The sequence below is a fragment of the Mustela erminea genome, chromosome 4, assembly GCF_009829155.1.
Source record: "Mustela erminea isolate mMusErm1 chromosome 4, mMusErm1.Pri, whole genome shotgun sequence".
NCBI lineage: Eukaryota > Metazoa > Chordata > Mammalia > Carnivora > Mustelidae > Mustela > Mustela erminea.
In genome coordinates this window covers 74,242,600-74,314,688 of record NC_045617.1, presented here as the reverse complement: position 1 = coordinate 74,314,688, position 72,089 = coordinate 74,242,600, and the positions used below count along the sequence as shown (strand labels likewise).

Genomic DNA, 72,089 nt, shown 5'->3' with positions numbered 1-72,089 from the left:
GATACTTAATCATTTGGGTTATGAAGCATGGTCTTGTGGTCTATGAACATGGGGAAGGGAATTGGGAATTCTAGCTAATACTGGCTCTAAAAGCTTACTCGGTGGGTGGTCATGGACAAATTTCCTGATACCTCCATTTCACTTCTCATGACTTCTACTCAACATAGAGATCGTTAATCTGAGTGACAATTCAACTAAATAAATAATGCCCTAAGTGTTAGTTGGGAATCTGAGAAATACTGATTTCTTTAGATTCATAATATATTCAATTTGTTATTGATAGGTCACCTCAGATACCACAAAATGAATGGGAAGATGAACACTATGCAAGTACTCATTAAAAACATCTCAAAATTTTGGAGGAAACTCTTTAGTGTTAAATGGCTTCTTTTGTGCTAGAAAATTTTTATTTCAGAGAATAGACATTGACTTGCATTTTACTGGATGGCATAGTTCTTTGGGCTATTTGATCATAGTTGATTTTCTCAGTCCAATATTTCCAAGGGAAAAATATGATCTACTTAATAAAATAAGTATATCTTCTAAAGCCAGATGAGTCCCTTCCAGCAAGTATATTAACATTCAGTGTGTTATATTTTACCAGAGGTGAAATATTTATACTCTAAAGTCTTTTACCCCAGGGAACAAGAGAACGTTAACAATTTCAACCACTACACATAGCTTGGTAATAAGATCACTGCGTCCAGTGGAGCCAGCTTTGGTTCACACTACTGCTGCATACACATATAATGGATATGTCTCCTTTTATGATTATGACTAGCTTCTTTATTTCATTACTTTAGTACTGCATTTGTTTTCACTCTATGTCTTCCTAGATGTTGCTAATTTTTGGAGAGATGTATTTCATTTAAGTCTCTTGTTTCAGATTATCTGATCCCCAACATGGAATTCTGTACTTTTAATATTTAGGATTTTGTAGTTGATAAAAATAAGCATTTGTTTTTATTGGGTGACGATATAGAAATGGAATTGCTGGGTCTTATGTTTGGCATATGTTTGCTGTAAAAATGCTAAGCAGTTTTCCAAGTAGATGAACCAATTTTGAACTCCCACCAGCGGCACTGGACTGTTCCAATCACTCCGTATCTTCAGTACAATAGGTATAGTCAGTTATTTTAATTTTAGCACTGTGGTGAATATGTGGTTATATTAAACTTTGGTGTTAATCTACATTTCCAAAATGATTAATGATACTGAACACATTTTCATATCCTTATTGGTGATTTGGATATACCGCTTTGTGATGTTCCCATTGAAACTCTTTGCCAATTTTCCTTTTATCTTGTTAGTCTTTTACTTACTGATTTATAGGCATTCCACATATATACCATTATGATTATTCTGGCAGACAGATATATATATAGCAAAAATCTTCGCCTAGTCTGTAGCTTGTGTTTTTACTATGTCACTGGTGACTTTAAAGGAATAGAAGATTTTATTGATAAAAGTTTAATATCTTAATCTTTTCTTTTGTGGTGAGAGCTTATTTATATCCTTTTTAAGAAATTGTTGAATAGTCTGTGTTTTCCCCTAGAAACTTTATGTTTCCCCCTAGAAACCTTATTTTTTTTCTTATGTTTCACATTTACTTTTCACGGTCCCTGAATAGATTTTTATACATGCTGTTATATTGGGATTAAAGTTATTTTAATTTCATATGGACTTAGAATCATTTATTGAGATCATCCTTTATATTTTGAATTAAAATAGGGTTTTTCAAAACCAGGTTAGTGTTTTGAGTGGATCTATCTCTGGACTCTCTAATTTGTTCCATTGCTTTTCTTATCTATTATTTATCTATTATTTTGCTAATTTCTCACTGCCCTAACTGTTTTTATAACTTCCAATTTTTGGTAGTATAAGGCTTTCAGTTTATCTTTTCTTCTTCAACATTATCTTGATTATTTTAAGTACTTGGGTTTCCATTTCCATTATAAAATAAAATTGTTAACTTGCACAAAATAGCATGCTGAGGTTTGGGTAGGAAATGCATTGATTTGGAGGAGAAATGGCATTTTATCAATATTTAGTTTTTAGTCAATATACATGGTATATCTCTCCAGTTATTTTTGTCTTCTTTATTTTCTATTGATGTTTTGTGATTCTAAAAAAGGAGGCCTTGCACTGTTTTTATGTATGTGTTCCTAAGTAATGGATGTTTTTTATGTTATTGTAGTGGTATTTTTTTTTAATTTTTTATTTTTTATAAACATATATTCTTATCCCCAGGGGTACAGGTCTGTGAATCACCAGGTTTACACACTTCACAGCACTCACCAAAGCACAGTGGTATTTTTTAAATTAAATTTCATTTTCCAATTATTTCCAATATAAAGAAATTGTCACATTGTCATATTTTGGCCTTGTTTCTAGTGACTTTATTAAATTCACTTGTTTTTAATAATTTGTAGGTTCTTTTGGATTTTCTGCATCAACAATCAAGTTATCTCTGAGTAACAGCTTCCTTACCTATCTTTCTATTTTTGTATCTTTATTCCTGCCTTATTGAACTGGTTAGGACCTCTAGTAAAATGTTAAATAGAAGTACTGGTAATCAATATTGTTTTCTTATTCTTGTTCAGTTGCCTTTAAAATTTACTATTAACTGTATTTTTAACATAGATTCCTTTATCAGATTAGGAAACTACTCTTCTATTTTTAATTGCTGAGTTTTTGAAATCATAAATATAAAATTTTATCAAAAGCTTTTTACTGAACTATGGAAATCATCATATATTTCTTTTTAAATTAATAGGTGTAGAATTTTATCAAATCCTTTTTCCACATCTATAAGATTGTCATAAGCTTTTTCTTTTATATTATTTGGTAAATAATACTGATTATTTATTAAGAATTTATTTTCTTACAGTAGTTTTAAGTTTACAACAAAATTGAGAGGGAGACAGATTTCTTTCTGTCTTGTGCCCTCACACATGCAGAACCCTCCCCATAATCAACATCACTCAGTACAATGGTACAAATTTTACCAAGGACATAGCTACATTGACACATCATAGTCACCCAAAGTCCATAGTTCACTTTAGTGTTCACTCCTGGTGCTGTACATTCTATGGGTTTGCATAAATATATGATGAAATATATCCATTACTATGATACCATATAGAGTATTTTTCACTGCCCTAAAAATCCTCTGTGCTTTTCCTATTTCTCCCACTTCCCCTTCAACCTAGACAACTGCTGATCTTTCTCTTTGTCACTACAATTTTGCCCTTTCTAGAATGTCATAGAGTTGGAACCACAGAAAGGCTTGATCACTCATCTCTGTTTAGCATTCAATAATATTCTATTATCTGGATGTATCAGTTTATTTATGCATTTAACTACTGAGGGTCATCATGGTTGCTTCCAATTATTGGCAACCATGAACATGATTAATTTTTAAAGTATTAAACCAATCTTGGCACAAATTCCTATGGGTTATTTTATATTTTCTTTTTATATACTACTAGATAAAATTTGGTAATATATCAGGCTATAGTTTTATTGTCCTATAAAGTTCTCATCAGGTTAGATATCAGAGTTTTTATGGCCTTGTAAAACGAATTGGAAAGCTTTCTCTTTGTTTTCTGTTTTCTGGAAGATTTTATATTAGAACGGTTTTATCTTTTTCTTAAATATTTGAAAGCATTTTCCTGTATTGTCATCAAGGTCTGAAGATTTCCCTGTAGGAAAATTTTAAAACGACAGATTTGGGGCACCTCAGTGGTTCAGTTGGTGAAGTGTTGGACTGTTGATTGGCTCAGGTCATGGTCCTGGGGTCATGACTGAACCCCATGTCAGGTTCTGTGCTGGACATGGAGCCTACTTCAGATTCTCTCTCTCCCTCTCCCTCTGCTCCTCACTCCCCCACCCCCCACTCATGATCTCTTTCTCTATAAAATAAAATAAAATGGCAGATTCATTTTCTTTCGTAGGTATTGGATTATTCACATTTTCTATTTTTTTAAAAGATTTTTATTATTTATTTGTCAGAGAGAGACAGAGAGCGAGAGAGAGTGCACAAGCAAGGGGAGCAGCAGGCAGATGGAGGAAGAGGCTGCCTGCTCAGCAAGGAGCCCAAGGCAGGACTCCCCAGGAGCTTGGGATCATGACCTTAGCCAAAGGCAGACGCTTAACTAAGGCATCCCGGCATTTTCTATTTCTGACATGCGCTTTGATTGCTTATATTTTGCAAGGAATTTGTTATTTTTCAAATTATCAGCATAAAATTGCTCATAATATCTTTTATTCTTTTAATGTCTGGAGCATCAGTAGTGAAAACTCCCTTTTTAAGGTTTTGTTGTTGTTGTTATTGTTCTAATCACTTTAATATGCATTAACTTGCTAAGTTTTCACAAAAATCTAATTAGACATCAATATTATTTTTATGTTACAGATATAAAAACTGAAGTAAAAGAGGTTAAGTTAATTTCCCAAGGTCACATAGCTAGTAAAGGACTGAGCTGGAATATTATCCCTGCCACTGTTGTTGAAGCTATACTGGTTTAAATGAAAACAGTAGTTAATATTTACTGAGTAGTTATCAGGCACGGTTTTAGTTATTCCAATCATTCCATAAATATGATCTCATTAATCCTTGCAATGGCCCTGTTAAATAGGTAGGTTAATAACCTCATTTTAAAGTTAGAGAAATGAAAGCAGAATGGGTTGCCCAAGTCACATAACTAAAAAACAATTTTTAAAAAGTGAGAAAAAAATTAAGAAAATTGAATTTTTTAGAGGGGAGAAAAATCAAAATATGTTATCTTTATTTTCACATGAGACCATATTCTCTTGGTCAAGGTTGTAAAGATAAACAAATTATGTGCTTCAAGCTACTAATTCTGATTCATTGCAATATCATCAGTCAAACGTGTTTGCTGGTTCTTGATGATTTGTGTTTTTTGCCTTAGTTTCCCTTTATTAGTCATGCTAAGCTCTTAATCAATTAATATTATTTTATTAGCATATATTATTTTATTATACATAAATATATTACTATGTATAATGATAATATTTATATTAATATTTTTAAGTTTTTGGTATAGTTCATTTGTTTTCTATTTTATGCTAATTTTCTAGCTAATTGACTTCTGCTACTATAGTTATTACTTCTTTTCCCTTACTTTTTTTGAGTTTAATTTTGATACTCTTTCTCTAGCTTCTTTTTTTTTTTATCCCCAGGGGTACAGGTCTGTGAATCACCAGGTTTACACACTTCACAGCACTCACCAAAGCACATACCCTCCCCAATGTCCATAATCCCCCCCCTTCTCCCAACCCCCCTCCCCCCAGCAACCCTCAGTTTGTTTTGTGGGATTAAGAGTCACTTATGGTTTGTCTCCCTCCCAATTCCATCTTGTTTCATTGATTCTTCTTCTACCCACTTAAGCTCCCATGTTGCATCACCACTTCCTCATATCAGGGAGATGATATGATAGTTGTCTTTCTCTGCTTGACTTATTTCGCTAAGCATGATACGCTCTAGTTCCATCCATGTTGTCGCAAATGGCAAGATTTCATTTCTTTTGATGGCTGCATAGTATTCCATTGTGTATATATACCACTTCTTCTTGATCCATTCATCTGTTGATGGACATCTAGGTTCTTTCCATAGTTTGGCTATTGTGGACATTGCTGCTATAAACATTCGGGTGCATGTGCCCCTTTGGATCACTACGTTTGTATCTTTAGGGTAAATACCCAGTAGTGCAATTGCTGGGTCATAGGGTAGTTCTATTTTCAACATTTTGAGGAACCTCCATGCTGTTTTCCAGAGTGGCTGCACCAGCTTGCATTCCCACCAACAGTGGAGGAGGGTTCCCCTTTCTCTGCATCCTCGCCAGCATCTGTCATTTCCTGACTTGTTGATTTTAGCCATTCTGACTGGTGTGAGGTGATATCTCATAGTGGTTTTGATTTGTATTTCCCTGATGCCGAGTGATATGGAGCACTTTTTCATGTGTCTGTTGGCCATCTGGATGTCTTCTTTGCAGATATGTCTGTTCATGTCCTCTGCCCATTTCTTGACTGGATTATTTGTTCTTTGGGTGTTGAGTTTGCTAAGTTCTTTATAGATTTTGGACACTAGTCCTTTATCTGATATGTCGTTTGCAAATATCTTCTCCCATTCTGTCAGTTGTCTTTTGATTTTGTTAACTGTTTCCTTTGCTGTGCAAAAGCTTTTGATCTTGATGAAATCCCAATAGTTCATTTTTGCCCTTGCTTCCCTTGCCTTTGGCATTGTTCCTAGGAAGATGTTGCTGCGGCTGAGGTCGAAGAGGTTGCTGCCTGTGTTCTCCTCAAGGATTTTGATAGATTACTTTCTCACATTGAGGTTCTTCATCCATTTTGAGTCTATTTTTGTGTGTGGTGTAAGGAAATGGTCCAATTTCATTTTTCTGCATGTGGCTGTCCAATTTTCCCAACACCATTTATTGAAGAGGCTCTCTTCTTTCCATTGGACATTCTTTCCTGCTTTGTCGAAGATTAGTTGACCATAGAGTTGAGGGTCTATTTCTGGGCTCTCTATTCTGTTCCATTGATCTATGTGTCTGTTTTTGTGCCAGTACCATGCTGTCTTGATGATGACAGCTTTGTAATAGAGCTTGAAGTCCGGAATTGTGATGCCACCAACTTTGGCTTTCTTTTTCAATATCCCTTTGGCTATTCGAGGTCTTTTCTGGTTCCATATAAATTTTAGAATTATTTGTTCCATTTCTTTGAAAAAGATGGATGGTACTTTGATAGGAATTGCATTAAATGTGTAGATTGCTTTAGGTAGCATAGACATTTTCACAATATTTATTCTTCCAATCCAGGAGCAGGAAACATTTTTCCATTTCTTTGTGTCTTCCTCAATTTCTTTCATGAGTACTTTATAGTTTTCCGAGTATAGATTCTGTGCCTCTTTGGTTAGGTTTATTCCTAGGTATCTTATGGTTTTAGGTGCAATTGTAAATGGGATTGACTCCTTAATTTCTCTTTCTTCTGTCTTGTTGGTGTAGAGAAATGCAACTTATTTCTGTGCATTGATTTTATATCCTGACACTTTACTGAATTCCTGTACAAGTTCTAGCAGTTTTGGAGTGGAGTCTTTTGGGTTTTCCACATATAGTATCATATCATCTGCGCAGAGTGATAATTTGACTTCTTCTTTGCCGATTTGGATGCCTTTAATTTCCTTTTGTTATCTGATTGCTGAGGCTAGGACCTCTAGTACTATGTTGAATAGCAGTGGTGATAATGGACATCCCTGCCGTGTTCCTGACCTTAGCAGAAAAGCTTTCAGTTTTTCTCCATTGAGAATGATATTTGCGGTGGGTTTTTCATAGATGGCTTTGATGATATTGAGGTATATGCCCTCTATCCCTACACTTTGAAGAGTTTTGATCAGGAGGGGATGCTGTACTTTGTCAAATTCTTTTTCAGCATCTATTGAGAGTATCATATGGTTCTTGTTCTTTCTTTTATTGATGTGTTGTATCACATTGACTGATTTGCGGATGTTGAACCAACCTTGCAGCCCTGGAATAAATCCCACTTGGTTGTGGTGAATAAACCTTTTAATGTACTGTTGAATCTTATTGGCTCGTATTTTGGTGAGGATTTTCGCATCTGTGTTCATCAAGGATATTGGTCTATAGCTCTCTTTTTTGATGGGATCCTTGTCTGGTTTGGGGATCAAGGTGATGCTGGCCTCATAAAATGAGTTTGGAAGTTTTCCTTCCATTTCTATTTTTTGGAACATTTCAGGAGAATAGGAATTAGTTCTTTAAATGTTTGGTAGAATTCCCCTGGGAAGCCGTCTGGCCCTGGGCTTTTGTTTGTTTGGAGATTTTTAATGACTGTTTCAATCTCCTTACTGGTTATGGGTCTGTTCAGGCTTTCTACTTCTTCCTGGTTCAGTTGTGGTAGTTTATATGTTTCTAGGAATACATCCATTTCTTCCAGATTGTCAAATTTGTTGGCGTAGAGTTGCTCATAGTATGTTATTATAATAGTTTGTATTTCTTTGGTTTAAGTTGTGATCTCTCCTCTTTCATTCATGATTTTATTTATTTGGGTCCTTTCTCTTTTCTTTTTGGTAAGTCGGGCCAGGGGTTTATCAATTTTATTAATTCTTTCAAAGAACCAGCTCCCAGTTTCGTTGATTTGCTCTATTGTTTTTTGGCTTCTATTTCATTGATTTCTGCTCTGATCTTTATGATTTCTCTTCTCCTGCTGGGCTTAGGGTTTCTTTCTTGTTCTTTCTCCAGCTCCTTTAGGTGTAGGGTTAGGTTGTGTACCTGAGACCTTTCTTGTTTCTTGAGAAAGGCTTGTACCGCTATATATTTTCCTCTCAGGACTGCCTTTGTTGTGTCCCACAGATTTTGAACCGTTGTATTTTCATTATCATTTGTTTCCATGATTTTTTTCAATTCTTCTTTAATTTCCTGGTTGACCCATTCATTCTTTAGAAGGATGCTGTTTAGTCTCCATGTATTGGGGTTCTTTCCAAACTTCCTCTTGTGGTTGAGTTCTAGCTTTAAAGCATTGTGGTCTGAAAATATGCAGGGAATGATCCCAATCTTTTGATACCGGCTGAGTCTTGATTTAGGACCGAGGATGTGATCTATTCTGGAGAATGTTCCATGTGCACTAGAGAAGAATGTGTATTCTGTTGCTTTGGGATGAAATGTTCTGAATATATCTGTGATGTCCATCTGGTCCAGTGTGTCATTTAAGGTCTTTATTTCCTTGCTGATCTTTTGCTTGGATGATCTCTTTCTCTAGCTTCTTAAAACAGAAGATTAGGTCAATAGTTTTTAATATCTTTTCCTTATTAAAGTTTTCACTCCAGCTCCTCATGTAGTCTCTTGCTTCTATGTGGGATCATTTCCTTTTACCTGAAAGACCTAGTTTTTATTTCTTTAGCCTAGGTCTGCAGTGAAGAGTATTTTCAGCCTTTTTTCCTAAGACTATCTTTACTGCATCTTCATTTTTATTTATTTAATGTATTTTTTTGAAAATTTTATTTATTTGAGAGAGTATGAACAGAAGGAGACGGAGAAGCAGACTTTCCATTGAGCAGGAAGCCCAAGGCCAGACCCTGAGATGATTATCATTATTGATCTTTATTATTAGTAGCTCTTTGTCCTTGTTTGTCCTGAGAGGAAAATATAGAACGGCACAAGCCTTTCTCAAGAAACAAGAAAAGTCTCAGGTACATAACCTAACCCTACACCTAGAGGAGATGGAGAAAGAACAACAAAGAAACTTTAAACCCAGCAGAAGAAGAGAAATCATAAATATCAGAGCAGAAATCAATGAAATAGAAACCAAAAAAAAAACCAATAGAACAAATCAACGAAACTAGGAGCTGGTTCTTTGAAAGAATTAAGAAGATTGATAAACCGCTGGCCAGACTTTTCAAAAAAAGAGAGAAAGGACCCAAATCAATAAAATCATGAATGAAAGAGGAGAGATCACAACTTAAACCAAAGAAATACAAACAATTATAAGAACATACTATGAGCAACTTCATGCAAACAAATTTGACAATCTGGAATGGATGCATTCCTAGAGACCTATAAACTACCACAACTGAATCAGGAAGAAATAGAAAACCTGAAGAGACCCATAACCAGTAAGGAGATTGAAACAGTCATCAAAAATCTCCAAACAAACAAAAGCGCAGGGGGAGACGGCTTCCCAGGGGAATTCTACCAAACATTTAAGAAGAACTAATTCCTATTCTCCTGAAACTGTTCCAAAAAATAGAAATGGAAGGAAAACTTCCAAACTCATTTTATGAGGCCAGCATCACCTGATCCCAAAACCAGACAAAGACACTACGAAAATAGAGAACTACAGACCAATATCCTTGATGAACACAGATGTGAAAATTCTCACCAAAATACTAGTCAATAGGACCCAACAGTACATTAAAAGGATTATTCACCATGACCAAGTGAGATTTATTCCAGGGCTGCAAGTTTGGTTCAACATCCACAAATCAATCAATGTGATACAATACATTAATAAAAGAAAGAACAAGAACCATATGATACTCTCCATAAATGCTGAAAAAGCATTTGACAAAGTACATCATCCCTTTCCTGATCAAAACTCTTCAAAGTGTAGGGATAGAGGGCACATACCTCAATATTATCAAAGCCATCTATGAAAAATCCACAGCAAATATCATTCTGAGTGGGGAAAAACTGAGAGCTTTTCCCCTAAGGTAAAGAACGTGGCAGGGCTATCCACTATCACCACTGCTATTCAACATAGTACTAGAGGTCCTACCCTCAGCAATTAGAAAACAAAAAGAAATTAAAGGCATCTAAATCTGCAAAGAAGAAGTCAAACTATCACTCTTTGCAGATGATACGATACTATATGTGGAAAACCCAAAAGACTCCACTCCAAAACTGCTAGAACTTGTACAAGAGTTCAGTAATGTGTCATGATATAAAATCAATGCACAGAAATCAGTTGCATATCTATACACCAACAACAAGACAGAAGAAAGAGAAATTAAGGAGTCAATCACATTCGCAACTGCACCCAAAACCATAAGATACCTAGGAACAAACCTAACCAAAGAGGCAAAGAATCTATACTCAGAAAACTATAAAGTACTCATGAAAGAAATTGAGGAAGACACAAAGAAATGGAAAATTCCATGCTCATGGGGTGGAAGAACAAATATTGTGAAAATGTCTATGCTACCTAAAGCAATCTACACATTTAATGCAATCCCTATCAATATACCATCCATTTCTTTCAAAGAAATAGAACAAATAATCCTAAAATATATATGGAACCAGAAAAGACCTCAAATAGCCAAAGGAATATGGAAAAAGAAAGCCAAAGTTGTTGGCATCACAATTCCAGACTTCAAGCTCTATTACAAAGCTGTCATCATCAAGACAGTATGATACTGGCACAAAAACAGACACATAGATCAATGGAACATATTAGAAAGCCCAGAAATAGACCCTCAGCTCTATGGTCAACTCATCTTCGACAAAGCAGGAAAGAATGTCCAATGGAAAAAAGACAGCCTCTTCAATAAATGGTGTTGGGAAAATTGGACAGCCACATGCAGAAAATTGAAATTGGGCCATTTCCTTACACCACACATGAAAATAGACTCAAAATGGATGGAGGACCTTAATGTGAGAAAGGAATCCATCAAAATTTTTGAGGAGAACACAAGCAGCAACCTGTTTGACCTCAGCTACAGCAACATCTTCCTAGGAGCATCGCCAAAGGCAAGGGAAGCAAGGGCCAAAATGAACTATTGGGATTTCATCAAGATCAAAATCTTTTGCACAGCAAAGGAAACAGTTAACAAAACCAAAAGACAACTGACAGAATGGGAGAAGATATTTGCAAATGACGTATCAGGTAAAGGGCTAGTGTCCAAAATCTATAAAGAACTTAGCAAACTCAACACCCAAAGAACAAATAATCCAATCAAGAAATGGGCAGAAGACATGAACAGACATATCTGCAAAGAAGACATCCAGATGGCCAACAGACACATGACAAAGGGCTCTACATCACTCGGCATCAGGGAAATACAAATCAAAACCACAATGAGATATCACCTCACACCAGTCAGAATGGCTAAAATTAACAAGTCAGAAAATGACAGATGCTGGTGAGGATGCGGAGAAAGGGGAACCCTCCTCCACTGTTGGTGGGAATGTAAGCTGGTACAACCACTCTGGAAAACAGCATGGGGTTTCCTCAAAATGTTGAAAATAGAACTACCCTATGACCCAGCAATTGCACTACTGGGTATTTACCCTAAAGATACAAACATAGTGATCTGAAGGGGCACATGCACCCGAATGTTTATAGCAGCAATATCTACCATAGCCAAACTATGGAAAGAACCTAGATGTCCATCAATAGATGAGTGGATAAAGAAGAAGTGGTATATATACACAATGGAATACTATGCAGCCATCAAAAGAAATGAAATCTTGCCATTTGTGATGATGTGGATAGAACTAGAGGGTATTATGCTTAGTGAAATAAGTCAATCGGAGAAAGACAACTATCATATGATCTCCCTGATATGAGGAAGTGGAGATGCAACATGGGGTTAAGGGGGTAGGAGAAGAATAAATGAAACAAGATGGGATTGGGAGGGAGACAAACCATAAATGACTCTTAATCTCACAAAACAAACTGAGGATTGCTGGGGGGGGGTGTTGGGAGAGGGTGGTTAGGTTATGGACATTGGGAAGGGTATGTGCTATGGTGAGTGCTGTGAAGTATGTAAACCTGGCAATTCACAGACCTGTACCCCGGGGATAAAAATATATTATATGTTTATGTTAATAAAAAATAAAATTTAAAATAAAAACCTCATTTCCAATATCTAGCAAATACAAATGCCTCAGCTAGGTAATAATAACAATTGCTAAAATTTATGGAGCACATGTAATATGATAATTACCATTTTAATCTCTTTACATCTACTATATTTTTAAAATTTAAATTCAATTAACTAACATATAATGTATTATTAGTTTCAGAGGTAAAGGTCAGTTATTCATCAGTCTTATATAATGCCCAGTGCACATTACATCATGTGCTCTCCTTAATGTCTGCTATTTATTTTTACATTTTTAAGACCATAACTCTCTTTTGTGGAGTTTTCTTTGTTCTTTCTACATCTTTTGTTCTTTTTTTTTTTTTTTGAAGATTTTATTTATTTATTTGAGAGAGAGAGAGAGCACGTGAGAGCATAAGCAGGGAGAAGGGCAAAGAGAAGCAGACTCCCTTCTAAGTAGGGAGTCTGATGTGGGGCTGGGTTCCAGGACCTTGAGATCATGACCTGAGCCAAAGGCAGACACTTAACCAACTGAGCCACCCAAGTATCCTTCTTTTCTTCTTATTTCTGAGCTCTCTCTGTGTGTACGCACTTTCTTTTGCAATTCTTTATTTATATCTTTGTTTAAAGCATTTTTAATATCCAACTAATTATTTTGCCATCTTAAGTACTTGATTTTCCAATCCTTTTGTTTGTTTTTTTCTGTTGACTCTAACGTATAATTGTTTTCTTACGAATTTTGAAATTTCTAATTGTGAATATATCTTTACTTGAATTTTTCAGGGGGAATTGTGTGTGACCTGAGCTAATGGTTTACCTTTCTAAAGTGATAATCACATTCTGCCAGGTTCCTTAGTGATATCATCAACCCAAGATTAATTTTTTTAATATTTTATTTTGTTTTATTTTTATTCAAGTATAATTAATGCACAGTGTTATGTTAGTCAGGTGTACAATATGATTCAACAATTCTACGTATCACCCAGTGCTCATTGTGTTAAGCCTAATCTTAATCCCCTTTACCTCTTTCATCCATCCCTCCACCAACCTCCCCTCTGGTAACAACCAGTTTGTTCTCTATATTTAAGAATTTCATGTGTTTGTTTTTTCTTTGTTTGCTTCTTAAATTCCATATATGAATGAAATCATATTGTATTTGTCTTACTCTGAGTGACTTATTTCACTTAGCATTATGCCCTCTGATCTATCCATGTAGCTGCAAATGGCAAGATTTCATTCTTTTTTATAGGTGAGTAATATTCTATCATCTGTATATGACACATTTTCTTTATCCATTCATCTGTGGGTGGACACTTGGGTTGTTTCCGTATCTTGGCTATTATAAATAATGCTGCAATAAACATGTAAACATAGGGGTGCATATATCTTTTTGACTGAGTGTTTTCATTTTCTTTGGATAAAGACCCAGGATAAAGACCCAGTAGTGGAATTATTGGATCATATGATATTTCTAGTTTTAATTTTTTGAGGAACCTCCATATTGTTTTCCACAGTGGCTGCACCAGCTTGCATTCATGCCAACAGTGCATAGGGTTCCTTTTTCTCCTTATATTTGACAGCACTTTTTATTTCTTATGTTTTCACCGAAGATGAATTTTTATTTTTATTATTTTTTTAAATTTATTTGACAGACAGAAATCATAAGTAGGCAGAGAGGCAGGTAGAGAGAGAGGGGGAAGGCAGGCTCCCTGCTGAACAGAGAGCCCAGTACAGGGCTTGATGTGGGGCTCGGTCCCAGGACCCTGAGATCATGACCCATGAGATCATGAGCTGTCAGGCAGAGGCTTTAACCCACTGAGCCACCCAGGTGCCTCAAAGATGAATTTTTAAATCCATTTCTTGACTCAGGGCTTTCCAGAACATAAGGAGATTATAATTTCAAACTTTAAATTGACATGGGCCACAAGTGTGGAATTCTCATAGGCCCTCGTCCCCCTCTTTTTGTTTCGTTTTGTTTTGTTTTGGTTTTTTGTCATTCAGAGTCCTGAGAGACACATTCCTTTAATACCTCCCTGTGGTGGTGGGCAGAATTTCTCTTGTCCATCCTTGCACCAAGGACATGTTCCCCTGAGGTTTCCAACTTTGTGTTTTCTAATCACTCCCTCATGAGATCCAATGTTTATTTTCCTATCTTCATGTAGACTTTAAAACCAAGGCCTTTGGGTTAGAAAACCCCCAAATTAGTGTTCTTACCTTATATTCATCACCTTGTGTTCACAAAAGCCACAGCTTTAGTTAATTACAGTTGAATTTTCAGTTCCCTCTTTTTTCTTTTCTCCTTAAAATTGCATTTCCCCCAATTTCTTGAAAACTCCAGCAATATAGTTATAATCCTTTTTATATTGCTGTTTTTCACATTTCTACATATTTTTAGAAGAATTTCAGGTGTAACTTTTGTATTGTCATAACTGGATATTAGGAATTTTCTGTCATGCCTTTTCTTAAATTCATTGATCTTCAATTGTTTTTATTTTTGTCATAGTGTCTCAAACTTTTTGACTTTGATTATTTTTTTCTGTCACTTCTGGATCTTCCTCTCTCTGACTTCTGTCTTGTTATTGTTGTTTTCTTTCTGTTTAAGAATGCTGTGTTGTCTCATATAAGACAAAAATTAGAAAGATGCTTTCCAAATCTTTGTACTATCTTCAAATATACAGAGATTTTTTTTAGTTTAAATGCATAAAAATATGGAATGTTTCACGAATTTGTGTGTCATTATACAGAGATATTTTTTTTTAACTTAACACATGATTGTCTAGAAACTTATGTAGGAAGTAAAGCAATATATATCTGCAGTGCATAAAACTAGTATTTTGATTTCAATACTTTCATGCCTCTGTAAGGAATTATAGACCCTTGGGATTCTTCCTGGAGATAATCTATGGCAATCTATGGTGGCCAAATGGTTAAGTTGTTTGGCTTCTGCAGCTGGCCACTTGGTTTGTCAAGGATTCCTAGCAATACTAGATTTATTATTTTCTTGTTTTTGATATCCTTTATGAGAATTTTCAGGTATTTATGTACTTAAGGCATTTATCTTAGCTTCCTATGTTAGGAATCATCTCCCAAATTATACCATCAAAATCACAAAATACATGATTGTTTTGAAGATGTGAACAGGGATGTTAAAAACCAAATAAAACCCTCAAACGATCTCCTGTTTATATTTAATGCTTTTCATAGGATACTCAGTGCTGCTGATCTGATTAGGCCAGAAATAAAATTCAGTACTTGGAATGATACATCAAAACCAAACTTTAAGAGTTCTTTAATTTTCAATTCAATAATGGGTAATCAATGATATAAAATTGAATATGAATGTGATTTTTAAAATGTAGTTCTCATTTCATAAAGCTGTTTGTACTGATAGAAACTGCAATACAATAATAAAAAATACATTTATTTCAAAGGTGGAAGAAAATTATATTTATTTTGTCTTTAATGTGTATGTTTGACACTAGAAAATATGCAATAAGTATTTAAAACTCAATACAATAGGTATTCCAGAGCTTGTTTTAAAAAATGTAGTAACTAGTTCCATGTCTCTGGTAAAACATTCCTTGATGATTGCTGTTGAACTCAAGAGTTTTTCTGAGTGAAGGTGTTACTTCATCTCACATTTTCTTTTTACAGACAAAACAATAACTTAGTACACTAAATACTGATTGTTAATTATATAATAGCACATTATTATAAGTATCTATGGCATACTAAATTTGTGTGTGTGTGTGTTACCATTTTTGGCCTATTTAAACCATATTATGGAAAAAAATTATGAGTTGACCAGAGGTGGTGAAACATGTTTATGATTCTGCTTCAGCAAGAACAACACAGGCCTTTGGTAGATGATATAAAAATAACTATTGTTTCATTTGGAAAATAAGATTCAATTTTGAATTTAGAAACACTTTATAAGGGATTTTACTGATTACATATGAGCATTATCTTTTCTTACTTAAGAAGTTAATTTTAAGAGATTCAATTATTCAGATGGAGGTTTTAGAAAAATATTAAAAATTGAATTAAAAAATGTTCGACTTTAAGAGGGATAAGCTTCAATTATGTAGAAAACTCACATACATATAACACTTATTTTCCCAGGAATGCTTAGATGAATGAAGAAGTAGTTTAATTGTGGAGGAAAACAAATAAACCTGTTTCTTAAAATGAATTCCTATTTGCAAGGATGAAGGAAGAATGGGTCATAGAAAGTGCAGCCTCCGATGGTCCTATTCCTTAGTCATTATGCTGCTTGTGAGGCTGTCCAATGAGAAAGTATGTCAAACAAACATATTCAATTTTTCTTCACCTGAAAAACCAGAATACTAAATGATTAAATCTCTGCAATAAGCCTAGCATACTGATCAAATTTTCCTAGCACTTTTTCAAGCTACTTTCCTAAACAATTTTTAAAAAGTAGAATAGTCAAGGAAAATTTCCTTGCCAGCTTGACTTAAGCATATTGAAGCAGCAGTAACAGACATGATTGTCCCAGCCTTTTCACTGTGTAAATCCAGGCAGGAGTGCCGAGAACATCAAAGGGGTCAAAGGGATAGTTGAGGTTTTGTGTCCCAACTTGTCTCTATTCTCTCTTTGGTAGCTGATCCCATCTGTCTCCAAAGCTGAGTATAGCTTGTTCTATTGTAAGTATTGTTCACAAGTCACCTAAGTAAAGATTAAACTTGTGGCTCTTTTCCCACATGCTCAGTCTGGTGTTAAAATGTAGAAATGGGCATGTACTTGTACAAGCAAAGAGTCATAAATAATGTTACTTTGTAATCCAGAATAACAAATAAATTTGAAAGATATCAATGTTTGAAACATTTTATTATATTTTCTCTCCTTTTTAAATTTTTAGAGATTGAGGTAGCTGAATTAGGTTGTAATAGCTACTCTGTGGGGTGATTTTGAGGCTAGAGATTTCATAAGCTTACAGAAAATACTTGATACAGTGACTGATGAGGGATAAGTAATAGTTATGAATCATCATTATCTTCTGACCATAATGAGATTCATTAGCTGAAGATAAGTGCTCTCTATGGAAGGGTACTTGTTTTTTGTCTCCCAGATCTTCACTGATTTTCTAATTCCTTTTTAAGCATAAGGATGATGGCTTCCATGTACTGAACAAGTACCCCATACCAAGCTTTGTTGTAATCGTGTTACATTCATGATGCTGTGATGCCTTATGATAAAATTTCCCATAGCCAAAGAGCTAGATATTTAACAAGAACATAATAGTATTTAGAATTAAGAAACAATTTGTCATTTGTCCTTAGGCTAAGTTTTAGGGGAAACCAGAGTTAATGTACTTTAATAAGTCTTCCTGAAGTATATACTATTCTAAGAGAGCTCTAAATTATTGACTTAAAGTATGCAGGTGGAGTCTAATGTGAATTAAACTATGTCTGTGTACATCATTTTTTCTTCTGATTTATTTATAATTTTCAAGTATTCTTTATTATTTTGGTCACAATCCAAGAATTGTTTGACATTGGCATTTAAAAGATTTTTCAAAATTAAAACAGGTAAGTTAAATTGCTTTTATGCTCTGTGAACACTCCAGCTTTGTTCATTATAGAAAATGGGGGAAGTACAAGTCATTTGATTGCTCTTTAACCTTTCATTATATCGACAATCTGTTATTGCCTAGCATCAATTCCATTCTTCTCAGAAGGTGGCTTGGCATTTTTGTGGTGTTTTCAATCTAAGGAGATAAATCTGCATCTCCATCTGGATTGACCAGATGAGGCTCCCTTCAGAGCCAATTAACACTTTACCGATGGGGTCACCTCAGCATGGTATGAGGTGCTTTGCACCTCCAGGGCTACCATAAACTGTCTCTACAATGCCTCCAGATGCTCCAGGACTAGAAACCAATCAATCTTTTACTTAAGTAGTTAGCATGCCTACCCCAGGGTCCTAGGAAGACACACAGCAACAACACTGAAAGAGGTATATGGCTTTCCAAGCCAGAGACTTTTGAATATTCTTTTGTTAGCCTCTTCACATACTTACACAGACCGAGAAGGTCATGTCTTCATGACCCACAAGAAGGCAAACAAGGCTTGGTGGGCAAGATGCAAGCCCCACTCCTTTTCAATTTTATAGTCATGTACACATATTGTTAGAATTTCCTCAGTAGCTTGACTAGAAATTTCTCAACAACTTCAATCATGACAACTGAAAAGCCATAAATCAACATGAAAAGCCTTCCAGGGCCCAGTCCAGGGTAAGAGTTAGAGGTCACACTTGTTAATATGCTAAAGGCATGGTCATGCCAACTCTGACACCACTGGATGCTGCTCACGGCATCTCTCTGTGGTATCCTGGCTGTACCTGGGCTATCTGCGGTTATTTCTATAGGAATCCAGACTTGACTCACAGATTGCTGAGGCTTTTTTTGCACAGGCATCTTAATTTAATGAAGCAATTCTCTTTAATTCTGCTTTAGCTGGGAAAGAATGCAAATTAAATATTCTTTGTAAGGAAGCTGGGAGGAGTGACAAGTGAAGGGGAAAAAAGAGGGAAAAAAGGCACGGGGGAGCATGGCGGAGGCACGGCGTTCCCTCAGGTGGCTGGCTAACTAGCTCAGCCTTTGTATAGACACTGTCTGCCTGTGGGATGGAGCTAAGAGACAGAAGAATGACAGTCTGGAGGAAGAAAGAAAGACAGTAATTACGGGATGCGTGCGATTAGTGCGGTAGCCAGAGAAATTAAGCCACAAGTCCTAGGAATCTTCCCTTCTGTATGGTACCTGCAGAGGGAGAGAAAAGGCCTCACTACAGAGTGCAGTTGGAATCCACTCCCTGCCAGCTCAGCTTGATTGCTTTCTGGGATACCTACTGTGGAGGTTCAGCAGCTCGACCTTCCTTTCAGTGGCGCTATATTGTCCTGCCCTGAAAAAAAAGCAGATTAAGAATTTACAGGGATCCCTCCATCACTGGCCTCTGACAGGAACACTCAGGGAGCTGATTTTTCATGGTTCAATTTGCCTGGGGCCAAGATTCTTATCAAAATGTATTTGGTTAACGTAAAGTGCCATTGCAGATTTAAGAAATATCTATTTTCCCATTAAACTTTCTTTCTCATTTATTCCCCCATCATCCTCTTGTTTTTGTGGGTGGTGTTCTTCCCAAGCTACTTTACTATTATTATTATTCTTTGAAAAATACATACATTTGAGTTCCGGTTTATAGATGAGCAGTAAATCATGTCAGTAAAGAAGTTTGTAATTATTTTGCAGGGAGGTAAATTGTAATCTAACTGTCTTGAGTGTGAGATATTCCCAGCTATCATTCAGATCATATTTCAGTTGTTTAATTCAGTTAAAGCCTTTAATTAAAAGCTGTAAGTTTGCTGAACAATTGAAAAACGCTTTTTATTAACATGAAAACCATTTGAAATTTCTTCAGACTGGGAGAAAACGAAGGCTACTCAAAGTCCCTCTGACTTTAAGGTGTTTTTGAGAGTTGTTTCAGATAGCAGAGGGGAGGGGTTAGTCAGATTTTGTGCTGGGGAAAATGTCCAGCCTCTGGATGGACATTATCATGAATAGTTCCCATTAGGTCAGAGTATTTCCATCTTCTTTTTTGCCTCTTTTAGTTATAAGTAACTTGCCATCAACCATTTTAGCATCCCTAATTTTATTAATATTTTTGTTGAAATTTTGAGGTTGTACCAGTAAATGAATTATTGTACTTTACTTGCTCATGGTACACCCAAAACTGAAGAGATTATTTAAAGTTGTGTGTTTTGCTACCAAGGAAGTAAAAAACTAGAAATCATGTTCACTGGAAATAAGAAAGCTTAGCAGATGGTTGTAATAATTTTCCAGGAGGAGGAAATGAAACGTCTTTGTCTCCTATTCGTATTGGTGCCACCTGGTGTATCTAGATCCAGAACAGACGAACTCATCAGCTGGTTCAGCAATAATGCCACTATTTATGATTTTTGATATATTGTATTTTATTACATTATTTACTGCTTTGAAACAAGTAGTTTGAGATTTATTCATTGACACCCATTCTTTAAAAACATTCAATATAAAACACACATAGGCTCTTGTTCTTACCTCATTCTGGAGGGATTTATATCTCGGTCTGTCCTATTATAATATCTTTAAACACAGATCTTGATCCTTATTATAATGAGATTCTAGTGATGTTAGTTCTAGGAAATGTGCTTCAGAAATACAGAATGATGGCCCCATTGACCTACTATTTCTGATAGCATCTCATCTAATTCATTCTTACTTTCCTTCTTGCAATGTGTGGAACGAACAAAGGAGGAAGACTGACATACAGTTTAGTAGCTCAGAATGACTTACTTCACTTTTCAATCTGCTTATTAATGATTAGATGGTTTCAATGAAAGATGTACATTCTTGTTTTAGTTATTTTGCACTATCCATTGATTATATATATATATATATATATACACATATGTATATATAGATATATAAAATTTATTTGACAGAGATCACACGTAGGCAGAGAGGCCAGCAGAGAGAGAGGAAGGAAAGCAGGCTCCCTGCTGAGCAGAGAGCCTGATGCAGGGCTCGATCCCAGGACCCTGGGATCATGACCTGAGCTGAAAGCAGAGGCTTTAACCCACTGAGCCACCCATGCGCCCCAATAATATATATGAAAAATCCAGTGGGAGTTCTCATTAAGAAATGCTCATGATTTTTTTGCAGCGAAGATCTATTGCTAGATCGGACAGTCCTTCTCATTACACTCTAGCAGGTTAAGCTTCTACGACATTACTCTTTGTGACTTGAAAATGTTCAGTTTTCCTTTCTTGGTGTTATTAAGAAAAAATTTTACTCTAAAGCGCTAAAATAATGCTGTGGCATTCTTCTAAGTCATGAATGAATGCTTAAATGGGGTGGGTGGGGTGGGAAGTAAAAAAAAAAATGAAGTCAGACATTTGAAACTCAAAGTCAGTTGTTTACTAATATATCTCATTGAGAAGACAAAATAAATAGGGTGATTAAAGACTAAAGTGACTCATTTATACATCTGATGCTAATGAATCGTTGGAAAATTGTGCAAAAAAAAGTCACGCTGAAAAAAGTTATAAAACATGATCATTTGGCCAGAACAACATCAAAAAAATTACTGAAATGCTGCCCAGCCTAAAGGGTGTATTCATCTACAGTTCCAAATTAGTTAGCTGGGACAGATAGCTATGTTGAGACACAGAACAGTGTCAAAGTGAGTAGTGAGTATGTTGTGATGTTACCAGTGTACAGCAGAGAGTGCTAGCTTTATTGAAACAAAACTATCCAGCAAGTTCAAGTCTGTGTTAATTTACCAGTGAAGAAAAGAAAAAGAGCCAAGGGAGAAAAGAAAAAATAAGGAAACTGGCTGTTGATAGCTCGCACGCACTTTTAAGCCATAAAGGACTTTTTGAAGTTCTAACAGAAACGTCCCTGTGGAACAATGATAACAGGAGAGACAGACATTGATGTGTAAATGACATCATCACCCAAAGCCACTTTCACTCAACCAGAGTCCTGGATCATTTGGGGTTCAAAGGGACTCTAATCTGACCCTGTTCATATTTTTTTCCTCCTAAGTTCTTGCCAGAAATGAAGGAAGCACAGTGAGGCTTGTTCATGTCAGCTTTGCCTGTCTTGACCTGGAAACTGAGAGTCATGTAACTAGACAAGGGCTGCCCAGAGTTCAGAGATTTTAGGATCAAGTTTATGAAGACACTGGCCTAGATTTAGATAAGGACAGTAGTTGAAATTAGTGTTACATAAGCTTGAACAACTATCTATCTCAGGAGATGTCTAATACTTTGACAGAAACATGAAGTTGTATCTGCAGTTTATAAATAAATGCGAATTTATCATAATGTTGCTGGAACTTTCTGTGAAAGGAAGAAAGCTGCTTATTCTCCTGCCCTGAAAAATCTCTCTTGTCTCCTTCCAAATAATTCAATGCTATATAATTTGGTGTTTTATGTATCATACGAATCAACATTCTACTTTTCAGTGGAAGATAAACTTTTTAACAGAATGAAGAAGGTACCTCCAACTTCTGAGTCATTGACTGGAATTCTTAGGAATCACCACCTTTTGAAAAAATGGATATTAATGACAGTTTCATCTAACTTTTCAAATGTAGTGTAAATGACTTGGCTACACACCTAGAGTGGTGCATAAGTCGGGATTCATGAAACCCAGAATTGTAGAAATTATACTGGAAGGACAAATGAAACAATGTTGTTTGTCAAATGTTACCCCTTCAATAAGAACCATAGATCTGAAATGTCCCTAAATTCAAACGATAAAATCCCTTCTCAGTATAAAATGTTTATACAGCACAAGCTAATTAGTATTAGAAATATCTGCTTTATTTCCTTTTCTCTGCAGCTTAGACGTCTATCTGAGAGGAAGCTGAGTATACCAAGTGTTCCTTTCAATGTAAGCAGTAAGTAGTTCACTTCCTGTACTCTTTGTGAACTTTGTAATGGTTAAATTGAGCTATATTCAACATGAACTTGTGAATATCTCCCTTTTAATTTTTTTGGCTAGGATTGAAATTCCCATTTAAAATAGAAACTATTTGACTTTCTGTTCTAACACTGTAACAGGTTCTTTAATGGGAGGGTAATATTAATTAGATTTGGTGATTCATTATCTTTGTAAGTTAAATGAGAACTTTATCACTGTACAATATTGCATTTGGTGTGTGTTATTACGTATTTTTCAACCATTAAAATATTATATGATACTTGTGGAAGTCTTTAGTAAGAGTTCTTACAGTAATTATTCAAATATCAAACTAGATTCAGTTTACCTAGTGAGAGTCACCGAGGTGCTATTTGGTTATATTTCGAAGACGAGGTTGCCCTGTAAGTGAATGTGTTTGCATATGCTAATTTGAAATGGGTATATTTTGGCCAGGACTCTAGCTGGCAATTTGACAGTAAGTTAAATGCAAGGTTCCTGTGTAACAGATGGTGAAAAAGAAATGAAAACAGGAACATAGAAGTTGGTGTGCGGTTTGTGGAGGAAGCTAGCTTTGATAAGTCACACAGCAGAGATGCCTGTAAATGTGCTCTCTTCCTTCTACCACTGAAGTCCTCCCCTGTACCCCGTGTTCACCTAGCTGTTCTGTAATCTTTTCCATTCTTCTTCTTAATGAACCTGTCCCCGGTAACTCTACTTCCTGGATATATTAGCATTTTCTCTTCCCACTGACTCTCCTCTTCGTCATTCAAGTTCTGCCAAATTTAACCCCCAAAGCGTACTTGAATCTTGATACTCATCTTTGCATCTTCTTTCATTGGCTCAATTCAGGCCTTAGTCACATGTTTCTCTTCCAGTCTAGGCAAAGTAATGGAGCCTAATCACTCTGCTTTCAGTCAGTCTGTAATACAAATGACAGAACGTTCTGTCTCATCTGTTCTTATCACTTTGCTTCCTAAGGTGGCTCTGCAATGCCTAGAAGATAAAATCCAGCCATTCTTTAAATGCTTCTAGACCCTCTATCATCTGGCACTTGCTCATTATTCCAGCTTCATCTCTTCCTCTCCGTCCATTTTCTGTTTTAAAATATTGGGCTGGCAAACACGTGCTTTCAGAGCCTAGACAGTTAACTGAAAAAAGTGAAGACTGGGTAGAAGAAGGAGGAAGTTCTGGGACCATCTGAAGTATATCTTTGCCCTGCAAAGCACTCATATTTATTTGTGCTAGAAGGAGAAGTCTTCAGGGCAAATGTTTACTCAGCATTACCATTTTGTGACCCATGCTAGTAACCACAAACTGCTCATAATTGCCTGCTTCTGCCATGCTATTTTTTCCTTCCACAGTGCATTAGTTCATGCTATCTCCTTTGTGGATAATGCTCATATGTTACCCCTCACTCACCTCGTCCTCCTCAGGTTAACTATTAATCATTATTCAAGATTTAGATCAAGTAATCATCTCCTCCAAAAATCCATGCATGATCCCTCTTTGATTCCTATAGGTTTCCATATAATTTTCTACAGCACTTACTTAATTAATTACCTGACTCCCCTAGTATACTATGAATTCCTTGAGGGAAAAAAAAAATATTGTATTAATTTCAGTATTCTCAGGGTAGAGTGTAGAGCTAGGTATTTAGTAAGTACTCAACAAAAGCATGAAGTTCGTGTTAAGTCACATACAACCATGGCTTAATGCCTTGGGTTAACCTTAGAGTCTGTGGCTATCCTGGAAGTCTATGGAAATATCAAAGAGTCATTTGACACCAGTCACAGAAAGAAAACAGAAATCCTGTCTTGCTAGCCTTTCTATCCCTGGAATCTAAAATTACATCCATCACATGGTGGAAAGGCAGAAGAAAAGGAAATAAAGAAGGAAAGGATTTATTTTCTCAATACAGAAGTGTTGTGGAAGAAAGTGGGGAGACAAGGGGATAACTGAGCTGAAATGAAGAATAGAAATAAAAGCCATTCAGAAGAATGAGGACTTTTGAAATCGTGGTACAAGAAGCCTAGACCAAGAACGGGTAGAACTCAGAAAGTACTGTACTGCTCTGTGTTACCTTTAATTCCCCAACAGGATGTAGATGGATTCTGTTTCAATCCTTCAAGACAGTATCTCCTAGAATAAATCATGTACCCAGATATATTTTCTTCATGTAACAACTCATTTGAATTTTTCCCCATTTTTACTTTTAAGAATGGTGTACAAGAGACAAGAGGAATGTTCTCAAAACTTTAAGATGGGTTCTTCAGCTTTTGGTAAAAGGAGTCACAGTAAAGAGGTCACCTAAATGTGCCATTTCACCACAGGGGCACTACTTTGCCTGGGCATCCTCTGCCATCTACCAGGATCACACTTCAAATGTCCCTGAAGAGCTATGCCCTATAGATACCCGTGATAAATTCAAAGGTCTTAGCAACAAAACACTGATTAAGAATGTAATTAAAAAATTTGAAGGTCCTATGTCTATCTAATTCTATGTACATAGAAGTAAGAGCAGGAGGAGCCTTAATAATTTGATATGATATTTCTGGTTTGAGAAGAGTCATTGAAGAGGATTGTCTAAACACATATCAAACATAATATTTCTTCCCTCTTATGGTAAATGCTATGAGAATGATCAAGATAGGACCTATAAGTCCTTGAACGATAAGTATAAAGAGTAAGTATTTGCCACTTTCCTTGTAACTCATTTTCACAGGGCTACCAAATGCATCTACTGTTTGCCTCACACCAGGGGTGTGTCAATGATGTATTTTTACAAGTGCTTAAATACTGGGATAAAAAGTGTAGTGTTAATGTCAAAGGTGGACTAAAGCACAAAGCTCTACTCCTTGCCAGTTCTCACTGAAGATAAATAGTTTTGCTTTGTAATAACAAAGGATATCCACATCTTCAAGTCAGCTACCTTCCAGATCAGGAAGTTGTTCTCAAGGAGGCCCAGATTAGAGCTGACATGGCCCCAGTGGTGGGTGAGGAGTGTCATTCTGGTTCAAAAGGCAACATATTGTAGAATCCTGACATTTTAAATCAGGCTTTGTAGCGTAATTACCTTTACCAATCTGGATTTGGAATATACTCTCAACTAACACTTTTCAATATATAGCCATTGTATTCTTTCCCCCCCAACTACACCCTAGGCCTTGGATTTCAATAGTAAATGAGCCCATGCACTAGCTAAATTCACTTTGATAGCTAGAAGAGAGAAATCAGGTGGTCCTATTTTTATTTGAGCAAAAATTAAGCGATTTAAACTACATATGTGTTTATATATATATATACATACACAGATATATATGTGGTTATATATTAATATATAATGTATATTATATAACCATAATATATAGTTACATAACACTATGTATCTATATATATAGAAATGTATATACATATATATATATAAATTTTTAACAAGTTCAATAAGGGGATGGAAAATATAAAAAAAATTCTTGGAATTCAGAAGCATGCAAGAACAACTAATCCATTGACTGCAAATGTTGTCTAAAGGGGTTAAAAGAAATCAGACTTCACTGTGGGTTGTTCAAAGGGTATGCATTATGTGCTGTCATTAAAGTATTTTTTTTCTCTGTTAAGCAAGCATCCCCCGCTGGGACATCTCTCTAGTTTGGTGGGAGTCTGGAGTTGTACATGCAGTGTGTGTTATCAGCTAGAAATTACTCCACATAAAAATTTAATGGTATTGTCCTAGCTATTTTTCAATTAGTGCATGTGTTTTATTCACATGATTTTGATTATTGAAGACATGAATTATAACTCTGTGGTAAAGCATGATTGGAGGTCCCCCCCCGCTATAATCTTATGACTGATGAGAAACTCTGAACAACAAAAATGAGTATAAATAAAATAGTCTTACTATTGGTAATAATTCTGAGATGCTAACTTATTTTATGCTGGTTATTTAAGGCTTTCACTCAGATTACCTTTAAACTGCATAATGTTCAACCACTACACCTTTCTTTTTGCTTTCAGCCCTTGTGCTTAAATCCATCAGTGTCATGGAGTGGTACGGTTTTAAAAAATATTTGTAAGGGCACCAAGCCTGAATATTTTGAGAGCACTAAGCAAGCTACACATAGGACTGAACATGTTTTCATGGAGATTAAAACAGATTTTTTTTCTAAGAACGTTATTAAATAAAACCCTGGATACTTTTAAAAGCCAGTGGAACCAGTCAATAGATTGAGCTATTTTGCTTAATTAAATCCATATCTTTTTGCAAGGCTTTTGAAATAGAGTAATCATTGAAAGACCCTAGCCATCTCTCTTGTGGTGTGAGATACTTGTTTTCTTCTTTTTAAAACAAATTAAAATTGTTTATTTTGTAAGATATGTGTTTTTAAAGGAAGAAAGCCTGTGAATTTTGAAAATGTAAATGGATTATCTATTGGACGTTATGATGGAATTAGTCACAAAACAGTTATATTTGTGCCACTCTGTTCTAATTCATACTTTTGTTCAACATTTTTATATCAGATATCTCTAGATGTAATATAAATTTCAGAGTAGATCATTTGTTTGTTTTATGTTCCTCTGATTACTTTGAGACTACTGAATTTTTACAACAACTTGAATTTAATCTAAGAACAACTTTAGGCAAATTTATTTTTCTTAATTTTCTACAAGTCAAATGAATAATGGTTGAACATATGATTTTTTTTCCTTCAAAATTACCTTTGTGAAGAGATTGATTAATTAAGAAGGAATCCTCTGGAGGTGTATTATTCCAATATCTTTCAACACCCCATATAGATCTTATATTTAACATCTTTCTTGTATATAACTCAGAACAGCAGTTTTGAGTATGATAATAAGCATCAATCTATGCCACAATTAGAATGTTAGACAGTGTAAATCTGATATGGTTTATGGTGAAGTATTTTTAAAATTTATCAAATTAAATCTACTCTCTTTCAATCTGTGAATAAACATATTCTCGGATTGTTTTTAATGATCAAAAAATGTGTGTGTGTGTGTGTGTGTTTTGTATTAGATATATGCAAATATTGGGAGGGCAGTGTATTAGTTTCTTTTTGTCCCTTCCCTTCTATTTTCTTTGAGAAATTAAAGAATTACAAAGATGTACAAAAAATAATATAAGAAACATGTTATTCTTACTGCCCCAAATTATCAATTCTGTGTTTTTTTTTAGTTCAGATAAAAAGTTTCAAGTTCCTAAATGTGAATTTTATAAGCACTAATTAGTAATAAATGGTTTCTTATATTTTAATCTGTCATTTCTTTGATCTCAGATATTGAAATATAGTGAGAGAGCTAGAAGAGTCTACAGTGGAAATCCTGCTAGTTTTCCTCAAAGAGAATTTAATAAAGTTGATAATGTTGATAGATTTGGGAGCACTCAGTTGGCAGGAACAGGAGAGGGCCTTTAATTTGGAAAGTTTAGCACACTGGCATAGAAGGAAATGTAAACCAGTTTGCATGCTGCCACATTTCCTCACCATGATTTTATTGCTCTTTCACTATTTTCTCGTACTTCTTGGAAGTAAAATTTCCCTATATTGTTTCATTCAGCTTTTCCTGGGAAGTCCATGTTTTATCTTTTAAATATTATTCTTAAATAAAGATGCTGCATTTTAATTCTTAAAAGATGGATAATTCTGAGAGTGAGGTGGTGGGAACTAGTTTGAATTAGTAAGTAAGTAAGTAAGTAAGTAAATAAATAAATAAATAAATAAATAAAAACAATGTTGAGACTACTGGTCCAAGTCAAATTTCATTGTTCTCTGTTTGGAAGAGGAAAGAAGTTATTTTGCCAACTTTCAAATACAGTTCACTCAAATATTGTCTGCTCCAAGTTTGTGGAGCACATCTCAGAATTATTTTGGCTCAACTCAGCTATGTGACTTTTGGTTTGCTTTTACTTTCAATTCTCTTGGTAATTCTGGAGGAAAGAATGAATTTCACAAAGGAATCTTGTTTGCACATTACAAACCACCTTTTCTACCAAAAAAAAAAAAAAAAGTAATTGTATGATTTATGTTTTCCTGGAAAGAAGGGGCCTAAATTAAAGATAACTGAAATTAGAAAAATGCTATAAAAATACATTCTTTCTTTAAAAGCTTTCATAAAGAAGTGTCTATTATTTTTTTTTCACTGTACCAGTGGTTTTATTTTATTTAGAATAATAAAGATGCCTCAAATTCTATTTAATCTCCACTAATTTAAATGTTTAGATGGATATTGTCACTTACAGTCATATGTGGCTTTGTGGCTGCTGGTGCTGCTCCTCTTGCTGCAGCGGATGTTATTTTGTGTAATGTCAAATTTTGTGACTTACGTTTGTGTAAGTGAAAGGGAGAGTGGAATGTTCTTTCCAGTTTGAATACACACGCATGAATCTGCCCTTTGGTACCTGCTTTTTCAGTTTGTAGTCTGTCACAGGACTTCTTTGCATGATTAGATCTCCCTCATCCTTTTTTCAAAGCAGGTAGTTGCTTATTTTTCAACAAAACTGAAGAAAAACGTAATCCTGTTAACTGTTAGATCATTAAAAATAATTTTTGATGATAGATCACCCAGTGGATTTTGGCATGAAGTGCGGACAAAGTTCAAACAATTTCGGGAAATGTCTATGGAAATAACTTTCCCATTTCCATCTCCTTATTTTATGAGCATCTTTTCCTATGTTACATTTATAAAGGTGAAAAATAGAATTGACTTGATGGTGAGCCATGTTTCATCCTAGTCAAGATGATATATACTTATTAATAGTATATATTTTTGAACCCACTGAAAAAAATGCCTCACTTGTCACATTGCAAGAGTAATTTCTAAAAAAAAATTCCTTTTATGTTTAATAATTAATTATCAAAATTTGAAATCTAGGTTGTGCTTTGACAAATTTTGCACTACTACTAGTATTAATAACTCACTTACTATTAACTCTAGAGACTTTAAGGACAAGAGAAACAGATGGCATTTCTTTCTATTTATACACACACATTAATTTTTTTTGTCAGAGAGGTGTTACAGCAATAAAAGACTTTCAAGCATACAAATATATGAGGTAAAATCATGTCATGGCAGTGGAATCAATATAAGTTCAAGAGAAAATATTAACAATGTAAAATTTAAAGGCAAGATTACCCATCTTTATTTAAATGGATGATAGTTGTATATGTCAAAGTAACAGTTAGGTTCTATTGGTTATATTTAAAAGAGTGATAGAACAACATTATTTTAAAAGTCAATATATTAAAAAAAAAAATAAAAGCCAATATATTATTGTCCAGAAGTTGTATCCTTCACAACTATTTACATTTATAATGACTACTTGATTTAGATTTTAATCTGAAACAATTTGAGGGGGCATCTAACTTTCAAAATTCTTTTGGTGTTTGTGAACAAAAACATTTGAACACCAGTATCCTATGCCAAATCACAACTTATTTGCCTGAGGTTTTGCCATTTGCTTCACTCTTATCCAACCTTTTTATTTGACCACTATAGGTCATGACATAGGCCTGAGTCATTGTGAATTAGTCATCCTTCTTTGGGCACTTAAATTAGAGAGGTGTCACCTCTTCTTTCTGGTTCATACCTATGTCACAGCTATTATGATGTCTTCTGTTAAAAGTCTAGCCCTCCTTTAAGGCTGAACAAAAAGGTTGCCTCTTCTTTGGTATTGCCCATAGTCATCACAGCTGAAAGTAATTACTCTTTGTATCTTTTAAGAATTAGCTTGAACCACTTTATGACACTTATCTGACACCTTCTTTTAGGTAGATTCTGAGAATTTCTTTTCCCACATAAACTCTAATGTGGAGAGACAGTGTCTTTCCTGAGTTTATATGCCTCATAGTGTCAAATATAGAGCCTAATACATAGAAGGATCATTTATTAAATGGATAAAGGAATGAATTAGATATATTAAAAGGGAAATTATATCAAAGTTCCTTTGATGTGGCTTTCTTGTAACCTCTGTCTTGGAAATCAGAGGAGATATTGCGATCAGCAGGATGTGTATAGACCAATGAGGGGGACAGAGTCAACGTTGAAGAAACCATAACAGGAAAAAATATTTTAGATAGCTAAACTTATTGAAATTGGGAAGAAATGACATCAAGAGCAGTCAAGACTAGAAGGAAATAAACGCATTTTCAATTTGTTATGCTACAAAATCGGGTAGGAGTGATTTTTGCAGGGGATGGGAGAGAAAATGAAGGACTGAAACAATAGGCAAATACATAAGAACAACATCAAAGGGGATGGAAGGAAGCTGGAGACTTGGTCAAGAGATTTTTTTTTTTTTTTTTTTTTTTCTGATCCAGCTTGTAGGAATCTAATCTAAGAAGTGTATGGCCAGAACAGCTGTACCTTTAATGGTTTTATTGCTTTTTTTCACAGCGTGAGTTCCAAAGTAATCAAATTACTTAGACAAATAAAAAGGGTTTTTTCCATTCCATTTTCTCATAAGATTTTTGTTTTGTTTAGTTTTTATTGGGGAATAAAATATTTCTCAACTTTTCTGAATTTTAAAATAGTGTTCCAGAGGACAGCTATCTATAATCTAGAACCTATGAGTTGTTTCATTCCTCAAATAGTGCTTTTAATGGTCTCATAACACTTGAGCCAACACGACTCCCAGAACCAGAAGTCCAGTGTTGTTGAAGCAGTGTCTTCTGGGGATCTATTAATGTCAGGTTTTTTGGTGTGTGTGTGTGTGGGTGGGTGTGGGTAACATGCAAAGCCCAGGTTTTTGACATGGAGAGTGCATTTTGGGAGCTAATCTATTATGCATTCTTACACTTTTCTGTTTTGGAAGAGGGCAGTATTTATCTAAACACTGCTTTTGTTTGCTCACTGATCTTGAATTCTTAAAGAGGAACCATACTCCATTTGGTAACTGATAGCAAAAACCCAAGACTTTCAAAAGCAAATTTTATTACAAGAATAATGAGATTAGAAAAAGTCTAGTGAAGAGTTTCCAGTAATTACATAACCCTTATAAGGAAGCAATAACAATTAATTACCAAATTCTGAGCGGAAAACTTAACCTTTGAAAAATATATGTTAATGAAATGCAGTCTTTCCCGGAATATATAGGACTTATACTGTGATTTTGAAGGTTTTTGAGATTTGTATTTTAACAGAGAAGCATTTTCTTCTTCCCTACCATACCACTGGAGAAATAGAAATCCAAGAAGAGAGAGACAGAAAGGTATATAAATATATAAATCTCTATCATTTACAGATATAATAGAATTGCCTGCACACATGTACAGTCTTATCTGTATTCATGGGCTTGTAGTTTAGATGAAAAAGCTAATAATGTAAATCAAGATGTCCTGTGCATTTGGATGTGCCTGAAAAATCATTTGTAATGGTTGCACATTAAGATAGTCTTATTCTAATAATAATACACATTAGCTACCATGATTATGAGAAACCTTTTTTACATTAGGGTTGATTTAGGAAAAATAAAATATAGTCCACATTTTTATTAATTTAAGATAAAAATAGCTTTAATGAATTACTGGGAGGGGTAACATTATCATATAGTTTAGAATGCTTGCTTTATTAAGTAGAACAATATGAATAAAAATTGATATTCTCAAAGATCAGTTAGTTATTTAAAAGTCATTTATTGAGCACCTACTGTATGTTGGGTAGTATTCTAATCACTGAACAAAACAGACAAAATCTTTGCTCTTTCGTAACTTACATTGTTTGTGACAGATGGATAGGCAATAAACAAATACAAGATATATATAATAGGTATCAATACTATGAATAATAGAAACTAGGATAAAGGACATAGTGAATTACAGTTCTAAATAAGTGTTCTTTCCTATGGGTTTGGCCAGGGAAGTCTTCCCTCTGTCTCTGGACAGAGTGAGGGAAAAAAAAAAAAAATCCCTGACAATCTCCAGGGGCTAAGATTTCAGAAGGAAGCAGCAGTGAGGCACACCTGAGTTTGTGTTCTGGAAAACAAACAAACAAACAAACAAAAAACCAAGAATCCAGACCTGTACCCCTGGGGATAAAAATATATGTTTATATAAAAAATAAAAAATTAAAAAAAAAGAAAAGCAAGAGTCCAAATTAGAATAGAGTAAGCAAAGGGGAAGATTGAATAAGATAAGGTGGAAGGGAAGCCAGGGGTAAGATTATAGGTGCCTTGAAGGAGATGAGTAGGATCTTAGTTTATTTGGAGTGAGCTGGAATTATTGAAGGATTCTGAGCAGATGAGTGACATGGTCTAACTCCTTGCTATGTGGAGAATAGATGATCGAACAAAATTAAAGCAAGATACCTAAATAGGGGCATTATAATAATTTGTAGGAGAGATAAGAGGGCTCAGGCCAGAATGATAGCAGTGGAGATGGAGAAAAATGGTAGGATTCTGCATTGATTTTGAAGGTATAGCCAGTGAAGTTTTGAGGATGTGAAAGGATACAGAGAATGTGTTATTTATGCATCACTTCAGAGGAAAATATGCCCCTTTTGAGAAACCTCATGAACTCTCACAAAGAGTAAATGAAATCTTTATGGCTGCTCTGCTCTGAGGACAGTGACTGTAAGAGTTGAGGCAAGAAGACTAGAGAGGAGATCAACAAAATTAACCTGGTGAGACTCTTGGAACAACTGTGTAAAGTCAGGGAGAAAATTTTATTGCTTCAGTTTTAGAGATGCAGATGAGTTCTGGGGAGGTTGCATGTCTCAGTCACGGGTAGAGTTCTAATGGGGAGAGTGTGGATAAGAATATAGACTGGCTAACCCCAGTTGTAAAAACACTGCCACAAAAACCAACACTGTGTTTATAGTGGTCATTCTATGTGTAGGTTATTGAACATCTTTCTGGGCATAAGCTTCACAAAAGCAGAAGTTTTTGTTTTGTTCAGTGGAGAGTTTCAAGAGCCTGGAATAGTGCCTGGTACATAGTAGCAGGCTACTTCATCAAATATTCCTAAAATGAGGGGCACCTGGGTGGCTCAGTGGGTTAAAGCCTCTGCCTTCAGCTCAGGTCATGATTCCACGGTTCTGGGATCGAGCCCCGCATCAGGCTCTCTGCTCAGCAGGGAGCCTTCTTCCTCCTCTTTCTCTGCATGCTTCTCTGCCTACTTGTGATCTCTGTCTGTCAAATAAATAAATAATATCTTTAAAAATATTCCTAAAATGAAAAGAAAAATCTGCACCTTGCTTGCTAGGCTGATATGCCTAGCTCAAGTGAAATCTGAGCATTAATCTAAACCAGAAGTGGCCTACCCTCACTTTAAAAGTGACATTAATTTAGGATTGTATAGGTAAATTAGAAATATTTTGGTTTTGGTCCTAGATTAGAACTGTGAACTATACTCTATTACCATTAGAACATGGAACTATGCTCTAATATCTTATTTCCTGCTCTTTTATCATGCTCAATTATTCTATAAGATTAATGCTATTAATTAGTTATCTGTGAAAGAGAAAGCCAGCTGATCACCAAAAATTCATGCTCCCCTTTTCAAAGGATAGCCTAGCCAGGGACTATAATTCGTGTGTGCTATTTACCTAGATATAGCCATGTGATTCATTCCGTCCACTGGAATATGAGAGCAAATGGTTATAAGGAGTTCCTTATTTGCTAGCAGAACCATTTGATTGATGCGATTTGGACACAGATTTATTATCTGACAGGAATTGGAATATTTTAAGTGAGAAATGAACATCTACTATCAATGAAAAAATTTTTCGTTATAGTGGCCAACGTTACTTAACCAAGTGGATACCAGAAGTTGTGTCACTGCTTAAAAAAAAATAGGTAACTTTGACCTAAAGATTGGATGATGATAAAACAGATATTAGAGGTTGGGGCAGTGGAGATGCATGTTTTGCACCTGCAGGGCTTGTGATAAAACTGTTGCCTGTGGTGACTTTGAAGTTTGGCCATATGCCTTCCAAGCCTATGGCTCTAGGCCCAGAAATTGGAAAACAGAATATTATAGTTTGTGTTTATTGTTATTTTCTGCATTTTACAAGATATTATAAGAAAGAGATGCATTCAAACAAAACTTGACTAGCTTTAAGAGCATAAATAAAGGGCAATAGATAAAATCCAGAAATCTCTGACCTCATAAGATTTGGAAAAACTTAAGACTCTGGACCTCAATTTAGATGAGATAAGGTTGATAAAATCCATTACAATTTCAGCTAAACTGTTGAGCTCAACATTGTCGAGAAGGTAAAAGAACTTTGTCATTATTAACAGGGAATTCCCTAGAAGTAAACAAACCCAAAACCTACTACCTTTGAACCTACTAACTGTATTGGCAAGGGAGTTTTGAGCCAGCGTCTAATCAGAGAACTTCTGTCATTCAGGGCAAGGATCTTCACAATACCTGCCCCTCGCAGGACTTCATTATTACTATGGACCGAGAACACCATGTGTTTCCCATTCTTCCTTTTCCTCATTTGGAATTTTTATGGTGATTATCCTGTCTCTGCTTTAACACTGTATATTAAATGTCAGGGATGTGGAAGGAAGACAACTTGACTTTTAGTTCATCCGTCTTTAGACTAAAAGTTGCCACATATGGATCTAATGGAAAGGACTCTGTCACACTCAGAGCTCCTAGGTTTTAAGCTGGTGACAGGACAGTCTAGGGTGGAGGTAAGTGTGTTCTGGTGGGGAAGAAGGGTGCACAGAGATGTTCACATAGAATCTGTGTTCTTTTATAGTGTGGAGTTACCACTAGAAGAAGGCTGTTCCACTAGAACTACATTATGCAAGCCCATTAACATCTAGATGGATTGTTTGATTTGTTTTAACTGAGGGAATATGTATGAAAGTGATAATTGTCACCATAAGATTGGGCTTTTAAAAGAGTAGCTGAGGCTTTTCCAATCTATTTCTCCTTTTGCTGAATTGGAACAAAGGACTCATGAGCCCTAGGGAATAAGTGGACCACAAAATGGGAACAACCTATGTTCCTAAGTTACCATCATGAGAAAACTCACCCTCCAACTAACACTTGCATGGGATAACATAAGCTTCTATAAGTTAAGGCACTGAATTGGAGGACTTATTAATTATTACAGCTGGTATTTCCATAGCTAATTCAATATATTATTGACAATACGAGTACTACTTTTTTTTTTAATAAAGATTTTTATTTATTTATTTATTTTTAATTTTTTATTTTTTATAAACATGTATTTTTATCCCCAGGGGTACAGGTCTGTGAATTACCAGGTTTACACACTTCACAGCACTCACCAAAGCACATACCCTCCCCAATGTCCATAACCCCACCCCCCTTCCCCCATCCGCCCCCCCCCCCAGCAACCCTCAGTTTGTTTTGTGAGATTAAGAGTCACTTATGGTTTGTCTCCCTCCCAATCCCATCTTGTTTCATTGATTCTTCTCCTACCCACTTAAGCCCCCATGTTGCATCACCACTTCCTCATATCAGGGAGATCATATGATAGTTGTCTTTCTCTGCTTGACTTATTTCACTAAGCATGATATGCTCTAGTTCCATCCATGTTGTCGCAAATGGCAAGATTTCATTTCTTTTGATGGCTGCATAGTATTCCATTGTGTATATATACCACATCTTCTTGATCCATTCATCTGTTGATGGACATCTAGGTTCTTTCCATAGTTTGGCTATTGTGGACATTGCTGCTATAAACATTCGGGTGCACGTGCCCCTTTGGATCACTACGTTAATATACAAGATACTATTTTTACATGTAAGAGGGAACTTGGGGGACAGGAGTAGGTTTTAGCAAATTTAATAAGCATTTTCCCCCCGAGTTTATTGAAAACATTTTATCTTATGGTAAACTATTTTTAAAATTTCAACGGTGACTTATATACATGGATAAAATAATTCAAATATTTATTTATTTGACAGAGAGAGATCACAAGTAGGCAGGGAGGCAGGCAGAGAGAGAGAGGAGGAAGCAGGCTCCCTGCTGAGCAGAGACCCTGATGCGGGACTCGATCCCAGAACCCTGAGATCATGACCCGAGCCGAAGGCAGCGGCTTAACCTACTGAGCCACCCAGGCGCCCCTGAGTACTACTTTTTATTGAGTGCCTTCTATATGTCAGTTGTACTAAGTGTGTCAGATATGCTAATTAATTCTTAAACAAATATTCAGTAACTACAGTATTTGTATTTATTTACCACTTTTTTGGATCAAATACTAACATAGCATCATCAATAAAATAGTTATATCCTCACTTGTTAATCTTTGACTGCTCAGAAATGAAGAGAGCCTCTCTCTGCAGCAACCCAATGGGAAGACTTCACGGAAGACATTCTTTGGCTTTTGACTGCATCACTCCAATATCTACCTCTCTGTTCTGACCTCTCTGTGTGTCTTCTCTGTCTGTGTAGAATTGTCCTCTGCTCTATTTTATAAGCATATTCATGATGGCATTTAAGGCCCACCCAGATAAAAATAATCCAGGGCAATCATTTCATCTCATGGTCTTAATTATATATAAAAAACTATTTTCTCAAATAAGGTAAGCTTTACATGCACCAGGGATTAAGACTTGACATCTTTGAGTGGCTGTTTTTCAATATATACTAATGAGTTAGAATACTTTCCTTTTATAGATGGCAAAACTGAGATTCAGAGAGATTAGTTTGCATTTATTTATTAATAGGTTATATAGCCACAGTTCACACTACACTTACACTGAATTTCTTTCTTCTATAATATGTTATTTCCCTTCATAAGTAACATGGATTAAGCTTCTACTATAGATCTGGTATGTACTTTCATTTCAACCCTTACAACATACTGTAAGATAAATTTTTTAAAAGATTTATTATTTATTTGCAGAGGGGGAGGGGCAGAGGGAAAGGGAGAGAAAGTCTTGTTTGTTTTTGTCTTTTAAAGATTTTATTTATTTATTTGACAGAGAGAAAGAGAGAGAGCACAAGCATGGGGAGTGGAGGGAGTGGAGGCAGAGGGAGAAGCAGGCTCCCTGCTCAGCAGGGAGCCTGATGTGGGACTTGATTCCAGGACCCTGGGATTATGACCTGAGCTAAAGGCAGAAGCGTAACTGACTGACCTACCCAGATGCCCAAAAGGGAGAGAAAGTCTTAAGCAGACCTGAGTGTGAAGCCCCTTATGGTCCTTAATCTCATGAGCCTGAGAGCATGACCCTGAGATCACAACACAGAACCGAAACCAAGAGTCAAACATTTAACCAACTGTGCCACCCAGATGCCCCTCCTATAAGGTATTTTTAATTCCACTTTATTTTTAAATGCTTAGAATGATTAATTAAACTGGAAATGTTATAATTTTCCTAGAGTCATAGTTCTGTAGAGCTGAGATTTGCAGATATGTCTATCTGTTATGCCTCTTAATGTTTCTCAATATCTTTACTCAACTTTAAAATAAGAACTTGGAATAAGCGATCTAAAGATCACTACCTTTAAACAAACAAACAAACAAACAAACAAAATCCTCTATTTCTTTTGTGAGTTATTTCCCCCTTAAGCACAACAGTTTTCATGAAATATGTCTATAAAGTTTTCATATATATATTCATATATATGGAGGTGATTGCTTTCCTTTTTGTTTTTCCCTAGAGGAAAAGCATTCTTATGTCCCAGAGTAATGTGTAAATAAAATCACTGAAATTTGAGGCCTTGTTGTTATAAAATATTTATTATAAAAACACAGATATATCTTTTGGCAGTCATTTACTTTTCATTGGATTATTACATTTGCATTTTGTTACAGATGTCTGGGTGATGGGTACATTTTTTCCCCATTGATCCCTTTTATACTTACATTCTTACTCAATAACGTTTGAATCTATAGTAGATCATAAACATTGGGGATACAAGACAAATGAGATGCAGTTGTGCACTTTAAAAATCGCATAGTCTAGTTGAGCTGCCAGACAAATAAGTAAGTAAATCATTACATAATCTGGTAAAGGCCATAATAGAGAAGTGCACTCTATGTTACAGGGATCAGATGGAGAGTTTAACCTAGCTAGAGGAAGAATCACCACCAATATTTTATTTACTGATTAAAAGTGACTTCATAATATTTTCTTAAATTCATTTGTTGTGAATACTCAGTAAATACTTATAAATTAGATTATATTGGTTTTTTCATGTTAAATAATACTAAATGCCAAGCCATATGTGATTTGATTTATAAGTCCTGATGAAGTATTCGAGTACAGTAGTGACCCTGGTAACAATTCAATGATTTTATGATGTTTACTGCTAGGAAATTTTTTCTCCTATCTAGCCCAAATCTCTCATGTCAATTTCCAAGTCAATTTCCTTTCTTTCAGAACTATGCACATGGGCTTTGCAGGGTGAAAAACTCATCATATCTTCTTTCTTTCTGATCTTTCTCCTAGACACTTTAGTGTGACTCAGTGTTTTCAAAAATACTCTTTTTATCTATGGAAGATAGTTTAGTAAGACATTTCATACTTGCTTCTCCACTAGGTCTTGAAGTCATTGTACTTCAAATTAAGTCTGATACTTTGTGAGTAATATAAGTTAGCATAGAAATCAAATATCTGAAATGTGTCATAAGTAATACACCAAATGTATCATTGATTTTATGGATGCTTTGTTTGCTTCATTGATTTAGAAAGAGTCATTGATTTTCAAAAACAGAGAAAGGATTTATATCAAAAGATCATTCTACTGAAATTATGATGTTATTGTTCAAAACCTAACTTTGATTTTTTTTTCAGACTATTGTATATTGTCTCATGTGACAAATAACAGATTTACTCAGCTAAAATATAAAATGACATGGAATATAGTAATTCTTTACAATGCTTTGAATATACTGTTTAAAAACTTAGTTTCTTAGAAATTTCTTAGTTTCTTAGTTTCTTAGAAATAAAAGAAACCATCAACTAAAATTATAATACCATTTTCCTAAATTTCTTTGGAAATGGTCACCCTTCCAGCATTTCATTCAGTTTTCCTGAAACTTTGATTTAAAGTTGAAGTGCTCTAAAGTTAGCTATAGATTTTAACCTCAGTGATAGACCCGAGACTATGCATACCTTTTCTTGCTTTCTTGTTTTCACATTCAAAATCATTTATTAAGCCTTGATGTTGTTTTTTATGTTTGGAAGCTCTGGGACTGAAACAAATAATTTCACTGGACACAGAACCTTACAAGCTCAGATCAACAAGGTTAAAAATAAGTTGCAAGGTGACACAGTTACTGTAGACACATTACATGACTATGATTTGCTTTGTTGGGAGAAACAGTTGAGGTTCTCTGTGTTACATTTGTTATCCAAAATTAGAAGGTTCTTGATTATTCTTTTAAAGCTAAAAGAAAAAAAAAGACACAACTTAAAGATATGTTATTTTACTCTGAATAATGTTGAGGGGAATAAAACCATCATTTATTGATTTCCTACTATGCTTTTAATAAAAAAATGGTAGGCTTTTAATTCTTTGCTTTTTTCTGCCAGGTAGAAGATCCTCCCAACTTTCCCAGCACTTGCCTACTATGTGTAAGGTTCTCTATTATTGTACAGTGTTTGTGAGAAGAAAATCATTTCCATGAAAATTTTAGCAACTTTTTCCTGAGAGACTTTTTTTTTTTTTTTTTACCATTTAAAGTTATTATTATTGTTTTAAAGTAGCCATTACAATGGGGCCATTAGCTGAGTGGTCTCACAAGGGTTTTCCCTGTTTCTCTCAACTTTTATAGCAAGTGCCACTTCTCACAGATCAACACCACCTGTTTGTTCTGAGAATGTTATATTACTGATTTTTAAAATTGCCAATTCGTCTGGGACATGTACTATCCTTGTCCTCAGACACTTTCCTGATGTTCTGTTAAATATGGTTTTTTAAAAAATTGAGGGTGATCTGGGCTGAGTTTTGTTTAAGATCACGGATACCAATGATACAATGTGTGGAAAACTTCCTGTCTTTGTCATTGATATATATTATACCACTGGAGTTATTCTGTTTATAGCAAACTTATATTTTCTTTGGTGCAGGTTGAGAGAAAAGCAGGAGAAAAATGTTTCTGAAATGAATGGTTTTTGGCAAACACGTGACCTGAATATTGTTACTTGAGAAGGAAAAACTTACTCTGATATTATGATGTTTTTTGTAAGTCTCCTTCCTAGTCCTCCTTTGTATGTGTTGAAGTAGTCTTGTCTGAGACATTGAATGGAAACTTCGGGTCATAAAAACAAAAATTCCTTCCTTCACTTGTTGGATATGTTTATGAAGTAAAATTATTTGGTGGGAGGCTAGTTTTCATTACATATAACATTTAACTTAGCTAAATTGAGACATGACCTTAAACAGCACTTGGGTGATTGCCCAGGTGTGAGGAATCCTTTGGGATTAAGAGTGGATGATACTTAGTTCATAATAAATTTGTTAACTAAGCGGGACACTTAATTCCTTGGGATGCATTCCTATGCCTGGTTAGTAACTAGCTTGCCCTCTTAATAAACAAACTTCAACATATTCAGAGGTTAGCCTTAGAAAACAACTCTCAAATTTATCACTCTTTATCTTAACGTGATCTAATCTGTTTTAGATTCGTCTAAAGTAATAATTTGTTTCTTCCTTTTAATACTTCCACAAAGTATTAAAGTTCCTTAAGACAGAACATATTGAGACATAATTAGTTTTCTTGTCAATTCTGCCCTTGTTCAAAAATCGGTGAGATTTGAATGGCAGTGGGGACAGAATTCATCCATAAAGAAAGGCCCTACTGAGTTTCTCCGCAAATATGATTCTCCCTGATTTATATTTTTGTGTGCCTTAAGTATCTTGATTCTTGAAGACGGAAATAATCTGGGCTCTTTTTAAAATGGCTAATCTGTTTTCATCTCATTTCTCTAGGTTATTTTTCTTTTCTTGGAGCTCAATTAAAATAAGAACATAGTTAAAAATTGTGTTTTGTCAAAGCCAACGTTACTTTGTTTCTGCAACATCTATAAGGGGATAAGTCTGCTGGGACCATAGCTCCTTTTTGGTAAAACATCTGTATATCTGAAAAAAAATGTGTGTTGTTAGTCAGGAAAACCATAGGTCTAGGTGTAGGAGAGACCCAGAGTTCAGTCTTAGAGAAGACAGGTCCTTCTCTGGTGGAACAGCAAGGTTCTAGCAGATAGTACAGTAGTTGGCATGGTGATGGTAGTACAGACTCAGCTAAGAAGGTAGCGGTTGAGCAGTTGAGGCCAGGGTCAAAAAGGATAAAACATAGTAGGGTTTGAACAGAAGATAACAGGAATATTTGCTGATACTATAGGTGGTAGCTAAAAAGCTTCAGATTATGACTTAAAGAACAGCAATGCTTCTACTATAAGCCCATTATTCTTTTGATATTTCTTTTAAAGGAATATCTCAATGACTTGGGTTACCAATGAAGTCTACTGAAGGCTAGCCAATCGTAGAAATACTTTTAGGGAACTCAGAGTAATCGTTCTTACTTGCTCTCAAGAAAATCCTATTTATTATGCAGTGGTAAATCATCTTTTTCAGGGAGAGTTGAGGAATGTTTGGTCCAAAAAAAAACCTTCCTTCTGTCTTTAATGAGCCAACTCTCTTTAAGATTAGATGAGACCATATGGACTGAGATGAACAAGAGAAACCTTGAGCTGCTATGGAAAAATTAGGCAGAAAGGTCTGATACTCAGCTTTCTTCTCTGGGAAATATCCCTAATGATTCAAGCCAAGCCTTGTGCTTTTGAGTGAGTGCCTGAGGACTGCTTTTCTTGCTTCTATTTCCATTAGTTTCCCAAAACAAAAGTTTTGTTTTGTTTTCAACATTTGCACATCTGATCATTTTTTAGCTTAGCCCACCACTTTTGTCTACTTACTGCTGATACTTGTTTACCAAATCCATGTTCACTCAATGCAGGTAGACTGCAACGTCCTTCACCTTGTAGAAATGAGAAAATTTTTTTTGTTGATTTGCTTATTTTACCAATGATTATAATTAAAGATTTCAAATTGGTTCTAAAGAAAAACAGTCAAGGCAAAAGCTAGATATGATTTGAATATTCAATTTTGATCATGATATAGTCAACATAGTGATACAGATATGACTTGAGTACCAAAATAATTTGAGGATATTATTAACTTAATCATTAGACTCAGGGAATCTCAGAGATAGAAGCTAGTCATGGGGTTTCAAGATAGCCCACTGCATTTTGAAAAGCCTAAATATGTCTCTTTAAAACTTCATACATTTATTCTAATTCAGCCTTCTGGAATACACAGCGTTTATTCATCACATGATTGTTGTTTAATATTTGAAATTTTCATGTTCCCCAGCATTATTTTTTTCTAATATAAACAATCTTGTTTACTTCAACCATTTATCTTACAACATGTTTTTCAGAAACTTTATCTGTAATCATACCTAGAATCACCCTAGTCTGTTATTTTCTCTAAATATATGTCAACAGAACTGAATGCCACCCTTTAGTCAGTGTAATATCACATCCCTTGTTCTGGATATTCCATTTCTGTTAATATATCCTAACATTACAATCATTTTGTTGGTTTAGTTTGGTTTGGCTTTGGTTTCCAAGAGTGATATTGCTACTTGGCTCATGTTGAACTTACACTGAATTTTGCCTTTTGAATAACATATTTGTCAGTTGGATTTTCTTCATCTTAAAGAGATTTATTGTGGTTTTTAAAATGTAAATTCAAAACTGTTTTTAATAATTTATTCACTCACCATTCATTCATTTATTAATTCATTTATTCTTTTAATATCATAGGATATAAAAAATTAAACCAGAAAGTGCATTCTTTACTTTATGAATAACTTCTATTAGTTAGTTTTATTTTGTTAGGCTCACTTCATCAATCTAATCCAGAACTAGAATTCAGGGTGGTTTTGTTCCCAGGAAACATTTGGCAATGTCTAGAGACATTTTTGGTTGTCAAAAATGGAATGGAGAGGCAGAGAAAGTTGTTATTAGCATCTAGTCTGTAGAGGTCAGGAATTTTGCTAAAGATCTACAATGGGCAGGACAGCTGTCCCCTTCCTCCTAAAGAATGAACTGGTCAATAGTGCTAAGTGGTATACTCCTGAAGTGTATCCCAGATGTACTTTCTAGTGTTTTATCAATAAATATAATGAAACTGTCTTTTATGTCCTTTTCTTAGGGAGCTATTAAAAATGCTCACCAGAAAACCCCAAGCATAAAACTAGTGGCACAAGACCAGAAAATTTTTTCTCCTGAATTTTCTCCATTAACCAATACTCATAGGGCATAGACTGCAAACAGTCCCCCATAATAATAATAAATACTATTTATTTTAATAATAATAATATAACATAATATAATATTATAATATATGTTATTAATATATAACATAACATAGTATAATAATAAATACTATTATTTAATAGTATTGTCATCATCATTTCTTCTTGTCAATGATATCTTCAAGGACTTAGTCAAATACTTTCCTGAAATCAAGGTATACAAGGGCTTACCATTTTAAAGAATATTAAGAATAACACATAATTGGTATTCACCATTCTCTTGTAAATATGTAGATTCCTAGCATTCAATCTATATGTAGATTCTTGTAGCATTCTTTAGAAATACCCCAAAGGTATTTATGTTAGAATATCTCATAGATTTATGTCTAATTTACCCTTCTAGGAAATGCCTTTATACCTTTTGAAAATATTTCATGACTTTCCATAATCTGGAAATCTTTTCAAAGATTTCTCTTTGGTTGCTTATAGTATTTTTCCAACATCAGTTCCTGAGCAAACCTCATATGTTCTTGGCTCTGTGCTTGGCTTCAGACAGAGGGGATTAATACAGGATCACTTTCTCACTATGTATGGTACAAGCTAACATTGTAATAGCTAACAAAAGAGAATAATAGCAAGTGCTATAATACACATATATATTAACAATGGAAACTAAATTTCCCGGGAAATACCAAGCTAAGTTTCCTAGGGAAGATAGCCGAGTAGGCCATTAAGTAAGAAGTAGATTTCATTAAGTGGAGCAGTCTTTTGGCATTTCAGGCATAGCAAATGCCAAAGACAAAATTAGAAAGGCATGAAATTACAAAGTGTTTTGGGGGAAGTAGATAGTCCAATATGGCTAGAGCACATGGATTTGTGGAGATGGTGGGAAATGCAATTGTAGTTGTGACATATCCAAGAATGACCTTGACACCAAACCAGGGAGTTTGGGGTTCATCCTTCAGTGTGTCTTTTCGTGTTATGATCAGTAAAAGTAGAAGGCCATTAGAATTTAATCAACATATTCTATTCCTCAAAGTAACACTTTTAAGTAATTATGAGTCTCAGTTTTATAGATAGATAGTGTTATGGGCTGATTATTAGTGGCTCCCTTCTCCCCCCATCCCCAAATTCACATGTTGACAGCTAATCACCAATGTGACTGTATTAGGAGGCCATTAGTTAATGAAGGTGGAGGCCTTATGAATTGGACATAGTGCCCTTAAAAAAGAGATCCCAGAAAAATCTCTCACTCCTTCCACCCACTGAGAACTCATTGAGAAGACAACTATCTCTGAATGAGAAAGTAAGTTCTTACCAGACTCCACATCTTCCAGAATCTTTATATTGTACTTCCCAGCCTCCAGAACTGAGAAATAAATGTTTAAGCCACTGAGTCTATGGTATTTTTGTTATAGCAGCCTGTTATAATTGGCTTATTAAAACATGTAGATAAAATAGGATTCACTGAGATTAATGGGTTTTCTAAGTTCATCTAAGGTTTATAGATTTTAAAAATAGGTTTGTCTAATGAGATCCTGCCGATATGGCTAGATTTTCTTATAGGAAGATAAATTTGGTAGGGATTAAATAACTGTAAAACTTTTTAGAAGTTAGTGGGAAAAGACCATATTCTTATTTCTAAGACAAAAACATACAATACTGAAAGAATGCTTGAATGTAGATGCTCATTTCTTGAATATTTGAATAGCGTAGTTGGAGGAAATGGATCCAAAATATGTTCATTAAAAATAGTTTGGATTCTATTTTGGAGAAAATACCAGATAAAGTTTAACATAGAAGTAAACCCCTTTCCCCAACACCAGTACAAACCTCAGTTGGTAAAAATTCAAATATAACATTTTTTAAATAAAATTATAAAGACTCCAACACCCAGAGGATTCACCTAATGGAAAGAAATTCGGCAAGGGAGTATTTCTTTTGTTTTGATATTAATTCCTATGTTGAAATGTTGGCATTTCTGATAAAGTAACTGAATTATTTAGTCAGGGTTCTCCAGAGAAACACACCCAATTTTCCTGTATATAAGTATATATGAGGAGATTTATTATAGGAATTGGCATATGTGTTATGGAGGTCTAGAAATCCCGTAGCCTGCCATCCAGAAGTTGGAGAACCAGGTAAGCTAGTGGTGTAAATTCAGTACAGGTCTGAAGGCCTGAGAATCAGAGGACCACTGATGTGAGTCCCAGAGTTTGGAGACCTGAGAACCTGGAGCTCTGAAGTCTGAGGCAAGAAATGATAGATATTCCTGATCAGAAGAGAGAGAATTTGTCCTCCCTCTACTTTTTGTTCCATTTAAACCCTCATTGGGTTGGATGATGGTTCTTTTCCACACCCCCCCCACCCCATACTGGTGAGGGCTGGTCTCTATTCAGTCTACTGAATCAAATGTTAATCTCTTTCAGAAACATTGTCACAAACCCACCTAGAAATAATGTTTTACCAGCTACCTGCCATCCCTTAACCCGCTCAAGTTGACACATAATATTAACCATCATGGGAATATTCTGTCCTAAATGATGTAATAATTCTTGAGTTTAGGAAAGAAGATTCTAAACGAACTAAAATTCAGAATAAGGGCCCCTGGAGAAAGAGAATTATATTATGGAATTTGCTTAGATACCTGTATAGCTAATACATTGGAAGACACAACCAGATAAACAGTGCCTAGAACTGCTTCATGTGTATTTACTTATAAACAAATTTGAATGGTAATTTGATGTGTAATAGACTAACATAAGCTTAGTTTATTCCCATTACTACTACTTAAGGCATTCCTTCTTTATTTATGTCCACTGGTGTGGTAGCCAGGCTTCAAGTGGCCCTCAGTGATTCTATTCTGATATTGACATCCTTGTGTTGTCTCTTCCCACAAGAAATGTGGCTGACTTGTGTAACCAAAAGGATATTAAAGAAAGAAATGAGGCATTTATCATTTTTTTTTAATTTTTTATTTTTTATAAACATATATTTTTATCCCCAGGGGTACAGGTCTGTGAATCACCAGGTTTACACACTTCACAGCATTTATAATTTTTGAGGCTCATCAAAGACATTATGGCTCTGCTCTCACCTTTTGGGTCACTTGCTTTGGGGAAAACCACTAACGTGTCATGAGGACACTTAAGAAACCCTATAGAGAGGTTTATATGATGAGGAACTGAAGCCTCCCACCAATAACCAGCACTAACTTGCTTGAGTGAACCTCCATGGAAATGGATCCCTTAGCCTCAGTCAAACCTTCAGATGACTGCAGCCACTGCAGACTTGTGGTCTCAGAATAAGAGATACTGGGACAGAAACACCCAGGTAAGTCATTCCCAGATTTCTGACACACAGAAACTGAGCTAATGCGAGTTTCTTATTTTTAAGCTGCAAAGTTTTAGGGTAATTTTTTATGCAGTAATAATTAACAAATAAGCACTGGTCTAACTCTTCAGGTTAGGGTCTGGCACAGAAATATTCATTTTCCATTGAAAAGGTTTAATCATATTAAATTAACATTGATTGCTGCCTCCAAGTTTACATTTTACATAGAAAATGTCTCAGGTCAGCCAACAGTCTCCTAACTGCTTCAATCTGTTTCTCAATAACAATAATAATGCCACTTGCTAAGGTGTTATTATTGCTTAAAATTTCATTATATTTTATGTGATGATAGATTTAAAGCAAAAATATTACTCTTATGTTTAGAAAAATGTGGTCACCATTTTCATGTTATTCTAACCATTATATCATGGATATTTCAATATAGGTCTTATGAACAGACACTGAATGCCTTCTTCACTGTAATGGGTCCTTCATGACTTATAAATCATTTTACCTTTCTTTTTCTTGGGATAGACCCAGGCCACAGTATGTATTATGTATTAGAAAAATGGGGATGATTTTCTTTGTATTATATCCAGTGGAACATATGTAATGCTTCTGAATGGCTCATTAGTTTAGAATTGTTCTAAAAACAAAACATATTCCCCCCCTCCAAAAGAACCATATAACTACAGCCTCCATTTTTAGTTTTAGAAGTAAGCAGCACTGGAGTCCATATTATTATTTCTAATAAGGTATATGTGAATTCCAGAAAATGTCAAGAAGCTCATTGAAACAATCACTAATAAGTAATATGGGTAGCATTCTGACAGTTCTTTAAAAGAATGTTTTAATAATCCATAATTAAGACATTAGTTCGAGTGAAAGAAAAGGTTTGGTGTGGTTTGAAATGAAAATTTCAATCTCTCTGCAATTTTGATTGCCACTTTGGCTGAGGAGGATATGGGAAGGGATGGATTGGGTAAGTCAGGTATTTTATCCAACAACCATGATTACTGGTACCAAAGCATCCACGATGTGTAATATGGGAAAGAGCTAAAAGGCTGCAAACATTTATCTCTCTTGCTTGTTGGGCTTGACTCCTGAAGTATTCTACTGACAGTGTTGCAGCAGCTTTGTCCCTGTCTGCACTGGAAGTAGATTCGTGGTGCAGCACCAGCACCAGTTCTTGATTTATTGCTGATAATATAAGACCAATAAAATAGAAAAAATAAGAAATGGCAGAACAGCTGTCTACTGAGATGAAGGTTAAGAACTGTTAAACTCTGCTAGATGTTAAATTATGATGCTTGCTCCAGTGGTCTCCTCATGAGAGGTTGATATGCTCTGTTATTCTTGGGTAGTTTATGAAAACTAAGAGTGACCTGCACATCTGTTTTTCTGGGAAGTGAGCTGCTTGTAGCCCTGTCAATAGTAGTCCCATAGTAAACCATGATTAACATCAGTCAAAATTCCACTTTCCCCATTTGCTCCCCTGCATAGATGTCACAGTCTTTTTCTTTCAACTCAGCCATGACTTGTCATATTGTTGGTTGACAAGTCCCTAAGACAACGTTGACTCTTGTGCAGATATAGAAACAGATTTCTCCCATAACATTCTTGCTTGTTCACCATGGACCTAAGTGGGGATGGAGGTTGGGGGGAAGGAAGCTAGGCATGTCTTTATTTTTTCCCTTCTCATGAGCAGGAGGATGAGAGGAAGTCCATCATTCCCATGAGCTGCCTAGTGTCAAGTGAGATGGAGATTATTCTATCATTCAATGAATGTGTTTTAAAACTTCATGATATGTCAGGTGCTAAGGATATAATGGTAAAAAAGATACTTATGGCTCTCACTTTTTTTTAATTTTATTTTTATTTTTATTTTTTTAAAGATTTTATTTATTCATTTGACACAGAGAGATCACAAGTAGGCAGAGAGGCAGAGAGAGAGAGAGAGGAGGAAGCAGGCTCCCCGCGGAGCAGAGAACGCGATGCGGGACTCGATCCCAGGACCCTGAGATCATGACCTGAGCCGAAGGCAGCGGCTTAACCCACTGAGCCACCCAGGCGCCCTCTCACTTTTTTTTTAGTTTCAAGATGGTGGAAGAGACATATTACAAGTCTAGTAAGTGTTATATATATATGGAAAAATTTAGGATACTCTGAGAGTAGATGTCAAGGAACAAAACCTAGGCCAGGAGATTCTGGTTTATCAATATTATTAAGCAATGTGCTATCTCCTTGTTGATGTTGTTTGATATATTTTTGGCTTCACATATGCATGGGAATCACAATGGGGTAATGTGATGTGATGGGCAGGAATATGTTAATTGACATGGTTTTTATAGGACTGTCATGACAAAAAAATATCGTCATCTATTTGGAAATGTTTACCCAAAGCAAGAGGCAGTGAGGCATGCTTCCAGTAACAGCTTTAGTAGAGATTCTCAATCTTGGCTGCACATTAGAATTACCTGGGGAGCTTTTAAAAATTCTGATTCATAGGCTACCCCCAAAAGCAATTAAATCAGAATCTCTGGTGGTGAGACCCAGACACCACTACTTTTTAAAACTCCCCAGGTCATTTCAATGTGTAGCCAATTTAAGAACCACTGAGTTTCAGGCTTCCTACACTTTCCAGAATTCTCCATGAGGACCCACAGCTGCCAATTTTACCACTTTCGGAGAAAAAAAAATCACCAGGTGCAAGAAACTCCTTTTGCCATCCAAAGTTCTAACTAGATTTTAAAAAATAAGGTACTGGGGCACCTCAGTGACTTGGTTGGCTGAGCATCTGCCTTTGGTTAGGAGTCATGATTCCAGGGTCCTTGGATTGAGCCCCATATTGGGCTCCCTGCTCGGCGGGGAGTCTGGTTCTCCCTCACTCTCAATGAGTGCTCTCTCTCTCTAATAAATAGATAAATCTTTAAAAAAATAAGGTACAGTTATACAGTAACGTTCATAGATCTTACATAGTGTTCAGTGAATTTTGACAAAGTGTATGCTCCTGTAACCAACAAACCAACTGAAATATAGAGCATTGCCCTCATCTTGGAATATTCCTAGTGTCCCTTTTCATTATTTGCCTCCGCCCACTAGAAACAAAAATTATTCTAATTCCTACTAGAGTAGTATAAAAAATTATTTTATCAGAATAATAAACTAACCTGTAGATTAGTTTTGGCCATTGTTAGACTTCCTAAAAATGGAATAATACAGTATGTTCTCTTTCTCTTTTGTTCTGGTTTCTTTTCCTTAGCATAATGTTTTCAAGATTCATCCATTATCAGTATTTTTCCCTCTTTATTGCTGAGTAGTATTCCATTGTACAGATATACCACAATTTTTATCTGTTCTCCTATTGATCAACATTTGGTTTGTATCTAATTTTTATTAATATAAATAAACCTCAGTGAACAGTCTATTAAATGTTTATGTGGACTTACGTGTTTTATTTCATTTTCATTTTTCATAACCAAGAGTGAAATTGTTAGGTCATGGAGTAGTTGTATATTTAACTTTAAGAAAATACCAATTTTTCCACAGTGGTCATAGCATTTTTAATGCTTCTGTGAGCAATGAATGAGAGATCCAGCTGCTCTATATCTTCTCCAATTTTTCGTGTTGCAAATTGATTTTAACTACTGATTTAATTTTAGTCATGTTCTTGAAATGTCATGGTAACTAATTGTGGTTTTATTTGTACTTCCCTACATACAAACAGTGTTGGGCATCTTAAATTTGTGTTTCTTGGCCATTTGTATATCTTTTTTGTTGTTGTTGTTAAGTTTCTCTCCAAAACTTTTCCCCATCTTAGTTTTTGGTTACTTGTCTTTTTATTATTAACTTGTATGAGTTCTTTATATACTCTGAATATGAGTCATTTCTCAGACTATACATCATGAGGTTTTTGTTTGTTTCTTTCTTTGTTTTGGTAGTCTTATACTGGCTTTTCCCCCTTCTTCATGGTGTCTTTTGCACTTCTTAATGTTGATAAAGTTTAGTTTATAGTTTTTCTTTTGTGGTCATTGATATTTGTCTGGGAAATCTTTTCCTATCTCTAGGATATAAAGATATTTTCATGTTTTCTTTTAGAAACTCAAAATTTTTTAGCTTTCAGAGTAACATTGGTAAGCCATCTAGAATTTTGTTTATGGCATTAAGTATGAACTAATTTTCCATTTTTCTTTGCCTAGTTTTCAAGTGCCAGTCATTTAAAAGATTCTTCTTTCTCTACTGAATGACATAGGAAGTTTTGTTCAAAAAAATCCTTTGAGTACATATGTGTGCTTTAATTCATCTCTATGCTGGTCCACTCACCCATTTATTTGTCTATTATCTATCCTTATGCCACATTGTATTGATTAGTATAAATTTATAGTTAGTCTTGAAATCAGGTAGATAAGTTCTTCAGGTTTTTTCAAGATTGTTTTGACTACCTGAGGTTATTAGATTTTTATGTAAATTTTAGATCAACTCCTCAGTATCTACAAATAAGTCTGTTGGGAAGTTTGATCTGACTTGCATTGTGAATTGTTTAGGGAGATTTGATGTCTTTATAATATTGAATATTTGTATTTATTATATGTAATAATATAATAATATATTTGTTTTATTTGTATAAACATTTTATTTATTAAATATTTATGTTCAATGTTTAATGTATTAAATCTTCTAGTAATGTTGAATCTTTTCAACATGCTTTGTATTTTTTTGACTTTCGCTAAATTTGTCCCCAGATGTTTTATTTATCTTTAATGTTTTAAATAGAATTAATTTTTAAGTACATATATCATTTGTTTAATATTTGTATATAGAAATACTATAGATATTTGTATTTGACCATATCCTGAAACCTTGATGAATTCACTTATGGACTTAGTGGAAAGTTTTTTTGTTGTGCAGATTCCTTTGGCTTTTGTATACATATAATTATATGATCAATAAACAGTTTTACTTCTTTTTTCTGATATCTATTTCTTTTTTACTTCTTTTTTTCCTTTTCTAGCCTTATTTCCTTGAGTGGACCCTCATATGCAATGTTGAATTGAAATGGTATGAGTGCTTTTCTTGCATTGTTCCCAATTTTAGAGTAAGTATTTCAAAATTTCACCATTAGATATAATGTTAATTGCAGGTTTTTGAGATTATGTTTCATTTATTCCTAGTTTGGTTAGAGTATTTTTTTTTTTTTTAAATCATGAATAAATGTGGGATAAAAACAAACACTAGGGGTGCCTAGGTGGCTCAGTGGGTTAAACTCTGCCTTTGGTTCAGGTCATGATCTCCAGGTTCTGGGATTGAGCCCAGCATCTAGGCCCTCTGCTCAGCAGGAAGCCTGCTTCTGCCTCTCTCTCTGCCTGCCTCTCTGCCTACTTGTGATCTCTCTCTGTCAAATAAATAAATAAAATCTTAAAAAAAAAACTAGTTTGTATCTACTGAGATAGTGATAATTTTTCCTTTTTAATCTTATAAAGGTTTATTTTAGTGATTTTATATTTTTATAACTTCAATCTCCCTATTTTTCAGTAACAATTATGTTTGTTTTCTCTACAGAAGAAATTAAATGGTTAGAAATAAAACAAAACCCGTGGGACTGAATAAATTGAACTTCATTTTCCCAGATAGTCTAAGGCCTCTTCTTTTAAAAGAATGTGTGAGGCTTAAGTATGAAACAAATATTTTATGGAGAAATTTTTATCCAGACAAACTATGATTATACTAAGAAATAAATCTGAGAAGAAAGTCATACTTAATGTAAAAATATTCGTAAATAAAACATCAAAGATAGTTGAGTGAATTACTTGTCTCCTTTCTATTTTCAGTTTTTCTCAACCCATGGTTTGTGCATCAAGCTCTTGAGAATCTAGAAAAACCACTTTTTAATTAAAATTATTAATTTTGAGGGCATTTGCATTTAAGAGCTATAGATATCATGAGATTATCAAAGAGATCTATGACCCTAAATAGGCATAGAGCACCTCCTAAAAGATGCAAATCTCATCTAGGAAAAGTTGATTGTGATGAATGTGGATCAGGATTTATTTGATCTGAAGCGTCTTGTATCTGTCAATGTCCTAGATTATCATTCTTTGAAAAGCAAGCTTGAATTAAGACTCAAAGTTGTCTTAGTTCTGAGTACCTGGGGGCTCAGTGGGTTGAGCATCCAGCTCTTGATTTTGGCTCAGGGCATGATCTCAGGGTTGTGGGATTGAGCCCCATATTGTGTTCTGTGCTCAGCACAGTCGGCTTTTCCCTCTTCCTCTGCTACTCCTCTAGTTCTCTCTGTATCTCTCTAAAATAAATAAATAAATAAATAAATAAATAAATAAATAAATAAAACCTTTAAAAAAATTCTGTTAGTTCTCTGCTATTCATTCCAACTATAGACAGAAAGAAATGTGTTATTATTGGGTATAAAGTTCCCAAGAGGTTTACCTTGGGAAAAAGTAGTAAGAAGTACAAACCTTCAAATTGATTATGAAACTCAATGTCCATCAGCTTGTTCTTGATCTGATATGCTGCTTTTAATCATTTAACTGATCAAAACCTCCTCATTATTGGTTCTTATTTATTGTTAAGCTGTGTTTAATAGAATGCTTTGAAAGACATTTTCTTGAAGCACTTAAAAAAAAAATCTCTAAATGAGGGGCGCCTGAGTGGCTCAGTGGATTAAAGCCTCTGCCTTCAGCTCAGGTCATGATCTCAGGGTCCAGGTATCGAGCCCTACATCGGGCTCCCTGCTCCCCAGGGAGACTGCTTCTCCCTCTCTCTCTGCCTGCTTCTCTGACTACTTGTGATCTCTCTCTGTGAAATAAAATCTTGAAAAAAAAATCTCTAAATGAATCACTGGCAAAAATATTTTGATAATATATAGTATTTATTTTCTCATCTCAAATACTATAATAATTTTATTCATTATATTTTAGATATAATTTCTATTGCAATCCTAGAAATACTGTAAGATATTATCCAAAAACTTTACCAGATGCTTAGGAAGATTGATTTACTAATATGAGGCCAGTTTTTATATATATTTTTTCTTTGACTTCATTTTAGAATCTAAGCTTTACTCCATTTCTGAAAGGTCTCTTGTACTTTTTGTTTTATATCAAAAGAACTAAAGACATTAGAAGGTTATGCTATGTTCTTAATCTGATTGTGAATCCAAAGAATAGAGAATAGAGTATAAAACAGAATTTAAAAATAGACTAATTAAGGAAAAATTTATCCTGAAGAGCAAATTGATGACAAGTCAGAAAACAGGACCTAATAAACTATTTTGTATCTCAAGTTCTTCTAAGTAGTAACATTAAAAAGTAGCAACTGCCATTGAAGTGTCTTCTGATCAGAAACTAAGTTTCCCATTTAAACAACAACAGCCAGAGACAGTGGTAACAACGATGGGGTCACTGCCTACTTGGGGTCTTAGGCAATTTTTAAAATGTTTTCTGCTCTTACTAATTATTATTTTATTTACTATTGGTCTATGACAGTGATTCTCCTTTGAAGAAATGAAAACAGATATCAGTGTTCATAATGTGCAAATAGATTAGTAATAACTGACCTCATTTTAACCTTCGATTCTTGTCTTTAATGTGTAAATAAAACTAGGGAGAAACAGGATCTTTAGTATTTTGGTAACAGAGGATTCCTTTTTCAAACTGTGTTGCATGATTTTTCACTAATGGGTGGGTGAAATGCCTTTAAATGAAAGAGGAAAATAATACAAACTTACTAGCTTTTATAAGCCTACAGTAGATGTCTATAGGTTAATTAACATAATGGAAGAAAACCTGCTTTGGGAAAGTGAAAACACAATATAAATATAAGGTATAATTTCAAGGTTTAAATTATGAATGGTAATTATAGAGATAACCTGAAGTAATAAAATATATTCTTCCAAAGCAAATACTGTAGTCTCTTCGTGGCCTATTTTGTCACATCCAGAAGAACACAATGTTAATCTGGATGCAAAAATAAGAAAAATAAGGCTCCCACAAAAAAATTAATAGAGTGGAAACTTAAATGTTACTAGAGAGGTTCAAGGTAGTCTTTCTTTATTGCTTAACTTGCAGTTATAAAAGACATTCAATTCTATGAACTTTTATCAAGTCACGCTTAGGGTCCATACAATATCCATTTCTACCAACTGCTTTTGTTGTCTGTTTCTGCCAAATAATAAACACTACAGCATTTACTGACATGTGAGAGAATTTATGTTCTGACGACCACTGTAGAAGGTTTTGTTAGTGTCAGAGGTCAAATACTTATGTCAGAAGGACTTTATTCAGTAGCAATAAAAAAAATGTCTAGGCATCAGTAAAGCCCGATGGAGCCATATTAAGAACTGTGGGTTTTGAGTTGATGCATATATACAGTAAGCATTTATTTTTCATATAGGCATTGAGATAGTACAATCAGCAGTTTTCTTTCCCAGTATCTTTCTCAAGCTATCTTCTCTAAGAAAAAAAATATATATATTGGCCTCTGTTTAATTATTTACATACAATCCAGAAATATCAAAATCATAGAGGGTTTTTTTTTTTCTTAAAAAGAAAATAAATTCTGAGCAAATAGGAATGTATTTATAATATCAAGTTACATTGGTCTGGGGTAATAGCATTATGTAGCTAGCTAGGGACACTCTTATTAAAAGACTGTAGTAATTCAGCTAGAGTGGTGTGTAAGTTTTGTAAAGTTTTTAGAAATTTAGGTGAGGTATTTTTACTTAATTAAAATCAATAAACATTAATCAACACCTACCATATTGGCGGTCAAAGTCTGAAAAATCTTTACATGACGTTAATCATGATTATCCAAGGTAGAATCCGGAGACCAACATCATCAGCATCATCTGGGAGTTTGTTAGAAATGCAAAAAAGGAAGAAAGGAAAGAAGGAAGGAAGGAAAGAAGGAAGGAAGAAAGAAAGAAAGAATGGAAGAAAAGAAGAAAGATACTATCTCAGATCTATTAAATCCAAATTTGCATTTTAGCAAGATTCTTAGGTCATTTTTATAAACTAAAATTTGAGAAACAAGGTTTTCAACTTTATTTGTATTGGAAGAGATATTCAAACTTTCAACTCAACTTTCAAACCTTCTTTATTAACTGAGTTTGTGGCAAAATTTAGAGTTTGTACAATTTATTTACTTCTTTTTCTTTTAGCTTGCCCTATTTCAAAAGGGAAATGAGACATTAGGGAGTAATGAGTTTTTATTTTGTAGAAAAGCAAGGGTTCATCAGCAGAGCATTAGAAGTAGGGAGCCCAAAGTCAGAAAAATTTGTGCTCACTTTCCAGCCCAATTCTCAGCCACGTGATTCATCATTTGGATCAAGAGCATATTTCTGCTCACTCGGGTAATGCAGGCAACCCCCAGTTCAAGAACTGATTGTGGTCCAAATGATCATTTGTCAACTGGTGATTTGTGACTTTAAACGTATTTTCCTATAGAAACAGTGTTATAATCAGTGAGTAGATTTCTAGGCATCCTGCAAAAACCTACTTAACTTACAATGTACTGAGAAGTAAAATGTTGGGAGGCACTAGGGAAAGGCAAGCATATTAGAATAACACATAGCCAGGTTCTTTGGCTCTACCACTCTCCAACTTTTTACCTTCAGGAGGTTATTTAACCTATTCATCATCTGTAAAATATACATAGTAATCATTCCTCCACAAAATCTCTGGAAAAGCTGGAATATGTGTTGACTCACTTGTTGCTGAACTGATAACTTACATGATTGGCCGCATAGTAAGAGACCAAAAGACATTTTTCCATACAATACTGGTGGTATGGATTAGGACACCTGATCCATGAAGAAAGAAGATGAAGATCTCAGGGAAGACTTGGTTACAGAAAATTACACCTTGAAAAGTAAGGGAGTCTATGGTGGGGTTAGGTAGAAATTAAGGAGAATATGCTGGGCAGAAGATAAAATGGCTTTATAAGATGTTTCTATAAGAGATGTAGTAGGGGTGCAGAATAAGAAGAAGGTGTTCAATGGATTTGAAATAGAGACTATGAAAAGAACTATCTGCTGTGTGCCTTTCTTTTTCTTTCTCCCTTGCCTCTACCTATATTGGTAACCCTTATCTACACCAAGCACATTGTAAAATCAATAAGAAGCAAAGGCCAAAGTTGTCTGGGAAACATCAAGGTCTTCTTCATGGTGCCCAGCAACAAGGAGGAAAGTGGGGAGAGGGAAAATAACTGTCAAGGGTAGAACAGGTTGGGGAGACCAATGCTTGTGGTCGCTCTATTATAATGGACATCTTTGTGTTTAATATAGTACCTTAAAGGATAAACCCTTAAGATTGACAGCAGTAATGTATGTGCTACCTTACTGGAAAGCAGCTGTGCTCGCCACTATACCACCAGCACTGGGCTACCATCATATCAGATACCATTTTATACTGAAGAGTTAATTTAACATTCCACTTTCATTTGAATCATAGGCAACTGTGGGTCAGGGGTTATTTTTGGTTTTATGTTGATTTTTGATAGTCAAATTTAATTTTCTTTTGGCATCTTTGCAGCTGTTTGTGTTGATGATGCCATTTTAGCAAACCCAAATTGTACCTTCGCTAACAAAACAAAGTGGAGGTTTGAGGCAATTATCTTAATATTGATACTGTTGCAGTCAGGACTTTTGCCAAAACAGTGTTTTACTCTGATTTTAACTGGATATTTTCCTTTGTTTTTTTTTTCTCAGATGTTGTCAACTCATAGTTTTATTTGTTTGTTTGTTTGTTTTTAACCTGAAGTTATTTATCAAGAAATGTCTTCTCATAAAAAACCTGAAAGGAAGTATGTTACATTATTTTGTGACACCAAAATGTATTGATGATAATAATTAGAGTTTATATTCAGGTAGCGCATTGATAATGATGAAACACTTCAACATACATTTTATTACGTCATATGCTATAACCCTGTGATCTAAGCTGGACAGGTAGTATTGTCCTCTTTTTATCTACAAGGAGAATCAGAAAGGTTTAGTGATTCGCCTGAGGTCACACACCTGCCCAGAGGTGGGTTGACAACCCAGATTTCCTGTTTCCCGATATAGTACTCTTCTATACTTCTTTCAGTGTTCCTGTCTTGTTTTCTGTGGACCCCCATGATGTGATTCACTGATACCTTGCTACCTGCAGTCTCAGCCTTACCCCAATTTCCTGACCTATTTGATCAAGACCGAACATTGATATATTGCCTCAGTTCCACCTGCTAAGGAGCTTAGTAATGACTGGTAGACATGCTTGTGGCTCCCATTATCTCTTTGCTGCCCCTCCTGTGTCCTTAGTATGCTACTTGAGTACTTTTTTTTCTCTATTCCTGCAGGATGGCTCAGTCTTTGGGAATAGGATGCCATCTTGATGTCTGTTTCTGGGTTTTGACTAGGTATCTGTATTTCTTGCCTGGACAAAAGCATTTTGGGGGTTCAAAACTATTGCTTTTAACCATTCCTTTTTCCTGGAGAAAGTGGAGTACAAATAACAAAGGTGAATTCTAGAAAAATAAACATAAGCTTTTGGGAAATGTGAATGAATTTACTTTTTTAAAAAAATATTTTATTTATTTATTTGACAGAGAGAGAAAGAAAACAAGTAGGGGGAGCAGCAGCAAAGGGAGAGAGAGAAGCAGGCTCCTGAAGAACAGGAAGCATGATGTGGGGCTCCATCCCAGGACCCTGGGGTCATGACCTGAGTTGAAGGCCTGGGATCATGACCTGAGCTAAAGGCAGATGCTTAACCAACTGAGCCATCCATGTGCCCCTGAATGAAATCACTTTTTAACGAAGTCAAGTGTATGAAAGAAATTGGGTATATCTAAAGCCCACCTTCTCTGGCATAGTATTTGCGTAAAAGGTACAGAAATAACAGAAAGTCATACTTGAGTGGTTAGACCATATTTCTGCTCCTAATCCTAACAATTGACAACTTCTTATCTCCATTTTGTTTTATCCTGCCCAAATTGATCCCATTTTCAATATTTATAGTCTCCTGCCTCCTTTCAGAAATATTCAGCATCTTTTAATTACTACCAACTGACTTTGTAAGACTTAACAGGGTTAAACTAAAAGATCTATGTGATGTACTGCATGGTATATTCTTTCTAATTTCTAAAATAATTAAGGGGAGAATCTTAATTCTATTTTCAAAAACTTGTTTAAAATAAAATTTTTTTAGTGATGTAATAGTCATTACTTTTAACTGCAAAATTGTGGGTCGACTGAATTAATCACATTTAGTGACTAAGCATTCTTCCATATCCTGCATGTAGGACTCGAGGGTAGGGAGTTGTCAGATCCAAAGTCAACTGAAACAGCTCTTAATTGGTCATTACTCTTAATAAAAATGATTAAGAAAGAATTTAAGCCCAAAGATCTGTGAGTTTAAGGAAAGAGACCATTAAGTCATTATATTATTACACATTTACCCTTGTTTTTTGCTAGGCAATGGACTAATGTGTTTTAGAAATAAAAAGGTTAATTGGAGGGGGAAAATAACTTCCTTCAAGGACATTAAGATATAAAAAGAGTAATTAAACAATGCACTTAAATGATTATAATTATAAATACAAGGCTAACAAAAGAACATAATATAAAGTAAAATGCTAAATTAGCTGAAGATGTGCTCCAACCTCATTTTTTGGCCACAACTTATTACTTGATATTTGTTAAACAGTTTTAACATCATATTTGCCATCACTGATATTGTATATTATTAATATAGTGGTTTGCCATGATATCTAATTAGCATAGCAATGGAGTAATATTGCAGTAATATGAATAAACATTATCATTCAAACCGATTTTTTATTATTGAATAATGATTTTTACATATAAGTAGAGATTCTACACCTGACTTGGAATGTACATTTTTTGTGTGTGTGGTAAGAATATTTAACATGAAATTTACCCTCTCAAGATTTCTAAATATAGTATTGTTAATTATAGTCACAATGTCTTATAGCAAATCTCTAGAATTTATTCATCTTGCATAACTAAAACTTTATATTCATTTAATGGCAAGTCTCCATATCCCTCTCCCCATAGGCTCTACCATTTCTTCTAGTTTATACATTTTGTTTGTGTTCTATTGTTTTTAGTAGTTTCTTATTATTTTTAAAAAATTTTTAAATTTATTAACATATAATGTATTATTAGCCCCAGGGGTCCAGGTCCGTGAATCGCCAGGTTTACACACATCACAGCACTCACCATAGCACATACCCTCCGCAGTGTCCATAACCCCACTACCCTCCCCCCGGCAACCCTCAGTTTGTTCTTATGATTTTTTAAATTTCTTTGGCATCAGTTGGAATGTATTTTCTCTAATTTCTGATTTTATTTGAGTCTTTCTTTTTTCTTTGTCTAGTTAAGGTTTGTCAATTTGTTGACTTTTTCAAAAGACTGTTAGTTTTATTGATGATTTTTGTTTTTCTTCTCTCTATTTTGTTTATTTCTGCTCTAATCTTTATTATATCCTTCCCCCCCCCGAATTTAGTCTTAGTTGTTCTTCTTTTTCTAGTTGAATGAGTTGTAAATTTAGACTACTTATTTGAGAAGCTTTTCTTAAATTAAGTATTTTATTACTATGAATGTCTTTCTTATATTACTTTTGCTGTAGCTCATAAGTTTTGATATGTGGTGTTTTCATTTTCATCTGTCTCAAGATATTTTTTGAAATTTCTTTTGATTTCTTAATTGGCTCATCTGTAGCTTGGGAGTTAGCTATTTAATCTACACACATTTGTGAATTTTCCAGTTTTCCTTCTGCTATGAATTTCAGTTTTGTTCCATTATGGTTGGAAAAGATATGATTTCAGTCTTCCTAAAAGGTTAGTTTATTTGTGACCTAACATGTGATGTATCCTGGAGAATGTCTTGTGTGAGCTTGAGAAGAACGGTTGTTCTCTTGTTGTTCAGTGAAATGTTCTGTATGTGTCTCTTACGTCCATTGTATCCATAATGTTGTTCAGTTCCACTGTTTCCTTACCAGTTTTCTGTCTGGATGTTCTATCCATTATTTAAAATGAGGCATTGAAGTCTCTTACTGTTCTTTGTTGTCTATTATTTCTCCTTTCAGTTCCATTTAACCAACTGAGCTACCTAGGTGCTCACTCAAGGTGTTCTTGAACAAAAGTTGGGCTCATTTGTATCTCAATTATCACGCTCAACAATTCACATTAACATCTACATACGTAATATAATTTAAAGATTGAGGGCTGCTGCTTTCTCCTAACTCCCTAGCTGTGCCTGGGACAATGATGTCATCCTTGCTGCTGACAAGTACGTAGTGGGTAGCCTCAGGACCAACTGCATTTTTGTCATAGTACTTGACGATCTCAAATTGTTCTGAATTTTCTTCATTAGCATGTTTATTTTTTCTTATTTTAAGCTTATGCTTCAGGCTTTTTGTTTTAACCACAAACCCACGTTATATAAATGTTATATAAATATAAATATATATTTAATTGTTATATAAATATAAATATATATTTAATCTTTGTATATACACATATATAAATACATATAAATATGTATACACACACACACATATATATGTAAAATCTTTAGACAACTGGAAAGTGAAAGATCATGAAAAAACCTGAATTTATATTTGGGGTTATTCTGAAGCTTACTATGGTGGGAAATAGAATAGAGCACATTATCATAGCTGTAAATAAAACATCTTATGGAGAGCAGGAAGTTGTAGTAATTTGTGGGAGCCATTTTTCTCCTAACAACATATTAAACAAAAATAATAAATATCATCCTTAAAGTAGCTTTCTCTATTCTCTCTTTTACTTTTATTTCTTTTTTCATTGTTCCTCCCTTCCTTTCTTCCCTCTTCTTTCCCCCCTCCTCCTTCTGAGAGAAACTATAATGTATATTTTTCTAATTGAGGGAGATTGCTAGTAATCCTGCAGCATAGGGAGGTGTTAGTCTAATTTGATCTTGCTTAAGGAGCAAATGCTATTCCTATTCATGGGGTTGTAAATTTAAGAACATTAGGTTAAATTATAACTCAGTGTATCAAGTACGTGAATTATACTATGCACAGGAAGTTTGTTCTTCCGTCTTCCATATGGAAACACAAAATTGAACATCATAGAATATAAGAAACTATTATCTTCGCCTTGACATTTCTGTGGCCAAAAGCATAGAGCTTAAAAATTGAATCCTTTCAATTTTTTATTAAAATTGAAAGTCTATGAAGATATACAATATTTATAGCTGATTTTGATTTATATGCAGTTTCTGACACATGTCTGTAGTTCTCTACAGTTAAGCACATACACACTAAGGAAGCAGGACTCTCTTAATTAATAATATTGGCTTTCAAAAAGTATTTTAAAGATATTTATTTCAAGCTAAACTGACACAGAGTGGCAAAAAAATTAAAAACATGGACCTCAGAATCAGAAGCTTTAGGTACTTTGAGTTTAAATCCTGAATGTGTCTTTTCACCATGGATACTTCTAAATTACTTATTCTGTCTTTTTAAAATTATTTGTAAAATACGAAGTATATGACAAACTTCATAAAGTTATGGTGTTGATTAACTAAAATTTTATTGCCTACTTCAGTGTTTACCAGGTATTGTAGATGCTTAATAAATAATATTTTAGATTTGTTCAGACTGTCATGTTGACTTGAATTCCTTTCTTTTTTTTTCATACATTAGCTTTTTCAATCGACCTACAGTTCTATTATTTTATTCCCTTATGATTTGTAGTCACAAATGCTTGAAAAACTTATTTTTTTCTTCCTTGAAAGCATGTTTTGTATTTTCCCCCCTTAGCTTTGTAATGAAGCCTAAACATCTTAACTCTTTGGAAATTGCCCCAATTACTCAAGCTACTGATAACACCAATAGATAAAATCATATAAAGCATGTACATGCTGGAGAAAAGAATGAACATGCTATTTCTGTGCTTAACTGGGAAAAAAAAAGTTAGCTGTTAAATTGCTTTTTATTTACCTTAGAATAATATCTAGAAGAGGAAAACTATAGTTTTCACTCATAAGTTTTCTATTTTAAACTCATTACTTTTAAATATAGTGTTTTAGAATTTCAATCAATTCATTTTTTGGTGAATTTTAATGATTTCCCAAGTGTGTGGTTAAGGACACTTATTGGCTCTCAGTGCTTTTTGCTGATTCCTCTTCTCTCTGACCTTTCCTTTTGCATTGCCCTAGTCTCAGTCTTTTTCCTCCTCTTTCTTCTGTCTTCATTATTATCTTTGTAAACTGTCCAGTCCCTTGGTTTTTGGTTTTTTGTTGTTGTTGTTTTAAGATTTTATTTATTTAGGGGGAGGAGTCAAGATGGCGGAGAAGCAGCAGGCTGAGACTGCTTCAGCTAGCCGGAGATCAGCTAGATAGCTTATCTAAAGATTGCAAACACCTGAAAATCCATCGGCAGATCGAAGAGAAGAAGAACAGCAATTCTGGAAACAGAAAAACAACCACTTTCTGAAAGGTAGGACCGGCGGAGACGTGAATCCAAAGCGACGGGAAGATAGACCCCGGGGGGAGGGGCCGGCTTCCAGCAAGCGGCGGAGCAACAGCACACAAAAGCAGGACTTTTAAAAGTCTGTTCCGCTGAGGGACATCGCTCCAGAGGCTAAACCGGGGCGAAGCCCACGTGGGTTCAGCGTGGCCTCAGGTCCCGCAGGGTCACAGAAGGATCAGCGGTGTCTGAGTGTCGCAGACCTTGCGGGTATTGGAACGGGAAAGCCGGCTACAGAAAGAGAGCCGACAGTAAGCTCACAGCTCGGGTGACCTTGAACCGGTCGCAGGCTCAGTGAGCTCGGAGCGCGGCCGGAGGTCAGGCAGACAGGAGTAACTGGGCGCTGTTCTCTGAGGGCGCACTGAGGAGTGCAGCCCTGGGCTCTCGGCTCTTTCGGGCCGGAGACCAGGAGGCCGCCATTTGTATTCCCGTCCTCCGGAACTCTACGGAAAGCGCTCAGGGAACAAAAGCTCCTGAAAGCAAACCCGAGCGGATTACTCACCCCGGCCCGGGTAAGGGCGGTGTCATTCCGCCTGGGGCAAAGACACTTGAGAATCACTACAACAGGCCCCTCCCCCAGAAGATCAACAAGAAATCCAGCCGAGACCAAGTTCACCTACCAAGAAGTGCGGTTTCAATACCAAGGAGAGCAGCAGAATTCCAGAGGAGGAGAAAGCCAAGCACGGAACTCATGGCTTTTTCCCTGTGATTTTTTTTTTTAGTCTTGCAGTTAATTTAATTTTTTTCTTTTTCATTTTTTGTTTTTTTTTTCCTCTCCTTCGGGTAAAATTTTTTTTTTTAAACTGTTACCTTTTTTCTTTTTTAACGATTTTTTACTAGTTTATCTAATATATATATTTTTTCTTTTTTACATTTTTCTTAGGTGTTTTCCTTTTTTTTTTTAATTCTTTTCTTTTCTTTTTTTTTTTTTTACTTTTTTCTTTTTTTTTTTCTTTCTTCCTTTTTGAACCTCTTTTTATCCCCTTTCTCCCCCCTCACGATTTTGGATCTCTTCTAATTTGGTTAAAGCATTTTTTCCTGGGGTTTTTGCCACCCTTTTAGTATTTTACTTGCCCCTTTCATATACTCTTATCTGGACAAAATGACAAGACGGAAAAATTCAACACAAAAAAAAGAACAAGAGGCAGTACCGAAGGCTAGGGACCTAATCAATACAGACATTGGTAATATGTCAGATCTAGAGTTCAGAATGACAATTCTCAAGGTTCTAGCCGGGCTCGAAAAAGGCATGGAAGAGATTAGAGAAACCCTCTCGAGAGATATAAAAGCCCTTTCTGGAGAAATAAAAGAACTAAAATCTAACCAAGTTGAAATCAAAAAAGCTATTAATGAGGTGCAATCAAAAATGGAGGCTCTCACTGCTAGGATAAATGAGGCAGAAGAAAGAATTAGTGATATAGAAGACCAAATGACAGAGAATAAAGAAGCTGAGCAAAAGAGGGACAAACAGCTACTGGACCACGAGGGGAGAATTCGAGAGATAAGTGACACCATAAGACGAAACAACATTAGAATAATTGGGATTCCAGAAGAAGAAGAAAGAGAGAGGGGAGCAGAAGGTATACTGGAGAGAATTATTGGGGAGAATTTCCCCAATATGACAAAGGGAACGAGCATCAAAATTCAGGAGGTTCAGAGAACGCCCCTCAAAATCAATAAGAATAGGCCCACACCCCATCACCTAATAGTAAAATTTACAAGTCTCAGTGACAAAGAGAAAATCCTGAAAGCAGCCCGGGAAAAGAAGTCTGTAACATACAATGGTAAAAATATTAGATTGGCAGCTGACTTATCCACAGAGACCTGGCAGGCCAGAAAGAGCTGGCATGATATTTTCAGAGCACTAAACGAGAAAAACATGCAGCCAAGAATACTATATCCAGCTAGGCTATCATTGAAAATAGAAGGAGAGATTAAAAGCTTCCAGGACAAACAAAAACTGAAAGAATTTGCAAATACCAAACCAGCTCTACAGGAAATATTGAAAGGGGTCCTCTAAGCAAAGAGAGAGCATACAAGTGGTAGATCAGAAAGGAACAGAGACCATATACAGTAACAGTCACCTTACAGGCAATACAATGGCACTAAATTCATATCTCTCAATAGTTACCCTGAATGTTAATGGGCTAAATGCCCCTGTCAAAAGACACAGGGTATCAGAATGGATAAAAAAACAAAACCCATCTATATGTTGCCTCCAAGAAACTCATTTTAAGCCCGAAGACACCTCCAGATTTAAAGTGAGGGGGTGGAAAAGAATTTACCATGCTAATGGACATCAGAAGAAAGCAGGAGTGGCAATCCTTATATCAGATCAATTAGATTTTAAGCCAAAGACTATAATAAGAGATGAGGAAGGACACTATATCATACTCAAAGGGTCTGTCCAACAAGAAGATTTAACAATTTTAAATATCTATGCCCCCAACGTGGGAGCAGCCAACTATATAAACCAATTAATAACAAAATCAAAGAAACACATCAACAATAATACAATAATAGTAGGGGACTTTAACACTCCCCTCACTGAAATGGACAGATCATCCAAGCAAAAGATCAGCAAGGAAATAAAGGCCTTAAACGACACACTGGACCAGATGGACATCACAGATATATTCAGAATATTTCATCCCAAAGCAACAGAATACACATTCTTCTCTAGTGCACATGGAACATTCTCCAGAATAGATCACATCCTCGGTCCTAAATCAGGACTCAACCGGTATCAAAAGATTGGGATCATTCCCTGCGTATTTTCAGACCACAATGCTCTAAAGCTAGAACTCAACCACAAAAGGAAGTTTGGAAAGAACCCAAATACATGGAGACTAAACAGCATCCTTCTAAAGAATGAATGGGTCAACCGGGAAATTAAAGAAGAATTGAAAAAAATCATGGAAACAAATGATAATGAAAATACAACGGTTCAAAATCTGTGGGACACAACAAAGGCAGTCCTGAGAGGAAAATATATAGCGGTACAAGCCTTTCTCAAGAAACAAGAAAGGTCTCAGGTACACAACCTAACCCTACACCTAAAGGAGCTGGAGAAAGAACAAGAAAGAAACCCTAATCCCAGCAGGAGGAGAGAAATCATAAAGATCAGAGCAGAAATCAATGAAATAGAAACCAAAAAAACAATAGAACAAATCAACGAAACTAGGAGCTGGTTCTTTGAAAGAATTAATAAAATTGATAAACCCCTGGCCCGACTTATCAAAAAGAAAAGAGAAAGGACCCAAATAAATAAAATCATGAATGAAAGAGGAGAGATCACAACTAACACCAAAGAAATACAAACTATTATAAGAACATACTATGAGCAACTCTACGCCAATAAATTTGACAATCTGGAAGAAATGGATGCATTCCTAGAAACATATAAACTACCACAACTGAACCAGGAAGAAATAGAAAGCCTGAACAGACCCATAACCAGTAAGGAGATTGAAACAGTCATTAAAAATCTCCAAACAAACAAAAGCCCAGGGCCAGACGGCTTCCCGGGGGAATTCTACCAAACATTTAAAGAAGAACTAATTCCTATTCTCCTGAAACTGTTCCAAAAAATAGAAATGGAAGGAAAACTTCCAAACTCATTTTATGAGGCCAGCATCACCTTGATCCCAAAACCAGACAAGGATCCCACCAAAAAAGAGAGCTATAGACCGATATCCTTGATGAACACAGATGCGAAAATACTCAACAAAATACTAGCCAATAGGATTCAACAGTACATTAAAAAGATTATTCACCACGACCAAGTGGGATTTATTCCAGGGCTGCAAGGTTGGTTCAACATCCGCAAATCAGTCAATGTGATACAACACATCAATAAAAGAAAGAACAAGAACCATATGATACTCTCAATAGATGCTGAAAAAGCATTTGACAAAGTACAGCATCCCTTCCTGATCAAAACTCTTCAAAGTGTAGGGATAGAGGGCACATACCTCAATATCATCAAAGCCATCTATGAAAAACCCACTGCAAATATCATTCTCAATGGAGAAAAACTGAAAGCTTTTCTGCTAAGGTCAGGAACACGGCAGGGATGTCCATTATCACCACTGCTATTCAACATAGTACTAGAGGTCCTAGCCTCAACAATCAGACAACAAAAGGAAATTAAAGGCATCCAAATCGGCAAAGAAGAAGTCAAATTATCACTCTTTGCAGATGATATGATACTATATGTGGAAAACCCAAAAGACTCCACTCCAAAACTGCTAGAACTTATACAGGAATTCAGTAAAGTGTCAGGATATAAAATCAATGCACAGAAATCAGTTGCATTTCTCTACACCAACAGCAAGACAGAAGAAAGAGAAATTAAGGAGTCAATCCCATTTACAATTGCACCCAAAACCATAAGATACCTAGGAATAAACCTAACCAAAGAGACACAGAATCTATACTCAGAAAACTATAAAGTACTCATGAAAGAAACTGAGGAAGACACAAAGAAATGGAAAAATGTTCCATGCTCCTGGATTGGAAGAATAAATATTGTGAAAATGTCTATGCTACCTAAAGCAATCTACACATTTAATGCAATTCCTATCAAAATACCATCCATCTTTTTCAAAGAAATGGAACAAATAATGCTAAAATTTATATGGAACCAGAAAAGACCTCGAATAGCCAAAGGGATATTGAAAAAGAAAGCCAACGTTGGTGGCATCACAATTCCGGACTTCAAGCTCTATTACAAAGCTGTCGTCATCAAGACAGCATGGTACTGGCACAAAAACAGACACATAGATCAATGGAACAGAATAGAGAGCCCAGAAATAGACCCTCAACTCTATGGTCAACTAATCTTCGACAAAGCAGGAAAGAATGTCCAATGGCAAAAAGACAGCCTCTTCAATAAATGGTGCTGGGAAAATTGGACAGCCACATGCAGAAAAATGAAATTGGACCATTTCCTTACACCACACACAAAAATAGACTCAAAATGGATGAAGGACCTCAATGTGCGAAAGGAATCCATCAAAATCCTTGAGGAGAACACAGGCAGCAACCTCTTTGACCTCTGCCGCAGCAACATCTTCCTAGGAACAACGCCAAAGGCAAGGGAAGCAAGGGCAAAAATGAACTATTGGGATTTCATCAAGATCAAAAGCTTTTGCACAGCAAAGGAAACAGTTAACAAAATCAAAAGACAACTGACAGAATGGGAGAAGATATTTGCCAACGACATATCAGATAAAGGTCTAGTGTCCAGAATCTATAAAGAACTTAGCAAACTCAACACCCAAAGAACAAATAATCCAATCAAGAAATGGGCAGAGGACATGAACAGACATTTCTGCAAAGAAGACATCCAGATGGCCAACAAACACATGAAAAAGTGCTCCATATCACTCGGCATCAGGGAAATACAAATCAAAACCACAATGAGATATCACCTCACACCAGTCAGAATGGCTAAAATCAACAAGTCAGGGAATGACAGATGCTGGCGAGGATGCGGAGAAAGGGGAACCCTCCTACACTGTTGGTGGGAATGCAAGCTGGTGCAGCCACTCTGGAAAACAGCATGGAGGTTCCTCAAAATGTTGAAAATAGAACTGCCCTATGACCCAGCAATTGCACTATTGGGTATTTACCCTAAGGATACAAACGTAGTGATCCAAAGGGGCACATGCACCCGAATGTTTATAGCAGCAATGTCCACAATAGCCAAACTATGGAAAGAACCTAGATGTCCATCAACAGATGAATGGATCAAGAAGATGTGGTATATATACACAATGGAATACTATGCAGCCATCAAAAGAAATGAAATCTTGCCATTTGCGACAACATGGATGGAACTAGAGCGTATCATGCTTAGCGAAATAAGTCAAGCAGAGAAAGACAACTATCATATGATCTCCCTGATATGAGGAAGTGGTGATGCAACATGGGGGCTTAAGTGGGTAGGAGAAGAATAAATGAAACAAGATGGGATTGGGAGGGAGACAAACCATAAGTGACTTTTGGTCTCACAAAACAAACTGAGGGTTGCTGGGGGGAGGGGGTTTGGGAGAAGGGGGTGGGATTATGGACATTGGGGAGGGTATGTGCTTTGGTGAGTGCTGTGAAGTGTGTAAACCTGGTGATTCACAGACCTGTACCCCTGGGGTTAGAGTATTATGCCTCCATCAGAAAGGATGAATACCCAACTTTTGTAGCAACATGGACGGGACTGGAAGAGAGTATGCTGAGTGAAATAAGTCAAGCAGAGAGAGTCAATTATCATATGGTTTCACTTCCTTGTGGAGCATAACAAATAGCATGGAGGACATGGGGACTTAGAGTGGAGAAGGGAGTTGGGGGAAATTGGAAGGGGAGGTGAACCATGAGAGACTATGGACTCTGAAAAACAATCTGAGGGTTTTGAAGGGACGGGGGGTGGGAGGTTGGGGTACCAGGTGGTGGGTATTATAGAGGGCACGGATTGCATGGAGCACGGGGTGTGGTGCAAAAATAATGAATACTGTTATGCTGGAAATAAAAAAAAAAAAAAAGATTTTATTTATTTATTTAACAGACAGAGATCACAAGCAGGCAGAGAGGCAGGCCGAGAGAGAGAGAGAGAGAGAGAGAGAGAGGAGGAAGCAGGATCCCTGCTGAGCAAGGAGCTTGATGCGGGGCTGGATCCCAGGACCCCTGGATCATAACCTGAGCCGAAGGCAGAGGCTTTAACCCACTGAGCCACCCAGGTGCCCCCAGTCCCTTGGCTTTAAACACCATTTACATGCTGACAAATCCTGATATTTTATCTCCTTCATAGTCTCTGTCCCAAACCTCGGATTTCAGATTCAACTGCCCATTTATAATCTTTACTGGATTTTAATACACATTTCAGACCCAGTACTGAGTTCTGAACTTCCTCAAAAATCTGCTCCACTCAGTGGTCTTTCCTTTCTTAGTAAGTGGTAACTCAGTCCCTCTGTTATGGGCTCAATTCCTTAGGATTTATTCTTGATTCCTCTTTCTCGGACTTCACGTACTATCCACCAACAAATACCCTTAGATCTACATTCTAAATATAACCCAGTGACTTCTTACCACTTTCACTATTTCCATCCTGGTCCAGGCCATTTTTTTACCTGGAATATTGTCATAACCTCTAAGTAGGTTTTCCTGCTTACACGCTTGCCCTTCAACTATATATGATCAACACAGGAATTTAAAAAGAGTGAGACTTTTTTCTTTTTTTTTTTTTTTTAAGATTTTATTTATTTATTTGAAAGAGAGAGAGTGAGTGAGAGAGATCACAAGCAGGGGGAGCAGCAGAGGGAGAGGGAGAAGTAGGCTCCCTGCTGAGCAGGGAGCCCGATGTGGGGCTCAATCCCAGGACCCTGGGATCACGACCTAAGCCAAAGGCAGATGCTGAAGTGACTGGGCCACCCAGGTGCCCCCAAAGAGTGAGTCTTAAAACTAAAATCATATAATATGGTTCCTCATCACAAAATTGTCAAATGTCTCCTCCTTCCCATCAAGTTCTTAAAATGGCCTACTAAAACCTTGGCCATATCAATGCGTCTCTTAACCTTCCTGCTCCCTCTGCTTCATCTCCACTAACCTTCTTCCTTTAATGTGTTAGTCCTTCTCCTGCACCAGGACCTTTGCTCTGGCTGTTTCTTCAGCCCAGAATTCTCTTTCCTCCAGACACCTTTTTCACTTACTCTATTACCTCTTTCAGACCATACCTGCATAGCAAGGCTGACCTTCCCCACACTTCTGCATGGTGTTACCTGCCTCCTCCCACTTGCCACATTCCTGCTCATGCCTGGCTTTAGCACCTTCCAACCTACTATATAATTTACTTGGTTTTTTAGTTATATTATTTATTGTCAGACTCCTTCTACTAGAATGTTAAGTTCTACGAGGGCAGGGGTCTTTGTCTATTTCTTTCTCTCCTTGTATATCAAGATCCTCAAATATTGACTGACATCTAATAGTAGGCAATCAATGAACACTTGGTGGCTGAATGAATGATTGCAAATTGTTCTTACTTTTTTACAGAAAAATTCTGACATTGCATATGTCATTGGTATCAATGAGAAAATGGACCTGTGTTTTAGCAGTACAAATATGAACCAATAT

At 35.5% G+C, this 72,089-nt stretch overlaps 1 long non-coding RNA gene across 2 annotated transcripts; it reads right to left on the bottom strand.

Moving 5' to 3' along the window:
- Positions 1–18,828: 18,828 nt before the first annotated feature.
- On the bottom strand, positions 18,829–46,614 carry LOC116587789. 2 transcript variants are annotated; one of them, XR_004284641.1, is made up of 5 exons: positions 46,556–46,604; positions 45,425–45,475; positions 42,701–42,762; positions 19,226–19,278; positions 18,829–19,136 (listed from the first exon to the last, which is right to left on the bottom strand). It is a non-coding gene; the product is annotated as an uncharacterized LOC116587789 (long non-coding RNA). The 2 variants fall into 2 exon arrangements; XR_004284640.1 differs by lacking the exon at positions 45,425–45,475 and having other exon boundaries at positions 46,556–46,614.
- Between the last annotated feature and the right edge of the window lie 25,475 nt (positions 46,615–72,089).